Source organism: Pinus tabuliformis, chromosome 3_1, assembly GCF_031772625.1.
Source record: "Pinus tabuliformis cultivar Carrire ecotype Pingquan chromosome 3_1, CPIR1, whole genome shotgun sequence".
NCBI classification, from domain to species: domain Eukaryota; kingdom Viridiplantae; phylum Streptophyta; class Pinopsida; order Pinales; family Pinaceae; genus Pinus; species Pinus tabuliformis.
The window spans coordinates 813569229-813641317 of NC_142301.1; the positions used below are offsets into that span (position 1 = coordinate 813569229).

A 72089-nucleotide genomic window follows, 5' to 3' on the forward strand; every position below is an offset into this window, starting at 1 on the left:
AGTCAACCATAATTAATTAAGTTGACCTAGGTTTACTAGTTTGACTAGGTTAACATAGACTTACTAGGTTTACCTAAATTGATTAGGATAATTATGTTTACTATGTTAACCTTAGTCAACCATGGTCAACTATAGTCAGCTATAGTTACCATGGTTGACCATAATCAAACATGAGCAATTATGATGAACCATAGCCAATGATAATCTGATTGTCAACTACAATCAGAGGTGGACAACTATGGTCATCCATAGTCAACAGTATATTGACCATAATAAACCCTATTCAACTATAACTTGAACATATTTAGCTATAGATAATTGTGACCTACTAATCCTCCTCCTTACATAGGTCGATCAACTTCTACAACCTCATTAAAAAAGTTATTGAGATAATACAACCCCATTAAAATAGTGGTTGAAATACCTCCATAAAAGTCATTTTCACTTTTCATATGCATCTAAATAACATTAAAAAGTGGAAAATGATACTAAAAACGAGAAATGACACTTCAAATATATTTCTACTACTTATAATACAACCTCATTCAAATAGTGGTTGAAATACCTCTATAAAACTATATTAAAAAGTGGAAAATGATATTAAAAAAGAAAAATGACACTATAATACAACCTCATTGAAAAAGTGGTTGAAATACCTCCATAAAAATCATTTTCCACCTTTCATATGCCTCTCAATAACATTAAAAAGTCGAAAATGATATTAAAAAAGAGAAATGACACTTCGAATATATTTCTACTACTTATAATACAACCTCATTAAAAAAGTGGTTGAGATACCTCCATAAAAATCATTTTCCACCTTTCATATGCCTCTCAATTACATTAAAAAGTGGAAAATGATATTAAAAAAAAGAAATGACACTTTGAATATATTTTTACTACTTTATTAATTGGTGTTGTCTATGACACAAAATAGTCGGAACGACAGTTCTTTTTTTGCCAGAATTTGGTAGAATAAAAAAAAAATTAAAAAAATCAGGTAGTTAGAGTGTTTGAATCGTTTTGTTTTATGTTAGAAATGGATTCAAGATGGTCAATAACCCCTGGGCACCCAAAATCTTTAAATTTAATTACTATAACTAAAATTTTATAAAATTTCCACCAAATTTTTTCATAATTTTACCAAAATTTTAAAGTATTTTGTGAAATTTTTAAACTATGCTAATTCTGTTATATTAATTTTAAATTTAATTATATAAAAATTATTTTCCACACATAATTATATAAAAATTATTACCATAATCACAATCACAATCACAAGGACTAGGTATCACAGGTATTACACAAGTGGATGGACGTTCACGAATTAATCAGTCTTTGGATAATGAATGCCAGAGACATGAGCAGCGGCCAAGTCAATGGATGTTCACGAATCAAACGGGCTTTGGATAATGAATGCCAGAGACTTGAGCAACAGACAATGTATGGGTTGCGCTCCTCTTCAAGACCATAGGTTCAAGATAGCATAACAGGGTTTAACTCCTCTTGTGCCAATAAGATGAAACCATTAATCAGTACCATGTTACTTATCGCCATGCTCCTCTCAGTTGCTGATCCAGGGACTGTTGTCATTTGGTTTGGTTGTGAGAAGCCCGAATACAGAAACGGTAGCTCCTTCCAGCGCAATCTAAACCAGGTTTTGAATTCACTGGTGGGGAACGTTTCTACAAGCGGATTCAATGTTTCTAGTGTCGTTGTTGTTGAGGGACAAAACAACAATAGTTCGGTTTATGGGCTTCTCCAGTGCCAGGGAGATTTAAATTCCTCCGATTGCAAACAGTGTGGATCCACGGCCAAAACAGATCTTGTTCAGCGATGCCAGAATACTTCTAGATTCATTCAAGAAGACGGTTGCGTTTTACGTTACGCCAATCATAACTTTTACGGCGATATTGATAGCAAGCCGACAAGTTTGATCTGCAACGGTGGGAAAAACAGCAAGCCACGAGAATTCACAAATGTTGTTGATGCCCTGCTCTCAAACGTTACAAAGAAAGTTGCGCAGAGCCCGCAACTTTTCTTTGCAGATAATTCTCTTCTTTCTAATTTTCAGGAGGATATATATGGCATGGCCCAATGTTGGAAAGACCTATCCCAAAAGAGCTGCGGGGCTTGCCTAAATTCTGCCTTCTCATCACTAAAATCATGCTCAACTGGGACTATTGGAGCACAATTCGGATCTAAAAACTGTTATTTGCGTTTCGAGGAGTATTCCTTCTTCAATTTGTCTGTGGCCCCTCTGCATCCGCCCCCATCCCCCCCATCTCCTCCTCCATCGGCTCCTCCAAGTAAAACTCCTATAGTATCCGGTATTTCTTTCACATAATTTACCATGACAAAGAATATACTGCTTTGTTAAGGGTTTATATATTTTCGGTGAAGTAGATCATTAGCCATAACTTAGACTTCCTGTGCAAATCACAGAAGGAAAAAAAAGTAATGTGCCCAGAATAACTCTGGGCGCATTAGCCGCAACGATTGGATTCATTGCAGCGATTGGAGTTTACACCTGGAAATGTTTCGCTCTGCCGGAACAGCTTTCTCGAAGCATGTTGAAATATTAATTTCAACTGCGGCATTTATTGCAGGCCAAAACCACTAGTTTTCCCCGCTCCACCTTTTGCCGATTGTGGTTTTTCCTCCGAGGGAAGCGATCACAATCAACTGTTGCCATGTGTATGAGTTGTCCTTTACAAAACCACCCATTCCTCGGCGCATAAACTTCGGAGGAAAGAGACCTCCGGGGAAATAGCGTCAGCCGTCAGATTAGATCTATGGTTTGTGGTAGCAGGCACATGTTTTTGTTTTATTTTTGTTTGAGCTCCGTAGCAGCCGTATGACGGGGTTAATTATAAAAGGAATGTATTGCCATGCTGAAACATTTATTGAATTTACCGTGGTCAGTAAATGTAGGTAGAATTTAATTTTATTATTTTTTTTTTAATTCTCACGGGTGTTTGTTTTAGGGTATAGGTAAAACAAAAGTCAATGTATGTAATTTTTTTTGTTGTTCATTGTATGTGTAATGAAAACGCACAGAAGTGCGAAGAAAAAAAAGGGGAGAACAGAGCGCAAATGTAATTTTGTTGGTTGAATGTAATGCAATGAAAATAGAATACGCAGCAGTGTGAGAGCAAGAAGTAAAAATGGGTTTTTACACAACAGTGTAAATTTTTTTTTGCTGGAACAGAGAATGAAAAAAATTATACAGCAGTGTTGATTTTATTTTGTGAGAGACAAAGTAATTTTTTGGAAAGACAGAGTAAATTTTTTTTGTTGTTGTGTGGAACTGAAGTGTTCTTGGAGAATCCCTCTGTGAGAGGAAGAATATTGTATAAGCAGTTTTATTAATGAATATAAATCATTTTTGTGTGCATGAGTAAAACTCTGTCTCCAGCAAACAAATTTTTAAATTTCCTGGGTTAAAACAGAGCATTTTTTTCTCTGTTCCGTAATTTTTGTTTGGAATTATTAGAAATTCCCAACATGGTATCAGAGCTTGTCCAGGCTCTTTGAAGGTGTCAAAGAAGCTGAAGGAGGGCTCTTTGCTGCAGCAGCTTCTCCAGCAAAGTGAAGACTCAGTCAAAAAAAAATCCAAGGTATTTCTCAAGTTTGTTTTTTGTGTTACTGCTGAAGACTATCAGTGATTTTAATACACAGTCAAGAATTTTAAAGCATAGTTAAGGAGTGCAAGAATGGTTGGAGCCAGCACTAGCATGGGTATCTTTAATACTCAGCTCCCACAGTTTAATGGGAAAAACTATGACTATTGGGCAATAACCATGAGAGCTTTGCTTGCCTCACAAGACTTATGGGAATTTGTTGAAGATGGTTTTGAAGAACCAGCAGATGAAGATGACTTTAATAACTTGACACAGGCAAAGAAAGATCTGTTGAAGAGCTATAAGAAGAAGGATTCTAAAGCCCTCTGTTTTTTGTATCAAGCAGTGCATGAGAGTGTGTTTCCAAGGATAGCAGCAGCCAAGACATCCAAAGAAGCATGGAAAACTCTCAAGACAACCTATCAAGGCATGGAGAAAGTGAAGACAGCAAAACTACAGTTGCTGAGGAGAGATTTTAAGAATCTATGCATGAAGGAGTCAAATAATATTGACTCATTTTTCACACATGTGATTGGTCTGGTCACACAAATAAGGTCTCATGGAAAGATTCTTGAAGAAAGGAGGATTGTGGAGAAACTGTTGAAAGTCCTACCCTCAAAGTTCGATGTGATTGTCACCACCATAGAAGAGACAAAGGATCTCACAAACTTTTTAGTTGATGAACTACATGCATCACTGATAACACATGAGCAGAGATTGAGTAGGAATGAAAACTCATCTCTAGAGCATGCCTTCAAGACCCAGATGTCCTTTGGAAGAGGAAGAGGTCAAGGCAGAGGAAACAAGAGAGGAAGAGGCAGAAGCCAAAACAGAGGTGGAAGAAATAGTCCAACAAATGCTCAAGGAAGAGGCAGCAATCCAAATCAGAACCAAGGCCAAGGCAGCAGCCAACAAAGTGGACAACATCATGCTCAAGGACAAAGGTATGAAAAATCCAATGTCCAATGTTACTACTGTAAAAAATATGGGCATTATGCAAATGAATGTAGGAAGAAGCAGCATGATATGAGTAATAGAACTAGTGCAAATTTCACTAGAGAAAATATCAGCCAAAACAATTTGTTTTTAGCCTGTAATATTGCTGAAGAAAAGAGTGAAGATGTATGGTTTCTAGACTCTGGTTGCAGCAACCATATGACAGGAAACATAGCCCTGTTTTCCATGTTAGATCAGAATGTGAAGTCACAAGTCACACTAGGGACTGATAATAAAGTTTTTGTTATGGGAAAAGGAGAAGTAAAAGTTTTAACAAAGAAAGGTGAAAAGAAAACCATATCAGATGTTTATTATGTTCCTAGAATGAAATGTAACCTCTTAAGTATTGGACAGCTTGTTCAAAAGGGTTACAATGTTTTCTTTGTGAATGATGTATGCACCATCATGGATAGAGCACCCAGCAAACAATGTATTGTTGAAGTGAAGATGACAAGGAACAGGATGTTCCCTCTCAGAATGAAGGCAGATTTAAAAAATAAAGAAGTAATAGCAGCAGTGACTCAAGAGGCTTACCAAAGCGAACCAAAGGATGAAAATTGGTTGTGGCACTTGAGATTTGGACATCTCAACTTTGGAGGTCTTAATTTGTTGAGTAGAAAAGGAATGGTAAGAAGATTACCACTGATAGAGAAACTAGATAGCCTTTGTGAAGGTTGTATCTTGGGGAAACAACACAGAGAAAGTTTTCCATCAGGGAAAAGCATAAGGGCAAAAGCACCCTTAGAAATTGTTCACTCAGATTTATGTGGACCGATGCAAACTCCATCACTTGCAGGCAGCCACTACATACTAACATTCATTGATGATTTTACTAGAAAAACTTGGGTTTATTTCTTGAAGAACAAAAGTGAAGTGTTTGAAAAATTTTGCAATTTCAAGGCACTTGTGGAAAACCAAAGCGGGCTGCATATCAAAGTTCTGAGAACTGATAGAGGAGGTGAGTATATCTCCAAGGAATTTCTACGTTTTTGTAGAGAAAATGGAATTCATAAGCAGTTTACAGCTAGGTACACCCCGCAGCAAAATGGAGTTGCTGAAAGGAAGAATAGGACAATCATGGATATGGCGAGGAGTATGTTAAAGGCAAAGCATTTGCCAAATTATTATTGGGCTAAAGCTATACATTGTGCAGCCTACATTTTGAATAGGTGCCCTACAAAAGCAGTGATGAACAGAGTGCCGGAAGAAGCATGGAGTGGGACAAAGCAATGAGTCACTCACATGAAAGTTTTTGGATGTGTGGCTTATGCACACATTCCAGATTAGCTAAGGAAGAAGTTGGACAGCAAAGGGGAGAAATGTATTTTCATTGGATACAGTGGGGAATCCAAAGCTTACAGGTTGTATAACCCATCCACCAAGAAGCTTATTGTGAGTAGATATGTTCAGTTCATTGAAGAGGAAGCTTGGGATGGAAGCATAGAGAAAATAGTGAATGTTAAAACCTCTTTGTCACATGATGAAAATGATGAGGAGATGGCTGAAATACATCCCCAAATAGCAGCACCAACACAACGACAGCAAGGGACACCCTTGAGGAGAAATGAAAGTGCTTCTCCAAGCACACCACAAGGAGGAAATTCAAATGCTTCTTCAAGCACTTGTACACCAAATGAAAGAGGTAAGAAGTTCATAAATTTAAGTGACATTTATGAAGAAGAGGCAGCAAATGAAGGTATGAACTCTTTGTTTGCTTTATATTGTCATGTTGATGACTCTATTCATTTCGAAGATGCAATTAAGGATGGGAAATGGATAGAAGCTATGGATGAGGAGATCAATGCCATATAAAGAAACAAGACATGGGATTTAGTTGAACTACCAAAGAGGAAGGAAGTCATTGGAGTTAAATGGGTTTACAAGACCAAGAGTAATGCTGAAGGCAAAATAGAAAGACACAAGGCAAGACTTGTTGTCAAAGGATATAAGCAGCAGTATGGGAGAGACTATGAGGAAACTTTTGCACCGGTTGCTAGAATGGAAACCGTGAGAGCAGTGCTGTCCATAGCAGCACAAAACAAGTGGAAAGTTTACCAAATGGACGTGAAGTTAGCATTCCTAAATGGAGTGTTAATGGAAGAGGTTTACATTGAACAACCTCCAGGCTATGAAAAGAAAGGCCAAGAGCACAAAGTGTGCAGATTGAAGAAAGCTCTTTATGGGCTGAAGCAAGCACCAAGAGTATGGTACAGTAGGATAGATTCATATTTACTGGAAAATGGTTTTGAAAAATGTGAGGGAGAACCCACTCTCTACATAAAAAAAAAAGGATGGTAAATTACTAATTGTTGTGTTATGTGTTGATGATGTTATTTTCACAAGTAATGATGATCATTTTATTGAAAATTTCAAGACAGTTATGAAAGAAGAATTTGAAATGACTGACATGGGTTTGCTGAGATACTTCTTAAGAATAGAAGTAGAACAAAATGAAAATGGGATTTTTATCTCATAGGCGAAATATGTTAATGAAGTATTGAAAATATTTAACATGCAGGAGAGCAAGGCAGCAATCACTCCCACAATGATGGGATTAAAACTCAGCAAAGAGGACAGCAGCAAGGATTTTGATCCTAGTTTGTACAAGAGCATAGTTTGCAGCCTCATATATTTGAATGCAACTAGGCCGGATATAATGTTTGCTGTTAGTTTAATTTCCAGATTCATGGAGAGGCCAAAAGAAGCACATTGGCAGGCAGCAAAAAGAATTCTGAGGTATGTTAAAGGTACTAAAAGGTTTGGCATTTTATATACTGCTTCAAAATGTTCAGATTTAATTGGATACACTGATAGTGATTGGGTTGGAAGTGTAGATGATCGGAAAAGCACATCCGGTTATGTTTTTCACATGGGTTCAGGAGCTATTTCATGGGCTTCTAAAAAACAGCCTATTGTAGCATTGTCTACAGCAGAAGCAGAATATGTGGCAGCTACAGCAGCAGCATGTCAAGCAGTTTGGATGAGAAGGATGTTAAGGAGTTTATGCCAAGAACAAGCAAAAGGAACTGTGATCTTTTGTGACAATAGCTCAGCTATTGCATTATCCAAGAATGTTGTGTTTCATAAAAGAAAGAAACACATTGACACAAAGTTTCATTATATCAGGGAATTGGTAAACAATGGAGAAATTGTCTTAAAACATTGCAAGACTCAGGAGCAGGTTGCAGACATTGTAACCAAACCATTGGGGCAGAAAAGTTTTGAATTTTTGAGAAAATGTCTGGGTATTACTGATAACCCAACAGTTGAAATTAAAGGGGAGTGTTGAAATATTAATTTCAACTGCAGCATTTATTGCAGGCCAAAACCACTAGTTTTCCCCGCTCCGCCTTTTGCCGATTGTGGTTTTTCCTCCGAGGGCAGTGATCACAATCAACTGCTGCCACATGTATGAGTCGTCCTTTACAAAACCACCCATCCCCTGGCGCATAAACTTCGGATGAAAGGGACCTCCGGGGAAATAGCGTCAGCCGTCGGATTAGATCTACGGTTTGTGGTAGCAGGCACATGTTTTTGTTTTATTTTTGTTTGACCTCCGTAGCAGCCGTATGACAGGGTTAATTATAAAAGGAATGTATTGCCATGCTGAAACATTTATTGAATTTACCGTGGTCAGTAAATGTAGGTAGAATTTAATTTTATTATTTTTTTTAATTCTCACGGGTGTTTGTTTTAGGGTATAGGTAAAACAAAAGTCAATGTATGTAATTTTTTTTGTTGTTCATTGTATGTGTGTGTAATGAAAACGCACAGCAGTGCGAAGAAAAAAAAGGGAAGAACAGAGCGCGAATGTAATTTTGTTGGTTGAATGTAATGCAATGAAAATAGAATACGCAACAGCGTGAGAGCAAGAAGTAAAAAGGGGTTTTTACACAGCAGTGTAAATTTTTTTTTAGCTGGAATAGAGAATGAAAAAAATTACACAGCAGTGTTGATTTTATTTTGTGAGAGACAGAGTAATTTTCTGGAAAGACAGTAAATTTTTTTTGTTGTTGTGTGGAACTGAAGTGTTCTTGGAGAATCCCTCTGTGAGAGGAAGAATATTGTATCAGTTGTTTTATTAATGAATAGAAATCATTTTTGTGTGCATGAGTAAAACTCTGTCTCCAGCAAACAAATTTTTAAATTTCCTGGGTTAAAATAGAGCATTTTTTTCTCTATTGAGTAATTTTTGTTTGGAATTATCAGAAATTCCCAACAAAGCAGAGGTGTCGAAATTGTTAAATGATTCACTTTTAAGATTCCGCAATGAATCCTTTTACTTTGGCGCGTAGCCGTGACAATTGTGTTACAATTGTCCACGGAGTTGTCTTTAGTGAGACTTTTTGGAAGCTTTTCCGGTCAAATTTCTCTAAAATCCGGCAGCAATTTATTGAAATCGCAAGTTTGATAGCTAATTTCTGCATAATCAAAGCGTCCTAGGGGATTTTCAGGGTGCTAAATCCAAATATGCAGTTACAAAACCATTTTAAATAATAAAAATCAAGATTTAACCTCAATTTTTTTCGCCGGATTCCGTCACCGGAATCTCCAAAAAGTTGCACTAAAGACAACTCCATTGTCCACCCTTTCAAAGTGACCAACGATGTCCCCTACCTCTACCGACGCCTCCATCTCCCACACCTTTCACGCGGGTCACCCGAGCCCACACCTTGGTCGTTGAAAAATTTGTCTCCGTACAAGTCTACTAGGAGCCCAATTTTGCTTTTGTTTACAGTCGGATAACCGTAGTTTCTAGGAAAATAATAGAAAATTTGGCCTGAGGTTTATAAAAATTGAGGTTTTTTTATTTAAAGCCAAGTTATAGCATATAGATTTCAGAATTGAGTGCTCCAGAGTTTTAAATAATTAATCAATTTCCATCTTAAAAAAAATTAAACATTCCTATTAATCAAATTTCTCGAAGAATTAATTATGGACACCGTTGATAAAATCTAATCCCCTTATTACGATCCAAATGTTGCTCGTTAGTGAACTCTGCACCACAAAATTTTAGTCTTCATCCCCTTCAAGTTTTAATCCCACAGAATTTTAGTCTTCACCCCTTTCAAGTTTTAATAAATTTATCTTGGATTCTCCATTGTGACAAGCTCTGTTATTTGTACCCCTCCTAGCTTTTGCATATTTTTCAACCCTTCAAGTTTTAATAAATTTATCTTCACATCCATTCTCCCTTAGGACAAGTTCCGTTATTTTGTCCCTTCCCCCGGCTTTTGCATATTTTTCAAGAATATCAATCATTCATTAAATCAAGGCTTTCTCCTCACAATCACCTTAATATTTTGGATTATGAATTTATATAGATTGAATATTCTGGAAATATCTTAGAATCAGATGGGCAGAGAAAAGTTTAACCTCTCTCTAACAATGTGATTCCACAATATTTTTGGAATTTGTGATCAATACAAGGATGTCTTATTTCAAAAAGGTCTGAAATTATCAATTTGCTTAATTAATTTCAGAGTTATTAATAATATAAGATTTTTATTGTATTATTTTAAATAAAATTAAGAATATTTTATAAGGGGTTTCTATAATTTATTTAATTTTTTGGTTTTTTAACTATGTCATATCCATAAGTGTTTATTTCGATAAGTGTTTATATTTTGAAATAAAATTTGAAGAATTTTAATTTAATTATCAAGTGAATGGTAGAGATTTAAACTCTATTCAACATTTTAGGATATTATTAATATTATATACAAATGAAAAGTTGAGATTTATTTTCAAAATATTATGTCTTTTTTATTTATTTTTAATTAAATTTATTAAATAAAAAAATGCTATATAACCAATTACATATAAAATGAATTATGATATTTTGGACGTATGATATTGATAAGCTATAATATTGTACCATAATATTTTAACAAAATGTCTTTAAAGTTAAAAATCTTCATCATAATGTAAAAATAAACCTTTATTAAAAATATAATATTTTTTTAATTTATAGCCATTGGAATAAACTTATAATTTAAATATTTTTTTTATTATTTATTCAATTTCATGAGATATTATTATTATTATCAGTTTTCTTGTTTATGAAAATTTCAAACCCATTCTATAAAATGATGAGGATACTTTTTATTTTTATATTTTTTTTTTTTCTACATAAGACTATTTCTATTAACAAAGTAAAGGTAAATTTACAGCATGACCGGAGTCAAGAACTCTGCACTGGGAGGAGGTAGAACTATCCAAAAAACATGTGTAAAAACTGTCTGTTTTTAGGACCCACACAGGGGACCGAGCTGAGATACATATGACAGTGCAAAATTACCCAAAAAACTAAGAAACACCGGAGAACCCAAAAACTACTTGCCTTACAATCATGCGCAGTGGTGAAGGGCGCACTGCAAGAAGAAGAGGCTTGGGTGGACGAGCTAGTCATCAGGAGGCTCTTCTATGATACGACACCAACCAATATCTAGCAAATCCCCTGCTTGTGCCACGTTCTGAACGGAGGGACCCGGGTCAACCATCATCACATCCTGAGCTCTGCATGTCTGTTCATTTGCTGCCTGCCGAGGAGCATTTTCGACATTCAACTGGAGGGAAGAAGAAGGAGCCGAGATTGCCCCCGAGCCCCCAGGCTGAGTACTTGTATCTTTGGCTTGGCTTTCTTCATGAAATACCACCATGAAATAAGCAGTAATCTTGGGTCTATTCAGAGCGCTATCAAAGGTGAAGATGGCAGAACCAGAAGTGGGGACAGGCCCGTGGCGGGAACTGGTGGCGCGGGATCTCCCTCTCCTGCTTCGGGTTAAAGGGCGACGTCCAGCTGACAATTCACTGGATGACGAACTGGTTGGTGCTCGCCTCGGCTGGCCTCTACGACAGCCCATCCTTGGTCGCAAACGAGGCATCTGGAATATTGCAACCGCAGAGGTCCAGGAATGCGGCACAACAGCACTAACCGGCGGGTGGCAGCAGCTTTGCCTTCTGATCGAACAGCCTTTGCTGAGCTTAAACCCGTCCTCCAGGAGAGCCAAACTTAGCTCAGAGAAATCCCTGCCTATACCAGAAACCAGCGACTAGAAAAGGAGATGAATCACTGAGATATGGAAATGAAAGCTACAACACAGAACGCCGAAAAGAAACGCGAAGAGGAACAGAATTTGCTTCGCCAAGAGGGCCGAGCCAAGCGACAGAGGAACCCGACTCCCCTCAGGCGACCTGAAGTCCGAAGTGAGACCGGAGGCGAGAGAGAAGAGCAAATAAAATAGTAATGTTGCCGCCTCCCCAGGACCTCCCCTGAACTTATCATTCTTTGTCATGCCTCGGGAGGCTCCTCCCATTACTTCCGCATTGATGGATCTTGCCTTCTGATGCAGGCTGGTGCGTGCGGAGGTAGAAACCATAACTCTGAACCTGATGTGTGAGCCGAACCATCTGGATTGAAGTCCTATATGCCGATCTTTGCGCTCATGCCATGCGCCAGATGCCATACCATTTTTTAATTTCTTGTACTGATCAACAGGTGGCGATCTGCCTCACCCCAACCCTGTCCCGTCGTATTAATGTCGATCACAAGCACCCGCATCCGGGATTTATTTTTATATTATTATTTTAAGTTATATATATATTATTTGAAAAGTTTGATGAACGCTAAATACTAAAGGTTAAAGGATTAAATTAAATTTGTCTATTTATAATGTTAGAAATTTCAAAAAAAAAATCGTCGGACTGGCATATGGCTAGATAAGTAGGCGGTGTGTGTGATTGTTTCGTAGGTGAGGAAGGAGCAATTATGCTAAACCCAATTATAGCTAATTCGGAATTCAATTTGAAGTATGATATTTTGAGAGAGGCTACCTCTCTAACTTTGGACCAGAAAACAAGCTTGGCGGAGGAGGTTTTGGATCCGTCTTCAAAGTGAGCTCAGTGTTGCATTTAATAAATTGAAGTATTTAGATACACCATCCAGGGGAGATTATAAATAATATTAAGGTACCTTTGATGTGCAGGGGTTCTTCCAGGTGGAACAGAGGTTGCAATCAAACGGTTGTATATGAATTCAAGGCAAGGAGATGTTGAATTTCTGAATGAAGCCAATCTCATCAGCCGTGTTCAGCACAGGAATCTAGTCAAATTGCTTGGTTGCTCTCTTGATACCGCGGAAAGGCTATTAGTTTATGAATACCTCCCCAACAGTAGTCTCGACAAGTTTCTATTCGGTTTCTACTCTTTCTTCACTCTAATTGGGTTTTCTTTTCTTTTTTTCCCTTTCTTCGGTTCTTTTTAGGTTTGTGTATAATGTAATTGGTTAATGTTCTTATCAATCAGTTTTATGGATTTATTAATTGCAGATACAGCCAGACGTCATTACTTGATTGGAAAGGGAGGTATGAAATCATGGTGGGAATTGCCCGCGGCCTAGCCTATCTTCACGAGGAATCTGCAATTAGGATAGTCCACAGAGATATAAAAGCAAGTAATATTTTACTGGACGAGAATTACAGACCGCAGATAGCAGACTTTGGGTTAGCCAAACTCTTTGCAGAAGATATGAGCCACCTTAGCACTACAGTTGCAGGAACTTTGTAAGAACTCCCCAACATTTACTCTCGTGAGTTCATCATCATCATTAAATAAATTGAACTATAAATAAACCCATTACAATTCATACTTCTGAATATGCTTCATATGATTTAGATGGATGTGGAGATTTATTTTTTGCTGTTGACATTGAGCAGAGGTTACATGGCTCCTGAGTACGCCTTACGCCTTACGCGGACAGCTGACAGAGAAAGCAGATGTATTCAGCTTTGGAGTGCTTCTACTTAAGATTATCAGCGGGAGAAAGAGTCAGAGTTTGGCTCCAGACGCGGAGTTTCTCATCGAAGGAGTATGGCTCATATGGATTTCATCTTTCTGGTTGAAATTTTCCAAAGTATCCACGTCATTTTTGCTCATTAACGTTTTGGGTTTTGTTGATATTGGTCAAACAGACATGGAAACTCTATAAAGCAGACAGAGGTTTAGAAGCTAAGGATGCCACATTGGAGGGCAGCTATTCAGTGGAGGAAGCGATTAAAGTGATTAAAGTTGGGCTTCTGTGCACACAAGCAGCTGCAGCGTTGAGGCCTTCAATGTCCCGTGTGGTGTGGATGCTGACAAACGAGCGAGAACATGATCTTCCTTCGCCCACAAGGCCTGCTTTTATAGATCTCGATTCAGGGGGCGCACTTCGCAAACTTAAACGTCCTGCTCCTCACAACCCTGAGGGAACATCAAGCAGTGGCACAGCAACTTCTTCGACACCTAATTGCGATATCTATTCTGCAGCCGCTGATCCTACGTCAGGGGCTCTGGAACCGAGGTGAAAATCAGCGACTATCGGTTCGCATTATATTACTTTATTAATGGACGGTATTATTTTCTCTCTCAATGTGTGGAAGAAGGTTTCATATGCTACGTCGACCTTTAGTTTTTGTAACACTACTGTAAACCTAGGAAGTGAATTGTTATGAATATTTATAGGAGTTGACTACATTTGGTGCTAGCATGAAGATGGTAGACCATTCTGGTGTGCCAAATTTTTATTTATTTACAGACGGTACCGGTCATCACAATCAGTTAACTGGAAGTATGGATGTGTTAACCCATAATAGACGGTAATGTCATTACTGTGAGACGGTAATGTCACTATAGTGATATAATGTTAGTATGGAAGTCAATTTTTCATATATAAGTATATAGATTTTCGGAGTAATATAATTGATGTTTTAGTGGGGGCATATTGTTAAGATAATTTTGTTCGAAATCTTATGTATGGGGTTATTTTTTTATATAGTATCTTAATACATAATTTTGAAAACTAATGATGTATACATTTTATTTTTTTATGGTAAAGAAAAAGATATATAATCATTTTGATTTATGATTTATTAAATAAGGAAAGAAATCATGTAAGATGTGAATTTTTTGTTTTTATATATTTAGAGATTTGATTTCCAGAAACAATCATAAATCTAAAATGAAAATAAATTTATGTTATTTAATAAATTTTTGTGAATAAACTTATTATTATTATTATTTTTTATTTTTTTTAATGGAAAGGTTTGAAAACTAATGATGTATACATTTTATTTTTTTATGGTAAAGAAAAAGATACATAATCATTTTGATTTATGATTTATTAAATAATGAAAGAAATCATGTAAGATGTGAATTTTTTGTTTTTATATATTTAGAGATTTGATTTCCAGAAACAATCATAAATCTAAAATGAAAATAAATTTATGTTATTTAACAAATTTTTGTGAATAAACTTATTTATATTATTATTTTTATTTTTATTTTTTTAATGAAAGGTTGAGATTTATTTCTAGAATAGTTATGCCATTTCAAATCAAAAAGGTGAGGTGAACAAGCCTCATAGAAAAGAGTTATGGGTATTTTGGACATATAGTATAAGGCATAGTAGTAGTCATGATATTCTAACAAAACCTATTTATAGATTAAGAATCTCCACTATATAAATTGGAATTCAATCTCTATGGTTATGAATATTCTAACTTGCTTTTCTAAATGTGTATGTGGTTAAGTCATATGTTAATTATCTTTATAATTAATAATAATAATAATTTAAAACAAAGTTATAATTTAGTTAATTTTAATGAATTTTTTTAATTATATATTTAGGAGTGTCTAATTTGTAATAGGAATTTTAATTTCATTATAAAAAATTACTAGATGGATGATAAGGATTTAACCTACATACAATATTCTAAAATATTTTTAGTAACCATAGATCAAAGATTGAGATTTATCTTAAAAGTAGTTATGCTCTTTTTTTTTTAATTAAACTGATTAATTTTAAAAAATGTCATATGAACATTAGTTATCGTTTTTTGGATATGTGATATTACTAACCCATGGTATTGGCCCATGATTGCACTCAAAGGTGCATGTTATAGCCCATTATGAGGGATATTTGTGATTCCTTCTATGCTCAAAGTGTAGTTGACAAGTGTCCTTTTTAAAATAAAAATAAAATATTCTTAAAAAAAAAAAAACAAAACAAAAAACAATGTGCACTATAGTAAAAAAGCCATGTAATTGATGTTATAAGACGTGGTAAATATATTTCTCACATTCTTAGCTATAAATAAATATTTTGATATCCGTATACATTTATACAATCTTTAAAGAGAAATAAAATAATTAAAACTAAAATAAAAAATCATATTTTCACTTTTAAAATGTAAGGAAGATGTATAATTATTATATGTTTAAAAATATTTTAATATAAAAATTACATAAATTATCTGAATATGCATCTTAACTAATATATTTTAATAACAATTTCTTATACACACAAACACACACATATCCCCATATAATGGTTGAAAAATAAATACAGACATCTTATATAAACAAGTTGTCAACCATGCATATATTATATATGACTCAAAAAATTATTTATATATCATATGAAGTGATTGAAAAAAAAGTATGGTTAGAATGTTTTTTTGTCATAAACCTAAGAAAGAATTGTTGTAATTGCAATTTTAAGCTATGTAGTCTACACAATCAAAGTGGCCAAAGAGATTTTCAAGGGATAGAATTTATTCATCAACAAATGCAATTTAGGTATTGAATCTATTTATGTTTCAAAATGAAATTTAATATATATATATATAAACCATGGACCATGGAATTATCAAACGATGAGAGGGATTAAGAATATTTTTCAAAAAAAAGTTTGTATCACAAGAAATCTCATCATCTGTGGTTAAAATGAATCTATACTTATATTATAACAAATTTTATTTCCAAGTTAGAAATTTACATGGTAAAATAGATGTTAATTATAATTAACCATCTTGTTACTTAATTTTTTAAATTTATATACCTTTAACTCATATATAAACTCTTTTTGATAATAATAATAAAGTTAAATGTTAGTTGATTTATAATTTTTATTTTTTATTTTATTCTGACAATTTGAAGCCTATAATCAATTAAGTATCTCTTGATTTGATCATTAATATATAGTTTTTAAAAATAATGATTAATGTATTAATATTTGTGTTTTAATAATGCCAATATCAAATTTAGTTGATATATGTATATATAAAATACGTATAATAAATTATCTCTTGATTTGATTATTAATATATAGTTTTTAAGAATAATGATTAATGTATTGATATTGGTGTTTTCATAATGCCGATATCAATTTTAATTAGATATAAAATCTTCAATTTTTTTAATAAAGAAATGTATGTGTTTTAGTTTTTTTAATGGTACCCGCTAAAATAAAATAGAAATACTTGTTTAAAAATAAGAAAAATAATTACATGTATGAATGAAAAAGATATAAGAGTAAGAGTTAGATAAAATTTAAATTTAAGTTTAAAGTCTATTATGGAAAAATGAAAAACAGTGAAATATGTAAATCATAGATATATTAATTAAGAGTTAAATTTAAATTTAAAATAAAAAATTATTGTGTCTAGAGGCACATTTTATATTTCAATATTATGAAGATGTGTGATTCTATCATTTTTCAATAGGGTGTTTATCTTAAAATAAAATAAATCATTTTTTAAATAGAAAAACAATATGCATGTTTGGTTAGTTTAATTAAAAGTTTTATAAAATGTTAATAATCCTGCTTTACTACAGTCTTTCAATTTGTTCTTGATATTACAACCCAATGTAGTAAAAATATTTCAATCACAGTAGTAAATAAAATATCTCAATGGACACATGGAAAAATATAATTTAATATCAACTGTAAAAATAGATAGAGTAATTATAATTAAAAAGAAACACGAGTACGATTTTTAATCTTTATACTTTTAAAAAATATTTCAATATGAGTTTTAAATAAACTATTTGAAGATCTATGATGAGTAGTGATAATCTATCAGCAATTTATATAGATATCAGTTTTATATATATATTTATATATATAGAAAGAAAACGTTAAAATAAGATAGATTAATGTTATATATAATAAAATATTAGATTAATGTTATATATAATAAAATATTCAATATTCAATGAAAAAAGGTAATTGAAAGTTAAAATATAAAATAAAATATATGAAGTACTTCTTGATAGAGGGAGATGTGTTAGCATCAACAAGAAAAAAAAAATTTGTAAGCTGAGGAGAGACCTTTTTTTTTCTATTACCATAAATTGAAATCACTACATGCTTGTGGTGATCTCATCCCGCCCCGAGGGGAAACCGGGTTTCTTGACCACCTTAAGTTTTTAATAGCAAGCCAAAAATAATAGGTTCTCAGTCTGTCTTTCCAAGCTTTATATACATCATCCCTATAGCTACTAAAACTGTTTTTTGTCTGCATATTAAAATAAACAAAGTCCTACAGATACCTAGCTGTAACTAGAGAGAGATTATATAGAAACCTCTAAATATCATGCCTTCTCTTACTGGTTCTCTGTGCCTGCCTGTTGCTCTTTCTCCTTCTTGATTCCCAATCCACTTGCTTGTAACTGCTGCTGAATTTCGTCCATCTTCTTATCCTGCATGAACAAGGTGATTTGTATGTTCCTTAGCTCCTTTTTCAGATTTGGAATCCCCTGGGATAATTCTGCCATTTCCATGGCTACTTGTTCCATAGCCTTGGCAAGTAGTCTCTTCATCACCCAATAAACGTGCAGAGATTGTTTATATAAAGTCATTCGGCCACGTGTATTCCTCGGGTCCGGGAGAAGATACTCCCAATCCTCCATTTCCGACTCCGACTGAGCCTGCATTGACTCCTCTTCCAGGTGCTCGATAATCCTTCTGATTTTTGGATTGGTATTCTCGCAGTAAGCCCTTTCAGCGGCCTGCACTTTCCTTCCTATCGCTTTCCTCCCCCTCCTGACAGTCCCTATTACGTTGGCCTCCCCAGCTTCTGCCGTTCCTCCTCTGTCTCTTCTTCCTCGCCCGCTTTTCTCTCCAGCTCCTCCCCTTCTCCTCTGTCCTCCCCTGCCGCGCCGTCCTCTTCTCCCTGCCAAGCTTCCATTATCCTCTCCTTCCTCCCGATCCTGGTAGCCCCCTACATCATCTCTTCCTCTTTTCATAGCCTTGGCCCTACCTGACTTTCCGTTCCTACCTAAACTTTCATTCACAGGTGCTCCTTTCTCTTTATCTGATTCAAGTATATCAACCTCGTCCTCTGAATCGTCATGGATTGAGAGAATTTCCTCCTCTGTTTCCCTCTCCGCTATGCCTTTTCCCTTTTCTTCTCGGTCCCCTCGGCCTTGTCTTCCTTCCTCTGCCTTGCTCCTCGTCCATCTTCCTACGGTCATGCTTCTTCCCTCGGCCATTGTCTCCTTGCTCCTTGATTTCCTCCCCTGACTTCCTGCTCTCTCTTTCAGGTTCCTAATCGCTCCCTTTCTTCGTGCTGTGTTCGTCGTCTCTTTGCCAACTTTCTCGTTCTCCTCCATGCACCTCTCCTGTTCCTTCTTTTTTGCCACCTCTTCTCGCTTATACCTCCCCTCCTCCTTCGTCTCTTATGGACCGCCTCCCTTTCCACCTCTCTACCCATTTCTTCCGTGCTATCATGACTCTGTCCATTCCCTGACACCCTGACATATCTACCCTCCTCCATCGGTACTCTACCATCTCCTCGCCTTGAGATGATATCCTTTGCCACGATCCACTTAACCTCGTTCATCATGACCTGATCGCCGCCTGCTCGTTCCTGCATGCTAACCTGCCGATCATTTATTATCCTGTTTGCTACCTTTCTCATCCCGATCGGGAGTCTTTTAATCATCCCTTTATCCGGTAATTGATTCATTATGATCATGGGTGATTATGTTTTTAAGTTCTCCCCAGCTCGGGTCCTCTTCTATTGAGGACCAGCTGCTGTCCAATCTTCTGATCGATTCTTTGCTCCCCCAATTCGCCAATAGGTTCGCAGCCCTATTCCCTTTTCGCCTCACATGGTTTATAATTTTATATTCAATTCTACTTAGCAACCCCGCTATGTCTTGAATAATCCCCGCTGTCCTCCAACTTTTCGCCACTTGCTCCCAGCTCTTTCCATCCCTTAGTTTGCGGAGCATCTCTATTGTAACCTGTGAGTCTCCTTCTATTTCCAAATTCATGTATCTATTCCTCACTGCTATCCTTAATCCCTGATGTACTGCCCACAGCTCTGCTTCATTATTCGTCATTTCACCTCCCCATTCCGCAAACACCCACCTTGTATTTTCCTTACTGTCCCTGAAGATACCCCCAAGGCCTGTCGTCCCTGGGTTTCCTTTGGACGCCCCGTCAAAGTTCAGTTTAATAAAATGCTCTCTGGGATATCTGAATTGGTTAGGGCTCTGTGTTTGAGATCCGATCCTATTCTCTTTTCTGGGGTAGATCATACCAAAGTCCATATTTAATTTGGATACTATTCTCCTTTCCTCCTGATTCATTTTCCAATCCTCCTCTTCCCAAGCCTCAGATAGAACAGTTTCTTTTATAGATTTACATATTTCTTCCCATATTCTTGCAGGTTGACAACTTCTATCCCGGAAGATCCTCCTATTTTGTTCTTTCCAAAGGGACCATATTACCAAGCCCACTGACAAATTCCATACTCTCCTCACTACTCTGCTGAGGAATTGTCCTTTGCCCCATTGCATTATGGTATTCTGAATGCTATTCGGATCTCTCTTTGTCTTTCCAAAAAGTACTCTGATTTCCTCCCATAAACATCTAGCAAATGGACATTTATTCAGTACATGCTCCTGGGTTTCGATTTCTCTGTTGCATAGGCTGCATCTCGAGGGTCCATAAAAACCTTTCTTCTGGATTTTGTCCCATGTTAGAATCTGTTCTTTGCTCACCAGCCATGCGAATATTGTTATTTTCGGCCACCACTTGCCTTCCCATATTACTCTCCAGTCAGTAGCTCCTTCCTCCCTTTCCTGTTTCGTTGCTAAATAGTAGGCTTCTTTTACTGTAAAGGTTCCTTTCATTGATCTTCCCCACCTGAGAATGTCCATTCCTGATCTGATTTTAATTTTCCTCAATTCTACCTCTTTAGTATATATTTTCCCCAGGTCCTGGTTTATATTTTCATACCATTCCTCTGGCTTCCTCCACACCCTCCATATTTCACATCAACAAGAATTGATCCCCATGTCTCAAGACACAAAATGTTCCATTTTCTTATAGGGATGAAACACAAGGAAATGTTCCCCTTCCTTCTCAACAACACCAAAACATTTCTAGTCCACATATCCAAAACATTCCTACTCCCTACATTGTTGAACAAGTGGACAAAGTTCTAGCCATGGAAGTAACTCTTCCCGAGGTAAACTCTCCCTTTAATGCCCTCAATCTAAGGCTCTCATTTGTAAGTTTAATGACTTTTGGCCAAACCAAATGCATTACAACAATGGATTTTTTCTCTCTAAACACAAACTCTGATTTTAATTTATGCTCTAAAGGATTTTTCACTGTTCAATTTGACTCACAAAAAGACATATTTTCCCATGAATGCATACCCATGGTTTTGGGGTAATGTTGGGCTTTACATTACTCCATGGTTCCAAGAATTCGATGTGACAACTATGGTGGTTTCTACAATGCTGGTATGGATGAGACTTCTAAATATTCTCCTTCTTTTCTGGCAGCAAAAAGTCCTTGAAGACACTCAGAACACACTTGGGAAATTTAAGAATATGGACCAAGAAAGGATAGATAAAGGTTGTTTTAATTTTGCTAGAAGATTTGTAGAGATAGACTTTAGTAAAGGGCTACCTAGCCACATTCAATTGAAAAACAAAAAATTCTTTTGGACATAATATTAGATTATGAGAAATACATTTAAGTGTAGAACATGCTTTCAAACCAAACACTTGTGGAACTCCTCGGGTAAAAATGAACACAACAAAGAAAAAGAGGGAGGTCTATAAAACATGGAGAGTCAACCAATCCAAGTAAAATATGATGTACATGTTCATCATGGAAATCCCTTTCCTTTCTTTTCCTAGACATGTTGTCATTCCCCAGGATTGGGGCTTAATGGATGGTTTTTGTCCCCTAATGATTTGATGTTTTTTTGTGTGTAATTCTTTTTTGGAGTTTTAGTAAAATTAAAAATAATTATGATTATTTTTATCTTATTATAATATTGTATTAAGTGATAATATTATGTTAACTTTTTATTTACCTCGTAAGGTGTTCCCTTTGAGAAAGACTCCCCCATGTGCTACTTTGCACCACTATGCACCTTCAGATTCAATGTTAGACGATTGAATAATAGTGAGTCATCATATTACTAAACAATTAATACTTAACAATAGTTTCAAGTTAATAGTTAATAATAGTTAACAAAATAATTAGAAATTTAACTCATAACCGTTTGCCTTCCGTGTCTTCATATCGAGAAAGAGATAACATAAATGAGTGTGCATTCTGGAATTAGGTTTAATGGTTAGACTATTTATTCAGCAACTGAGATTTCAAGAACAATATATTTTACTTTCCCTCCACAATCAATACTGAAATTTTGCTAAGGAGTCATGAATTGATTCTTTAGCATGACGGTGAGCCATAACAAAGCACCGCATTGCTTGGATAAAAGCCATCGAGTCTTCTCCATTTTCATTTAATACATGCTAATTTTATTTTTGTTTCGATTAAGGTTTTATCTTTTTGTTTCAAATTTTTCGCTATTTATTGAGGGATATAGATAGGGTTTTACCATGAAGTAGATAGTTGGAAGAAGAAAAATGTTGTGCTTGGGAGTGTAGTTATATGGATGCAAATGACACTCCAGAAAAAGTTGGAAGTGTGCAACCAGGTGGGGACTCCTACCTACCATTAGCTAGATGTTCTCTGAACCAAAGTTGTTGATATGTCCCATTTGAACACAAAGTCTCTACTATAATTCCCACTATGCCATTATTGGAGGATATAAAGATGTCATATTGCTTATAGCGTTCATCGAGACAAGGTAAAGGGATCTTCCAAATAATAATAATAATAACTTGCATAACCATAGCCACTGTGACAAACATGAGAATCATATTTGATATTCAGCAAAGGATAAGATTGAATGGCCTTGTCATGAGTTTGAAGAGATACTTAGGTGTTGGCAACGAGTGAAATAAAACAAGCATTGAAAGGCCAAAATCCCACCTTCCTAAACATGAATATGATTCAGCATTGAAAGGCCAAAATCCCACCTTCCTAAACATGGAAACGATTCTTAAGGGTTCGCAACCACCATAATATAATAGACATTTAAAGAGAAAGATGCCAAAGGTATAAACACATAAATAATTAAGGGTTTGGATAATACAATTCTAAAAAATGATGCTACATCTATAAATAGAAATATAGGCTAACCACATGTACTATTTGAATTTAATTGCATAAATTTTTGAAATATTATTATTAAAAACTTATTTTCAATAAACTTTTCTTAGTGTGTGATTTATATTATTATTATTATTTAATTAAGATATTTTTATTTTTATTATTTTTGTAGTGAGACTTTCAACCATGAAATAGAAGAAAGATGTTTATAAAATACTTTTTGTTTTTAATTGCATAAATTTTTGAAATCTTATTATTGAAAACTTATTTTCAATAAACTTTTCTTAGTGTGTGATCTATATTATTATTATTATTTAATTAAGATATTTTTATTTTTATTATTTTGTAGTGAGACTTTCAACCATGTAATATAAGAAAGATGTTTATAAAAAATATGATAAGTTAACTTTTATAAATCTGGTAAGCATTTTATTATAAAATATAAAAAATATATATATAAAAAATAATAAAGCCATTTTTTAAAGAAGTTTATTGGTTAGTAGACAACTTATATTTGGAATTAAAGTTATATTTATGATTGGTTTTGAATAAGTTTCCTTTAATTAAAGCTCAAATAAAATAAATAGAAAAATTGGTATAATATTTCATTAATATGTGTTAACATATTATTATGAAGAACTTAAAAGATGGACATAGGCATGTAGTACTTGCTTTAGTTGTTGGACGTAAGCTCCTTGTGATCGTTTAGCCTCATTTGCTTGCTTCAAATAATCTTATTGTGACTATAAAAGTTAAGAGACAAAACTAATCTAACAGTGGAGGACAAGTATGGAAACACCATACCATAATTAGCATGTCATCCATGCTAGACATTAATAATATTATCCTAACTATTTAAGAGAATTTAAGAGAATGTAAAGGAGGGGATTAATAATAATGATTGAGGTGTTATTTTTTTTCCAAGGAAAAATTTGTAATTTTATTATAAAGAAAGAAATTACATTTTGTAGAGGTTGAATGCCTTCCAATTAAAACCAAGATCAAAATATTCAGAGACAAAACAACTAGAAAAATAAAAATAAAAAAAATCATCACTTGTAAGAATCATCAAGATTCCATTTTTCCCTTTCTTCCTTTGCAGTTTCTACCAGTTACCACCCGAATATTCCATCGGAATGATTACCAGACCCAAACCTGTCTCCACTTGGTGTTGGTCTTTTCCTTAATTTGAATTTCTCAATTCATGAGCTCTCTTTTTCTTGCAACCCCATCTGCTTGTCTTACTACATGTGTTGAAGGAATTCCTTCTTGAGTCCTCTCCCCATCATGGTCAATTTGTTTTGAATAGTAAGTACTTTCCATTTTCTAATTATCCTTAATATCTTGAGAATGGATACCTTCCTCATCTTCCTACTATGATTCTGCAAAGTTAGTGTGCTACCAACCTTTCTTTTTTCGAGCTTCCCCCTTTTTCTTCTTCGAGTGTTTTTGGCCTATGGACATTAATAATGTAGGTGATGTGTTTGAAAACAAGTGCAACGTCTAAATGTTGTGTTTTCATAATCCAAACTTTGGTTCCATTCATAGTTTCCATTTTTCAACTGTATGTTGTTTGGTAAGCCTTTTATCAAATCTATTCTACCTTTGCTCAAATTTATCTCTATATAAATCCAAGCAATGGTAAAAAACCTGGTTGTATCTTATTATTACGCCATAAGGAATTCCCCTCTAGGAAGAACTCCCCCAGCTACCACTGTGTACTATTCTACACCATTGGATGGAATGTTAGAAGATTGAAGAGTTTTACACCATCATATTAGTAGTTAATAAAAAACCTAATAATTAACACTTTTAATAAATAATCAAACAACTACTTCTTGCTAAACCATTTTGCTGAACCGTTTCTTGATACGATTAGATTGATTTTGTGACATCTCACAGTTCCCTAGTGAACGTCAACTAGAGTAGTGGAGACAACAAGAGCTGCTACAATTGCATGACAGGGATGAGAGACCCCCCACAAGGCTAACAATGATGTTGGCTGGGAGGCCATCCAGAGGCTCAGAGCCGAAGGGCCTCTCAGCCTCTCGAATTTCAGGACAATCCACAAGTTGGGCAGTGTGGACATCGACAACGTTTATTTGGCATAGCTCATGGGAACGAACTACTATTTCGCGATCAAGGCAATGGACAAGAAGGCATTGTCGGGATAGAATAAGATGACCAGGGCTTAGACGGAGAGGGAGATTTTGGAAATGTTGGATCATTCATTTCTGTCGACTCTATACTCGCATTTGGACAAGGCTTAGTTGTCATGTCTGGTCATGTATTTTGGCCCAGGCAGGGACCTCCATGTTCTTAGGCAGTGACAGCCGGGAAAAAGATTCTGCAATAATGCTGTTAGGTTCTATGCATCGGAATTATTGCTAGCATTGGATTATTTTTACATGCTAGGAATCGTATATAGAGATCTGAAGCCTGAGAATGTTCTCGTTCCTGAAGACAACCATATCATGCTCACCGAATTTGACCTTTCCCTGAAATGTATCATCCACCCGATGTTGCTTTAGAAGATGTTGTGGCCCGACTCTGAGTCCTTGTCCGATGCTGACCCCAACGAGCGGGCAATGCCACCAGCCATGCTAATGTTGTCCTCCATCATTCAGTCATACATGCTCCCCTGTACCAGCAACATGCAACCACCCTTCAACCAACAAGTGACAACTGTTTCTTGCCTCCAATGTTCCACCATTTTGCCAGAAGGAAATCAGATCCCCCCAAATTCCATTCCCTTCACTATGCAGAAAGTTCTGTCACAACTGCATCCACTCTATCACTCTTCACTGAGTGACCAATACTCGCTCGGTGTCATTCGTGGCTATGTACGAGTACTTGGCACCGGAGATCATAGCTAGCGAAGGCCACGTCAATGCTGTTGACTAGTGGACCCTTGGAATTTTCATCTTTGAGCTTTTCTACTGGCGAATACCTCCAAAATTAACTCAATTGTAGGTTAGTTGGGTTTGTGGACATGGCCAAAGGGGCCCTCTTCCATCTTTGTTCCATCTCTGGAGATGAGGATTTACCATGTTGTATAAATTATGGTTTTAGGATTAATTTCGTTGAAATTTCCAGTGTAATGCTCACGCTAAAGCCACCTAATTAATCCTAATTAATCCTTAGGAAAATTGTTTTTTTTGGTATTTCAATGTCTCTCGTGGACTTATATTAGCGATCAAAGTTTTTTTGTATGTAGAGGAGAATATAAATTGTGGATCAAAATTCCTTATACTCACGGTGGCCCTGGGTATCGACACTCATTTTTTTCTGTGGAACTTTATTTGATAGGCACAAGCTTCTTGCAGGGTTACTCACATTGCGTATGTGTTATAAGAGAGAAAATGTCAACATGCCTTTGATATGAGTTAGTAAAGCATATGGAATTCATTATCGCACACAAATAATTTTCAAGAAATTGTAGATTTTTATGATAAAGAGGATCATTTTATGGGTTATTGTCGTTATTCCAAAAAAAATATCAAAAAGAGACGGATTAATAGATTCTAAATTTTATATTACTCTCAAATCAAAATAATTTATGTATAAACAATTAACAATTATCTTGATATCTACTCTCTTAACAATGTATTAGTTTTGTGGACTTTGTAGAAGGGTATACTAATCCACAAGGAAATGTTAATCCAAATTTATAAAAAGTTTTCACAGTAATACAAGTAGAGGAAACATAGCTTATATAAAGGATGATGTCTATTTGGTTTTCTTGCTTCATCTTTGAAATGGTTGCAGAACACATAGTACATCTTTGTTCATAAAAAGGTAGCACTATGGATAGAAACATTGGGTTCACATTTCCAGATCTTCGAGGCTTCTCTCTTGGCCCTTACATTTCTAGGTCCATGAGGTTTCTCTCGCGGCCCTTTCCCCTCTTTGTGGGTTCGTTCTCGTAAACTATATATGACCGTTGCCTTGTACCACTGGCATAAGAATAACAGGAAAGTAACGAGGATTAACTTATTCAAAGGATTGTGATTGACATGTTCTTTACTATTCTGAGCATGTTGAATGCAACTCTAACTGAAAAGAAGATAATACATGTAGCAAAATAAATAACTTATTTAATAGTTCCAGAATTGCAAATATTCTATGATTAATTCCACAATTTGCCATCTTTGAAATAACAAAGTTATTTACTCTAAAAATATTGCAAGAATATTTCTATAATCAAGTCCCTGATAGCATGAGAAGCTTGAATATCACCTGCTATCTATGTATTATCGACAATGTTTTCATCTCCATATTTAAAAAAGTAAGCAAAGGCAAGGATGTTGGGTAACAATTTAAATAGAAGTAAATGTGGCTAACAATTTAAACAGGAGTAAATTATTTTTATGAAACTTTATCCATTTTCAATGCCATCAATCTATGTTTCATATTTGTATGTCATCAACATATGTTTCATATTTGTATGTCATCAAAATCACTCAACTTCCTACCCTATTTACAAAACCTTAGCAAATATTATGTCATATGAACGAGTCATATCAATTCAATTTACAATTTTTATTAAACTAAATTAAAAATATATCAATTTTCAACATTCACTTATATATTTGATCATAAATATATATAATTAATTCACTTTTATATTTTATATTTCACTATGAATACAAACAATATTACAATTTATAAATATCATAAAATGATAATTTCAATAAAACATCTATCAATTTCAATCATTCACTTGTATAATTGACTACACATATAAATACTATTCTAATTCATAAATATTATAAAATAATAATTTCAAATTTCTACATAGGTTAACATATCTATGTTATATTATATTATATTATATTTGAGAATTCATTTATATTTAATTTTGGATAAGATTGAAAAAAGTTTTATTTTATATTTAATTTTGGATTATATAGATTATATGTGAGTTGAATTTGTATTTAATTTTAATTAAATTGACAATTATAGAATATTTTAAATCACAACATGATTTTTTTATTAATTTTTAGATAATTATTAATTTTTAAAATTATATATTATTTTTACTTGTGGTAAGTGGAAGAGGGTTTTTGATCTTAAGGGAAATCAGAAAATAACTTTTAAATGGTGCATTCTAATTCCGAGCTTAATGATCTTAAGGATGAAAGCATATCATCTAAAGTGAAGTTCCATGCTAAGGAAAAACAACTGTGTAAGAAGGGTATAATGTAAAATTATATGATTGGAATCATAATTTTCATATTGCGTATAAATATCTCTTGATTGATTGGAATTTATAATGAAATTTAGGAAAATCTACAACAATCACTATATATAGTAAATGATTTTCACTGTCATTATGGAGAAGTAACAATTTAATGCTACTCTTTCCTACACTTCCTAATCTACTGGCTTACGACATTTCCTTTCCAACATCTGGTGCAATTGCTAGTTATTTGTTTCTTTGTAAGCCCCAAAAGTATTCCCTATATCTTAGAGGACTTGATGATCCCAAAATGGTAGTGGGAGGTTTCGTAACATCACCCACATTGGGTTTGTTGACACCACTATTGTTATAGGGTCAAATTTAGGGAACCAATGGGTCATAAAGAGTCATTCCAAAAACTAGCAACCTTCTTGCATTACTTTTTCCTACTCTCCCTTTGATTCAAATTGTACAATGAAAAAACCTTTAGAACATAGTGTTACACAACATTTTGTCACTTTCCTTGTATTCCCTATCCACGATCCTAGAGGACCTCAATAGTGAACCCTACATGCTTTCCCATCATGAAGAAACTCCCAGCATGTCCCTCTTCATGAGTAGAATAATTCCCCTTTGCATCATTTCCCAAGAATCTTCCTTTTACCCCAATTTACAAGACCGACGCTACTGACCAGTTTCCTCCTCGCACCAATTTGTAGAGATTAAAACTAGAACTAGCACCATACAGAGAGACTAAGCCCTTTTCCAGTTGCTTCGATCCTCTTTTGGTAAGTTTTTTAAATATGGGGTCGAAGCTTCCAGCTCTAGAAGCTTCGTAATGGAAATTTGGTAGATGGTTGGGCTAGATGGAGCCGAAGAAGTCAATTTGGGCTCTTTTCCCCTATTAGGATGGAACAAACTCAAGATATAAGACCTTCACCCACGATGAGAGGAACCATATCCCATCCATCCAAGCTATATAAACCTCTCTTTTCCCAAGCTAAACTAGTTTTGGAGTGAGTTTGAATGATCAACAAGAAATCTATAGCTTGTAGCTTTCTAGTGTATGTTTGAGGGAGAATAGTGTGTTTTGGTTTGGTTTGAGACTAGAGGGAGAAGGCCTTAAAACTTCCATTGTTGAGGCTATCCATGAGATGCTAGTAGAAGTGTCAGAACCCGGATACCTCGGAGGAGACTAGAAATGTCAAGGCATTGGTTGTAATCTCTATCTTATTTATATGAATACAACTATTGATTGATTTCCTACATGAAGTGTTATTTTACATCTTTATGGCTTAATGTTCCTTGACCTGTTAAGTAGTCTGAATATAATATTGTATGCTTTCACATTTTTGTTGTTGTTTGTTTGCTTGTTTCACGTATTCGAAGTAAGGAAATGGAAGATAGTTGGAGTAAGGAAGTAGATCATCACCAAGAGGAATAGCGTTTTAAGAGCTAGGCCCTCTTAATTGATTCTAACTTAAGGATATTTTCCATAGATTGTTTGTTTGTGGCTATACCCGCTCTCTCGAGCTAGAGGAATTGTTTGTGTCCACAGTGAGAATTTACCTGCACAACAAATTGGCGACTCCACTGGGGAGCCAATCCTTCTGTTTGATTGATTCTCATTTTACGGTTTTGTGTGAACTTTTCTAGTATCGCCATTTCCCTTTAGTGTTCTCTGCTCTTCCTGGTTTACTGCTCTGAGCCTGAAATTTACAGTGGAAAATCTTTTTTTAGCCTTTGAAATTTTTTTTTCATTGAATCCTTGGTCAACACATTTATTTTTCTGACAGTCATGCCAATCAGCACAAGTTTCTAAAAAATAGTTGTTTTGACACCCTTTTGGTGCTTGTTTTCAGTCAGGAATTCATGCCGATTCCTGTAGCTAAAGATCAGGGTTTCCCCTAGATCATAGCGAGTGTGTCTTTCCCTTCTGATTTCTATCTCTTAGCTTGTTTTGGCTGTGTTCTCCCTGATTGGAAAACAGCTCTGTTAGCTTGGAGTGTATGATTGTTTTATTTTCATTTTCTTCACTTGGTTTCTTGAGTTCTTAGATGGTGTATAACCCTAGGGCATCTAAGTTGTCACCCATTCACCTGTTTGCATGCTCAGCAAGTCAAGTCGGTAGTCAAGTTTCTCCTTGCATTTCATTTGATTAGTCCTTTTGTTGCTTTGATTTCCATTTAACAAGTTTTAAAAGTTTCATTTGTTGTTTGAACGTCTCTTTTTGGGCATAGATCACATTGCTCATCTTTTTTTTGGTGGAGTATTTGCTTCATTGGTTTGAAAGGAATTCTCTTTTGTTCTTGGCATTTGCTTGTGATTGATTGTATTGGAAATGTTTCATTGAAGTGTGAAGTGTTTGTGAAATATTTATTCCGTCATTTCACTGAAAAATACATAATTATAGTTTGTTGAATCAATATGTTACATTAGTTAGCATCATTGAAGACTAGAGTGGCATCATCATTTTCATTGGAAAAGAAATGAATTCTCTTTACTAGTGGAAGAACTACTTGAAGTGCGTTTGATAGGAAAGATAGGAATTGGAAAGAGTTTTTCATCAATTTTTTTTGAAAAGCGAAATAGTGAAAAGGTCACTTTCCTTTCGATTGCTTGTTTTGTTGCATTTGAGTGTGTTTCCTAGTCTCATTAGTGTAGACAATTCATCAAATTGAAAGGGTCTTGTCTCATTTAGCTGCATATAGGAGTTTTTTCGAGTCACATCGATAAGGCCTGAAAACCGAGACATAATTTCAAGATAAACTCTAAAATGTATTCAATTAACCTAAGGCACATTTGAAACCTAATGATCACATTTAGAAGGTCTAGGCTAGAGACATGTTCTGGCATCTTTAAACATAGCAATTGTCATTCGCTTCAGCACTAGATAGTGCTAGTATGGACTTGTGCTCCCTATACCTTCCCGTATATAAAGGGAGGCCCCACTAGGTTGCAATCCTTTATCCATAGAAAGCTGAGTATGTTACCTTGTAAATGTGATACACTGAACACATCATTCGGGGAGATTGCCTGCCCGTACTTCTCGGTTTTCCGGGAGGTATTCTGCAATTCACGGTTACCTGGTAATCCTTTTTTCCTAGATCATCTTGAGTAGTCATTTTGATATTTTTGACTACCTAAATATAAAATATCACTCAAGCGCTTGTCCTTTCAAGCTCATTTCAAACCGAAAGTGATAGGGTCACCTTTGCTTCTTTCTCAACTCTTAATACATGAAAGAGCACCAATTTGTTTTTGTGTCTTAAAAAAATGTTGCCCACGATCATATAACATCCATGCTAGTATTTTTCTAGACCACATCATGAGTATACCTTTAAATACATTTCAAAGCCTTGAAATCAATCTCCCTTCTAGTTATTTGAGATAATATCATCGTGGCTAAACCAACTGGTTTGCCTAGTTCCTCTTCCCCTCCTCTGTCTGAAAGATTGTCTAAGGAGCCTTTTCCTGAATTGCCACAATCGCTTGAGGACCAAGGTGTTGAGCTTGGAATTGTTCTCAGTATTCGACCTTTGTCATCTCATCCTCCCCCTTCAAATACTCGGTCACTTTCTGACAATGGCCCGGAATCTCCGAATAATCCTATCCAAACTCCCGAGAGTCCGCCGACTTCTAAAGGTCAGCTTGAACTGGTTGTTTATCCTCTAAATCCTTTGTTTGATCCTGTTGTTGTATCACCTCAACATCCATACAGTCTGTACGATCATCCAGGTATTCCTTTGGAATTATCCCCTCTATTATCACTCCAATATTTCTCTTGAGTGTTTGAGAAAGAAATAATTAGAGGTAACCACAAACCAACTTTGGAGATTAGGATCTAGCCTTCATAATTCTCGGAGAGGGCTCTCTCTTTTTTATTTAACTTTGTTTAGTTATTTGATTTTAGGCTAGTTATGATTATACTTGGGTTTTGATTTGGATTAGGTGGTGGGATCACTTCCTTAGATGAAAACGGGGGTGTCTTTTACCATTGGGCTATGGGGTCAAATGTCAGGCAAACAGGATTGTATCAAGTTCTAAAAATAGTGTCTACAGGGCAAGATAGCAGAGTTACTTCAGATCTCAAGGCTGGATGGTGAAGTGGTTTTCAATTGGATCCAAAAAGAAATTAAGGGTTCCTTAGGCCGGATTATGAAGAAAGTGAAAGAGGTCAACCGGGATGGGAGAGCAATTAAAGATTCTCAGATCCGGATATCAGAAGAAAACATGTAAATGATTAACTGTTCAAAACAAAGTGTACTTAAACAAATTTTGAGATAAACTTCCAGTTAATTCATTCAACTTTAGATAACATTTAAGTTTGTGAAAAACATAAGAAAATAAAAAATTTGACAAAGAAAATACTTCACTGTAATAGCTCAACACATAAATCTTGTAATGCAATCCCTTTATTACTTGGTCCACTCTGCTTGACTTGAAAAATTGGTACAATAACCCTCACACTACAACAAAACCAGCGATTAGCGTCCCTTTTTACTTCTTTTTTTGCATCTAGAGCCCATTTTTGGTGCTATTTGCATCCATTTATCAAATATGGTGCAAAACTTGACACAAAATTTGCATCAAGTTTTGCACCAAATCTTACACCAAGTTTAGCACCAGGTATTGCAATAGGTTTTGCACCACGTTTTGCACCAAATTTTATGCCAAGTTTTGTGTCATCCTTTGCACCAGGTTTTGTTCCAGGTTTTGCATCAATTTTGGCATCTATTTTTGTTTGACATACTTTTGCATCCTCATTTGCATCCACTTTTTGCACCTACACTTGCATCGACTTTTGCATCCTTTTTTGCATCCTTTTTTAAATCATTTTTTGCATCCATTTTTTCATCCATTTGTGCATCACTTTTGCGCCACGTTTTACATCGAGTTTTGTGTCTAGTTTTGCATATAATTTTGCATCTACTTTTGTTGCATCCACTTTTCCATCTTGTTTGGCATCCATATTTACATCCTCTTTTGCATCTATTATTGTACCCTCTATTGCATCTAATATTTTTGTGCCACAATTGGCGCCTAGTTTGGCACCTCCTTTTGCACCCACTTTTGATTATAATTTTGCATCCACGTTTGCATCCTCATTTGCATATAGGTTTTCATCAACTACTACATCTATTTTTGCATCCCTTTTTGTATCCAATTTTGGACCAGGATTTGCATCGGGTTTTGTGTCTCGTTTTGCATCTACTTTTGCATCGACTTCTATTGCATCCACTTTTGCATCCACTGTTACACCCATTTTAAATTTCACTTTTTGCATCCCTTTTTACATCTTCATTTGCATCATACTTTGATTCTTTTTTTTCATCTATCATTACATCCACTTTTGTTATGCCATAATTTGCACCATGTTTTGCACTCACTATTGTATCCACGTTTGCTTCCAATTTTGCATCCATGTTCACATCCTCTTTTGCATCAAATATTGCATCTATTTTTGCATCCACTTTTGTGTCAGGTTTATGCATTGGGTTTTGCATCTCGTTTTGTATCTACTTTTGCATCTACTTCCATTGTATCCATTTTTTTCATCCAATTTTGTTTTGCCTGTTGCATCAATGTTTGCTTCCACTTTTTACATCCATTTTTGCATCTTATTTTGCATATTTTTTGTCTATTGTTACATCCACTTTTGTTGCACCATATCTTGCGCCTACCATTGCAACCACATTTGCTTCCACGTTTGCATCCACATTTGCATCCTCTTTTGTGTTCAAGTTTGCATCAGATATTGTGTATGTTTTTGCATCCCCTATTGTATCCACTTTTGTTTCATCCATTTTTGCATCTACTTTTGTGTCCGTTGTTGCATCCACATTTGTTTCACCACAGTTTGTGCCAAGTTTTACACCTACCATTGGACCCATGTTTGCTTCCACTTTTGCCTTCATGTTTGCATCCAAGTTTGCATTGACAACTGCATCTACTTTTGCATCCACTTTTGTGTTAGGTTTTTCATGTTGTTGTGCATCTACTTATGTTGTATCCACTTTTCATCCAATTTTACTTCTATTGTTGCCCCCATTTCTATGTTCGCTTTTGCATCCCTTTTCCAACACTCATCATATTTTCTGCATTGATGATATTCCTTATGGCATTGACAATTATGAACAATTGATGACAATGTCAATAATATTGACAATGATGAAAATGAAGATGATGGCGATGACATGAATTGTGATTATGATGATAAAGACGATAGTGGTTACAATGACATTAATGATGATGATGGCAATGATTATGATGATGACGACGCTAATGACCTTGGCGAATCTTCCCAATTTTAGATGTTGTCATTGTCATAATCATAAGCATTATCTTTGGTGTCATCATCATCATTTTCATCTAGGTCATCATCAAAAACAATAATGGCATGAATGATGATGATGATTACAACAATGTTGATAGAAATTACATTAATGATGATGATGGGGATGATAAAAATGACAATGACGATGATAATGGTGGTGATGATGATGATCATTGATCATCTCTCAAAAGTAGAGTTGTTATTTCTCTTACGTATATCAATGTGTCCTAAACAACCCTTTTCTAGCACTGATCACATTTTTTGGGTTGATGATATTTCTTACAACATCTATAATTATAAACAATTGCAAACAATGTCCATAATGATGATGATGATGGAGCTGATGATGATGGCATGAATGGTGATTATGATGATAATGTAATGATGGCAATAACGATGACAAGGATGATGGTGATGATGATGACAATGATTATGATAATGAGAATGAACAATTACTAGTTTCACTACCATCTTCTGGATACATATTACTATCATACTTTTTAAATTTTCTGTCTCTCTTGAGGTATCTTACTATAATGGTGTTGTCAACACTAGAAAGATATCTTGTTGTAATGGTGGTTCTAATGTTAGCACTAGCAAAGTTTTTGTTAAATTTTGGTTTAAAAAAATCGATTTATGCAATTATTTTGACAATCTATGTAAAAAAGTAAATAACATCCAATTATTTTGACTATAGTCCCATTGATTATCATGAATTCACCAGTCTGAAGACCATCTTCTACATACATATTATTATTAAACTTTTTGCATTATATCCCTCTTATATCTTGTTGTAATGGCAGTATTAGCACTAAAAAAATATCTTGTTGTAATGGTGATGTTAGTATTAGCACTAAAAAAATCACTAAATTTTGGTAAAAAAAAGTTTATCATTTATTTATTTTTAATTTGGGAAATTTTTGTTTTTATTTTTTTTGTTTTTAATTCTATTTTTATGCAGTAATATTTTTTTTGGTTGAATTTTGGTAGTAACTAGTTTTTGGTCGAATCATATGTATTAACCATGTTCTTTATGCTACAAGTCTAATTGTTGGGACAAAATTGCTCTTTCAAATAAGTTGCAAAAGCTATTTTACATCCATTGTTGCACCCATGTTTACACCCACTTTTACATCCCTTTTTGCATCCTATTTTTCATCTTCATTTGCTTCTTTTTTTGCATCTATCATTACATCTACTTTTGTTGTGACAAAATTTGTTCCATGTTTTGCACATACTGTTGTACCCACGTTTGCTTCCAATTTTGCATCCATCTTCACATCCTCTTTTGCATAAAATATTTCATCTATTTTTGCATCCACTTTTGTGTTGGGTTTTGCATCTCATTTTGTATCTTCTTTTGCATGTACTTCCATTTCATCCATATTTTGCATCCAATTTTGTTTCTCATGTTGCACCCGTGTTTGCATCCACTTTTACATCCCTTATAGCATCTTGTCTTGCATCTAAGTTTGCATATTTTTTTGTGTCTATTATTACATCCACCTTTTTTGTGCTATTATTTGTGCCATATCTTATGCCTATCATTGCAACCCACATTTTCTTCCACTATTGCATCCATATTTGCATCCTCTTTTGTGTCCAAGTTTGCATCAAATATTGTTTATGTTTTTTGCATCCCATTTCGAATTTACTTTTACATCCACTTTTGATTTGTCTAGTTTTGCAACTAATTTTATGTTCACTATTGCACCCATGTTTGGCCCATGTTTACATCCCTTTTTTCATCCAAGTTTTCCTCCTTTTTGCATTCAAGTTTGTGTCCCTTTTTTTTTACATTCATTGGAGTATCCACATTTGTTTCACCACAATTCATGCTAAGTTTTATGCCTACTATTGTGCCCATGTTTTCTTCCACTTTTTCATCCATGTTTGAGTCCTATTTTGTGTTCAAGTTTGTATGAACTATTGCATCTACTTTTTCATCCACTTTTGTTCAATTTTTCTGTCTTGTTTTGCATCTACTTATGTTGTGTCCACTCTTCATCCAAATTTATGTCTATTTTTACCCCCATTTTTTTGTTTACTTTTGCATCCATTTTCCAACACACATCATATCTTTTGCATTGATTATATTTCTTATGACATTGAAAATTATGAACAACTGATGACAATGTCAATAATTATAACGATGATGATAATGAAGATGATGACGATGACATGAATTGCGATTGTTATGATAATGACAATGATGATAAAGACGATGGGAGTTACAATGACAATGATGATGATGCTAATGACCTTGGCCATTCCTCCCAATTTTTAAATGTTATCATGGTAAAAATCATAATAATTATCTTTGGCGTCATCTTCCAAGTCATCATCATCTGATCATCATTATCATTATTTTCATCTTGGTCATAATCAAGAACAATAATGGCATGAATGATGATTATGATGTTCATGATGAAGATGACAATAATTATGATAAAACTTATATTAGTTATGATGATGGGGATGATGACAATTATAATGACGATGATAATGGTAGTGATGTTGATGATCATCAATCATTTCTAAAAAATAAAGTGGTTATTTTTCTTTCATATATCATGTGTCCTAAGGTTGGTGATATTTCTTATGATACCTATAATTATGAACAATTGACGACAATATACAAAATCATGATGATGATGAAGATCATGAAGAAGACATGAATGGTGATTATGATGATAATGAAATGATGACAATAATGATCATATTGATGGTGGTGATGATGGCAATAATGAAGATGATGACCCTCCCTCTAAACTAGCGAGGTACTCATAATGAGACAAAAAAGTACTCTCAAGTTGAAATATTCATATAAGAAGGGATCTAGATTGATAAGCATCAATGATGATTTACATCATCATAGCCAAAATTTTCAAAATAGTAAGGCCTTGACTAACAAGTTTATCTCTCCATTAGATCAGAGCACAATGTTGGGAGGCATAAATTTGGACACCACTGCCTTTCAAGGCACTTACCCCACCAAGATGTTTACCAGGTATGTCCTCACATGATCATTTCCTAATCCACTATCATAATATTTGACACCAGAAAATGCCAATCCTCATGACTATTCTTATCTTGGATTAATGTACTTGACTTATGGCGATTAGTCCTAGTCAATGTCCAAATTCTCAAAGAATATTGGTCCCAGATGTTTATCCAATCCACCATTATCCCTACTAGTGCCTTTACTAGGCTTACGATTGTTAATCCTAGCCATAGTACATGACACATGGATGACATGGTGTCTACCCTCACTCCCTCTCAACCAGGGAGGAAATATCCACAAGCATAAGATTTTCTCAAGAATACCCATCATTTTCGTAGAGAATAACATCATTAATTTGTTTTCATCACATGACGACTTTATGATTAAGCATTCATAGATTTGTGGCAAAATATTTCCCCTTTTGTATTTGTGATGAAATACAATAAAAAAGTGAAAGCCAAAATCATTAAACATACACTATATTGATTTATCTAAGTCTAAACTCTAAGGTTGAAGTGAAAATTCATGTAAATCTTATATCTATGAGTTGTGCCAAACTTATGAAAACCTTATTCCCTAAGTCCTATATACAAGAAAATGAAAAAGAAAGAAAAATAAGGGCCAATAAATGGTAACTCATGTATTCACTCCCTCTTTGGAAAATATATGAATATATACACTCCTAGTCACACTTGATCACATGTATGTGATGGTTAAATCATGAATTCTTCTTTTCTCCTTGCATTTTCACTTCATCATTTAAGCACCTAATTGAGGATCTAAGGAATGTTTGTTTCCTAAGGCTTTCATGTCTACTCTTGGTTTACTTATGTCACACTACTGTCAATTTATGTGACAGAGTGAAATACATAAGTTTGTGGAGTTATTATAGAGGTGTATTGAGTTTGTAACCACACACACATGTATTACATCTCATTGATCCACATGTGTGGGTTGGAGACTCATTTCTTGACAACTTTAATGGAGACTACTTTGTGGCTTTAATGGTATAGCTTACAAAATATCTTGTTAAACATTTTGATTCATTCTTTCTTTTCCTCGAGACACTTATAATATTGAAGTCACTCCCAACAATCCATGGAGATGGGGAGTATAAATTACTTGTGCTAGAAATAGAATTGAGAAATAGAGGTTTTCCATCTGCGATATTGGAGTCATAGACATTGGATACATGGTAGTAGTCCTCAATGTCAATTAACTAAAATTGTATTGTCATAATGCGAAAAGAGGTAAACATATTGGTAACCTTGATGTCTTAATCATTTCAAATAATAACCATTCCACCCAAGTATCTCTAAGCATCAATCACTACTACTTGGAAATTCCTCCCCCATTTTCTAATTATATGAGGTTGAACCTCACTTAATATTTTTGCTTCTTATATCAACATTATTTATGGGTGCTTTGCATACCATTTTTCTTTTAGGAGTTTGTTTTCACTTACTATTGACGCCCCTCATGTTCCAAGACTATTTTCATCAAAAATTTACATAGAAAGAAAGTATAAAGTGACTAAAAAGAAACATGTCTCAAGATTTAAGTGCTTGGACAATTCCACTTCATGACTCCTATATTTCCTTAACCTGGGACCGAATGGTGAACTTGATGGCCTTAAGGGAAATTGATCAATGAAAATCTAAAAAAGAGGTGATTTTTGACTTTATCACATACAATTTAATATACTAAAAAAAATATCCATAACAATTTCATCAATCAATGAATCATTAAAAAAAATATCCAAAACAATTTCATCAAGCAAAGAATCATTGCATTATAAAATACAATCTATAAACATTTTGGGAAAGTTTTGCTAAAACATGCTTAAAAATCAGCATATTTAATATTAATATTTAACAATAATATGGACAATAACACATTTTGATAAATTAAATAACATATTATCAAGCCTAAAAAATGTCACTAACTGAAAACTACAAAGCATGCAACTAATGGAAGTGACCACTCAAGGCCACCACAAGACAATTAATCTATTAAGACCAAGATTAATGGGGACAAAGATCTATAAAGGACAAAGGAAAACCTATTTTAACTTTATTGTTTTATTAGCCTGGTTCAAGATGAACATTTCAAGATATCATGAAGAACATAATTAGTTTTATTGCATTAAGAAAACCCAAGCACATTCTGTAACTTAGCAAGAAAGAGATGTATAACACCCATCTCAGCAACACGACACATGACATTAAGTTACTTCACTATATATAATTTAAACTCCTATCATAAAATCACAAATTTAGCATGAATGGAATGTTTAAAATCCATTTTTATAAAAACAAAATATAATTTTTCTTATAGAAAAATATACCAAAAACTAAATATATTTTTCTAGAAAAAAAAAAAAATACTAAAACTAAATATATATTTAAAAAAAAACTAAAACATAAGCAAACTAGAATTTGAATTTGACATTCTTGGTCACTTTCGGAAACATATGGTGGAATGTAATCTCTTTATCCTCATCTTTAGCTTTTTCCTAAAAAATAAAAGCATACAAAAGTGGGAAAGAGCCATAAAGCATGGGGAAGCTTTTTCCTAAGCACAAAAGAATCTAAAAAGTGGAAAATTCCTTTTTTATAGGAGGAAACATTATTCACCCAAAAGATTTTTCCCAAATTGAACTAATGAGGAATTTTGGAAATCTTCATAGCCTCCACTTTCCTATATATTAGAGGCTTGGCCATTGAAAAATGATGGGAATTTTGTATTGTCACGCTCTTGAGATCTGTCTTGAGAGGGAGAGTTTTGGAGCTATGAGTTGGGGGAGGTGATGTTGCAACTATATCTGATTGTTGTAACTTTCCTCCAACTCCTTTATTCATATAGATCAGTTGTTCTTCCTTCCATATGTTTCTATTCATTCTTTACTTCTTCTATTTAACTAATGTATGCATGGGTTTTTGGTTTATATTTATTTATTCAATAATATTTATATGTTTTTTATAGTTTTGATTATTAAGATATTATGTTGTGAAGGTTGCTTTATTCTCTCTCTTATGTGTAGGACCAAGCTTTGGAGCTAGCTAGGAGCGCTTCTTGGCTATACGAAAAACTCCAAGAAGACCTACATGCGAGGACTCACAAGAATTCATTCTATTTTTCTTAATCTATACTCTACATCTTGATCTACTAAGAATCCTAAGCCTTAGAACAACCTTTCTCTTAATTGGTTTGTCCTAGGTTTCTGAGATAAACTGAGAGGGTTTTGTTTTCATCTAACCATGCATTAAATCCTACAGCAAAATGATATTTAGAAAATTTAATATATTTCACTATGTAAATGAACTTAGTAAAATGAACCCATAGAGGTGGTCATAAATGGAAATAAAAGTAAAACTCTAAACAAGAAGCCAAAAGTGGATTTAACCATGGATGAAAAATTGGGAGTAGAATTGGATGTTAAACTAGCCATCAAAACAATATGCAAACAATGACACAAAAAGGTTTTTAAAGTAAAATTAAAAAAGGGTGCAACACTAGACACAAAGAAGGGAACAAAATAGGGCATATGAAAGGATACCGAATTGGGTGCAAACAAGGATGCAAAAATGGACACCAAAATGAGGATGCAAAGAATGGTGTAAAATTAGGATGCAAAAAGGATGTAAGAAAAGACACAAAACAAGATGCAAAATGGGACTAAAAAATGGTGAAACCAAGGATGTCAAAGATGATGCATAACTAGATGAAAATTCCAACTAAAATCTAGGTGCAAAATGAGATGCAAATGTGGACACAAAATGTGGCAGAAAAAAGGATGCAAATTTGGAAGCCAAAAAGGATGAAAAACTAGATACCAAAAAGGATGCAAATTTGGACATAAAAAATGGTGCAAAATTGGACACAAAAGAAGAAAAAATGGTGCAAAAATGGGCATAAAAATGGCTCAATTTTGGATGCAAATTGAGATGCAACATTGGATGTAAAATGATGCAACAAATCATTCAAAACTTGGTGCAAAAACAAATGCAAAAGTAGACGAAAAAATGGCTCAAAAGTGAACGTAACAATAGACACAAAATGGGATGCAAAAGTGGATGCAATATATGGTTCAACATAGGATGCAAATTTAGATGCTCAAAAGGATGAAAAATTGGATGCAAGAAATGGTGTTAAAAATGATGCTAAATTGGATGCAACAAATGATGCAAAATTAAATGCAAAATATGGTGCAAAATAGGATGCAAAAAAGGGAGATAAATAAAATGCAAAAGTGGATGCAAAAAATGGTGCAAAAATGCATGCAAAATTTGGCACTAAATCAGATTCAACATATGGTGCAAAATTGGATGGAAAAGATGGTGTAAAAAAAGGCAGAAAAATTGGCACAAAAATAGATGTAAAAATAAGTACAAAATTAGAAGCAAAAGATGGCATAAGACCAGATGCAAAAATTGGCACAAATTGGATGTAAAAAAAGGCGCTAAATAAGATGTTAAAGATGGTGTAAAAATCGATGCAAATTACGACACAAAAATAGAAGCAAAGAATTCCACAAAAGAGGAAGCAAAAAATGATGCAAAAATAGATGCAAAAAAAGGCACAAAACTAGAAGCAAAACCTGTTGTAAAACCAAATGAAAATCTTGGTGCAAAATATGATGCAGAAAATGATGGAAAATTTGGCGTAAAAAAGATGCAAAATTTGGTGCAAAAAAGGACGCTTTAAAAATTGTACAATAGAGCCAGATTTAGCGCCAGGTTGCTCATCCCAATTGAGAAAAAAATGCACTAGAATCTGGTGCTAAATCTGGCGCAAATTGCCTGTTTTGTTGTAGTGTCAGGTTTATGATCAAAATAACTTTCCAAATGTATAGCAATCCACACTCAATACTTCAAATTATGAAGTATTTATACAAAAATAACTTACAAAATATCCCAAACTGTCTTGGGAACTAATCTATGAGAAAGAAATATCTTCATGCAAGAAGATAGAGACAGTGGTTGAACTGCTATTTGTTGTCCCTGTTTATTATGTGGTGTTGTCTTTAATCTTTGATATGTTGCCTTTTAACCTCTACTTTGCTATTTGGTCTTCACGTTGGATGTTCTATTTACTCTGACCTTTCAACTGATACACTTTCACCTGATACACTTTGACCTGGCTGACCTGTCATTATCCTTTTACTGTGCCTTTTTACTCTTACTGTACATTTTTACCTTTTGACTGTGTATTTCTACAGTAAGTCATTTAATTTCTCCCATGTTTCAACATCTAGTAATTGGATATTCATCATCTTCCTGTAAATCTCATCTACCTCTGTATACTTGGTAAAAGTAGGCTTATTCACAAAAAGGTGTTTTACCTCATGTTGGAGGTAAAACAAATTCTCAAAAGTTTGGTATAAGACCTTACCAGTAGGTATCCCCTTCATGGATGAAGTATTCACTTGATCTTTGGCCACTTCTCTGATTTTTCTGTTGTAGTCCTCCTGTGTCATTAACTTGTCATTTATAACCAAGGGATTGGGAAGACCCTTTTGCCTCAAAACTTCAAGCTTAACCATGAATCTGTCTATAGCCAGTTGCATGGTTTAACACTTAACTTCGAGGTTTAACATTAAATTCCTCTTGGTGAGGACCCTTTTCACTTCCAATATTGTACCAGTTTTGTTGGGTATCTCTAATTCCTGCACTTCATGCTAATTTTTGGAGTTGAAGAAGTGAATGATCCTTGTGGCTTCCTCTGACATGTCTCCCAGTTTTGATTTTACTCCCTATATGGCTTCTAAAGCCTGTTTTATTATGTCAATCTGCTCAAAAATTACTTGGATGGATGGTCAAATATCATTGACAGAGTCAATGATATTGGCCCACAATTGTTCCTTAGCCTGACCTAGGGGTTCCTTCAATGTCAGTTCCTTCTCCAGGCTTTTTATTCTTTCATTCATCCTGGTGGCTTTCTGCACTTCTTCCTTATGCATAATCTGGGCAAGCTTGTAGTCAATCTCCAGACTAGTCACCTTCTCCTTGAGCTTCTTCATTTCAATGGTCTAAATGGACATGTCTTCCATTGCTTTGACCAATCTGCTTGCCTCATCACTTGTTGACCCTGTTGCTGTTGATCTTGTTGCTGATGTAGACGGTGTAGAAGCTAGTAGTGTTGTAGCCATTGGAGTTGTAGGAGCTAAAGACGCTACCAAAGTGGAAGGTATTGCAGTAGTTACTTTTGGGATGACAATGGTAGGGGCAGCCTCCAGACTAGCTTGTTTTACCTGTATCAAGCTATCCAACTCCTTCTCCATTTCCTTCAGCTGATCATTCAATTGTAGCACCAGGTCCATCATTTCCTCATGATTTGTTTGGCTCTCTAGGACCTCTTTTGTTTGTGGGTGTTCTGAATGAGGCAGCTTTAGTTGTTTCTTGAGAGCTACTATATCCTCATTCTTCTTCTTGATCAACTTTTCAGCAGCTTTGATGTCACTTGGATCATGGCCCAGCTCAATTATCAAGTCCTCCAATGACTTGATCTTGTTGTCCTTGGCCTGTGAGGAGGCCTTTTCCAATTTATATTGGGTTGTAATGTTGTCTAGTGAACCCTGCAACCTGTGTGCAGCCATGGCCTTTCCTGTTAGGGTGGAGTAGATCATCTCTCCAGCCTGTTTGTGAAATTCTATCTGGTCAATGGGATGAACATCCCTGGCCAACACCTCAAAATCAGTCTTTCTATAATCAGCTGAGGTCTTTGGCTACTGAACAGTTGGTTGCATGAATGAAACCTGCATCTTTCCTACTTTGATGTCAAAAGCTGACATCAATCTGCTCTGATTGGCTGGTGTGTGCTTGAAGTATTGGGCATATGTTTCAGCCTTCAACTTCTCATTTCTCATCTTTATCTCCTTGTACCTATCCTTAATGTCCTTTTCTTTATCAACTGGCCTAGTGAAGGAGGAAACCTCAACACTTAGCTATCTCTCAATCATTTGAGTGTTAGAGGTTGATGGTTGTTGTGTTTCACCTGAAGTAGTTGTGCCTTTGCTTCTTTCACCCATTGTTTCAGTGTCAGTGATTTCCACTGATTCAATGTTCTCTTCCTGTTCAGACACAGGATTTAGCTTGGGCCTTTTTCTGAGCTCAAAATGCTCATCTGTGGTCTCCATGGCAGAACTGGAACCCTCCTCCCTATTTCTCTTTAGATTCCTCTCTTCATTTGCTGGGGTTTGTAAAACAGGAGGATTATTCATTGGTTCCCCTAGTTCTGGAACCTGTAGGAAAGAACTTTGATCAATTTGCTTTTCAACATCAAACAGTGTGTTTTCTACATCCACTACTATGATATCCATGTCAATCAATGTGTTTTCCAACCATTCTGATTGGTTGGCAAACTTCTCAATATCAGGTCTTGGATGGTGGATGAAAGGTCCCAATTTGACCTTGAGTCTTAACTTATTTATGACCCCATGAGGGTCATACTGCCACATGAAGCTGTTCCTGAATTTCATGTCCTGCAATATCTTGTCAGCCTTAGGTCCAACTTCTCTGTTATTACATATGAAGGGGCCCAATTGATTTTTCATTTTAAATTGGGTTTTCTTCCTAGCTACTAGGAAGTTGACTTCATCTGAATTGATGATCTGCCTAAAATATTCCAGTGCAAATATCCTCATAGGGAGGTATTTGGGCAGTTTATAAGGGGCAGGTAGGCATCCGTAAACTTTGATTTTAGTGTGGTTCTGGTACAAATACCAGTCTCCCACCTTGTTGGCCAACTGTAACACCCTTTTGATTTCTTGGTTGATTCTGGGTTGAGGGCTACTGGTTAGCATGTTCATGACTGGATGGACAAATGAATCGATGAAGTCCTTATAGGTGAATGTAGTGGAGTATTTCTAGATCAAAGGTGTCCAATAAATAATTGACCTCTCTTTCCCCTTGGTATCCAACTTCTGGATGCTGATAGGGAATTTATCTGCTTGATAATACAAAAACATGTGAAATAACACTGAAGAGTACTTGAAAACTCTTTCAGTTGGTAGTCTGGTGAGCTATTCATGTATCCTGTATACAATGAACTAAGCATAGTTGTAGATGACAACAGGAGGATTGCCTGGGCTGAAAATGGAAAGAAAGACCAGGATAACCTCATCCAAATGCTCATATGAGGTATATTGTTGGCTTGTTGGGGCCTGACCCAGGTTCGGAGTTAATTAGCCAAACAAATCTCTGTACTACTAGCCCTTTCGGCAACAGTCCACGAAGCGTGGACTGAGGTCTCACCCGAAGTAGTATGGGAGGGTGCTAGAACTAAGTTTCCTCACGCTTAAGATGTCTGAGAGGTTTGACTAGTCCAACTATCTGTCCCTATGTGGAGGTCACTTCGAGCACTTCCCTGTTCCTCACGCCCTAATACACTATCTTTGCGCAGCCCTAACCAAGGGTTGTTGAGCTTCCGTGCTGCTAGAGCCACACTCTGCACTATAACCTGAGATCTTACTTATCTTCCTACACCAATTAATTACCTTCACGTACTTGGATGTTATATTTATTTATACAAAACATTCATATGAGTTTGCGCAACAAATAAATAGTATACTTGCAAATTATACCCAATCATATATTAAAACAGGAAAAAATACACAGAAATATGGTAAAATTCTCTTTATTGATTCTTCCAATGGTTATAGACTTGACCTACTCTGCGCACTCAGCTGTAGGGGTCCACACACTCAGCTGTGGACTACTAGGCCTCTGCGCACTCAGCTGCAGAGCCTTCTCCTACTCTACGACCCAAAGATACACTTTACACTTTTACTCGATTACTCAGACTTCTCCTTCTTATTTTCTATTCCCTCTCCTATACACTTAGAGCAAAGCTATATTTATACAATCTCATGGTCTGCGAATCATGGGTAGATCTATCAAGTCGACCTTACATTACAAAACTGAGGGCAGACAACCCTGTGACTCTATTATAACTTCATGCTCCACGCCCACAATTCGCAGAGCTTTTACAAAAGGATTTGGTCAAAACTTGGGCTTTAAGCCCCAAAACATGCCTTGGGGGGATTCCATGCCCAATAGGCCCCCTACACAAACATTGTGACTCACCCTCAAGTCACTTTTCCGGCGCGGAGATCTTCGTGTGGAGTCCTTCCAACATTGCGCGAACTGCTACAAGGTCAACAGTGCACTGAGCTGTTGCCTGTTGGATCTGTTGTACGTGTTGTTCCAAGACCACGGTGTCAAAACTGCTTCTCTGCATCTGTGCTTGTATCCCCTGCATTTGTGCGAGCTTGCCTTCAATTTCTGCTGTGATGGTGAAGGCCTCGTCGATCCAAGGCTAAATGCGCACCTTCAAGACTGCTTCCTTATGTCGTGTTGCATCCACCTGTTCTTTCAGCGCTTTGGCCTGTTGCATTCATGCGAGCCTCTGAGTGAGGGCCACCATCTGCACAGTTCCTTTGACACTGTCATACTGCTGTTGGAGTTCTCATGCCTCTGTCTCTAAGCGCTGGATGTTGGGGTCCTCCTGCAGATTCGTGAGGACCTCAAATGACTCTTCCAACATGCTGGTGCAGTCTCGCACTACACTTCTGATCTTGTCCATTCCCATTGTAATAGTGCTAGCACATTGTTCTTTGACTTTCGAAGGGGTGGACAGCTGCGCTTTTAACCGCAGCTCGGCAATTTGAAAGTTCATCTCCAGCTGAACCTTTGTCATTTCCTCCCGCGCCTCACGTACCCCTACTGCTAGCCTGTGGATGCGTGCCTCTGTTAGTGTGTTTGTTGGGATGGCCAGCTCAGGGACGCTTTGACAAGCTTCGTCTAGTACCTGTACCAGCTGTCGATTCTACAACACCACTTCATCGTGCTGCAAGCTCAACTGTTCCATGTTGATTTTCTGCTCGCTGAGGACTTGCAGTGCGTGGCTCTCCCTAGCCCGTAGTTCTACAGCTATCCCATCCTACAGAACACATAAGGTCTCCCGCGGGAGTGTAGCCATATTGATGTCGAGACCCTTCAATGCACTAACAGTAGGCCTGTCGACCTCATTTGTTGTCACGAGTGCCCCTTCTAGAAGCACTGTGGTATTCGTCACCTGAGCACGCAACATCTGTTTTGTTGCCGTTGTCCCGACTGCGAGGCTGGTCGAAAGGGAGCCAGCCTGAGGAGTGCACGCCTGCAACTCCTGCAGCTATGCTCTAAGGGCCCTCAACACAATCTGGTTCTCCTGCATAAAATTTTGGAGGGCCTCGGAGGTGACATTGTGCACTGTCTCATCGATGTCGTGCAGGTCACCCTCGGTTAGGGTGATCGGGTCAATAGACAACTTCGATGCCTTGACCTTCTTGCGTGGCCCTGTCCGCTCGATCGGGTGCTAGCACTTCAACTATGTTGATGCGTTTTGTGGGTTCGCACCTCCCTCTTCTTCCTCTACTTCCTTCCCATCCGAAGGCGATGTTTGGCCCTCGCGCACCTTTGTGGTTGCCCCCTGCGTTGCTGCTGTTGTAGTCTTTTCCTGTTCAGTTGTTGTCTGTGCAGCGTCTTGCACCACCCATGCTTCTGCTGCCGCTGCCTCTTTCCTTCTCTTTTCTGCCAACTGTGGCATATGCAGTTTGGCCTCCTCTTTCTTCCTCTGCACCGCCAACTTCTCTATCTCCACGATGTCTGGAGTGCGCCACTCCAGCAACCATGTCTCTAGTACATTAAAGATGACATCATCCGTGGCTACAAAGGGTAGCTTTCTCCATTTCTTGGTCGAGTCCTTGCGCACTCTCATCTATATGCTATGGATATCTGCTTTAAATTCTACAAAACTTTGCAGGCTGTTGTAGACAGTGGGTGACAATTGTGGCTTGCAGTTGATCCCATTATGAGGCTCATCTCCATGAACACCCAGAATATCTTACTCTCACAGATCCTATTTTCATCCTTTGTGGCCGATAGTGAAGCGTAGTTCGCGGCCTCCAGAAAATCCCTGTCAATTGTGGGGAATTGAATATCTTCAGGCAATTCCCCTACCACAAGCACTATGGATAGCATAAGCCATGCATAGTGGAATGTTTTTCCCTGTTCTTGAGCTTCGCAGTAATTCTCCAAGAATTCCTTGCAAAGGAACTCGGACTAGTTAAACTAGACCTCCTCCACGCACTGTCCAGCAAGTGCTACCACTAGTGTGGGTACCTCATCCGTGCGGCACTTGTGCATAACCTTACCGGCCAGTATTTGGGTCACCACTCTCACTGCTTTATCGTTGATGTTGGATATGGTGTATCCCCTTTTCTTCTTTTCCAACTTGTATTTCTTCTTCATGGCCTCCGCGATGGCCAAGTCACTGCTCTTCCCCTCCGAGATGTCTGTGGGGTCCTCTCCTTTGCATGGAAGTCAGGTAATGCAGTGAATCAAGTCTGCCATGATGGGGATGGGCTCCTCCAGCCACAAACACCCATCATGCACCAAGCAGAGCAACTGTCTAATGACAAAAATTGTTATTGGGGCACAGTGGAAATGTGGCACCTAGAGCAAGTTAAGTAGCCCAGCCTTTTCCACTCCATGCAACCACTTTCACAACTCTAATTCTGTAACCCCCACCGTAGTGTTCTACTTGGGCTTCATGAGGTGCGAGGTCTCAAGGTGAGGGAACTTCTCATGGTCAGCGAGGTCCCAATCTTCAAATTTTAAGCTCGGCACCTGTCCTAGGTGCGTGCCCTCAAAAATAATATTATTTGGGAGGAGCGGGGTCTGGAGTGAGCTCTTGGTCTCGTCAAGGTCCTTAGGCACTTTAGCCTTCCCTTTCCACGGGGAGACATAGGCGGCTAGTTTTGTCACAGGGTGCACATGCTTAGTTTCCTCCTCCATGCCTTCGTCCTCATCTTCTTCGATGATAAGGTCCTCCAGGTCTTCTTCTTCCTCATCGGTCTCTATGGTAATGACTTTCCCCTTCTCCTCCATCGATAGCTTGGTGCGCAGCGGGTTCTACAGGGACACATGTACGGGAACCATCACTTGTTTGTCCTTCTTTGGTCTTGGCATGCATAGTGATTTTGGGATTTCTGCCACAATCCTGGCACCTTCTGGAGCATCTCCCACAGTCAGGGCCCACGAGGCCTCTTTAGCGGTCATTTCTATTATTTCCATAACTTGCTCAGCTAGTGCTATCATGTCCGTCCAGAAATCTATTACTCGCGAACTCGGGGGCTCAATCAATGCTTGACACAAAACAAACAAGGCTCTGCTCAAAAGCTCAATTTGCAATTGACCAAGTGTTGTTTGCTGGGTAGCCCTTTGTAATTTATAGCGCTTTTTGAATTTGAATTTGACCGTTCCCCTAGATCCGGTTCATTAATGCTCCCTTGGCGACAGATTTTCCCAAATCTTGCCCATAAATTGCGTCTTAAATGCCTATTGCCCGCTCCATTTGGTCTCAAGTAGAGCATCCCATCGTGAATAGTGACTTCAACAGTCACTTTCTGGCCAACTCGTGTGGCAGCGCAGCCCCCCATGTGCGGTTGCAGACCTTGTGACTCTTTGCTTCTGCGCACAGCTCCAACATTGCACAGCTCTCGGGCAGAATAGTTTATAGTCCCTTCCTTCCTTTCAACTGCCTAGAGTGCTAAGACTGTACTTCCCTTAGTTAGTCAGGTGGTCGCACCACCTGTATAGAGTTTCATCCTATCATCCATCACTTTTCCTAGAAAATACCCACCTTTTATTGTTACAAGCGGCGTCGCGCACTTGATCATCTACAACGCGCTACCCTTGTTGATTCACTTAGTAATGTGTAGTCCAAGACAAGGCATCTGACTGATCAATTCACGACGATAGTCCTCAAACTTGTCAGTGTGATTGTGCGCATCCTGTCTTATAACCTGGGTCTTTTTACTGAGAAAATTTTCCTTTATCTCGTCCTCCAGCTTCTTGACTGCCGCATCTACTAGAGCGTTTTTCTTCCTTAATCGTACCCTTTCTTTCTCAAGTTCTTGAAGCCTAGAATTTCCGTGTTGGATTTCTCCTTCCAAGGTTTCGCGAACTGTCATATCCAATGGTGCTATCATGCACGGTCTAAGCTTTTCATGTACTATAGGGCTTACAATTTTCGCTTTACACTCCATTCTTGGCAGTGCCTACACAGTGAGGTTCTTGCACGTGGTCCTATAAGCCCATAGAACCACTGGTACGCGCAGGTCCCAGTCAGTCTACTTGGCATTGTGGACCTTGTTTAGCGCTTCGCATACTTTGTTAAAGGCTTTTGCGTGGATATCCTTCTGCGCACTTGGTCTTTCCATACTCTGTGGACCCAATCAGATGGGTCGTTCGTGCCATTGCCTTTCCCGTACTTTCTTACTGATCGTGTCTCCTACCACGAGGATTATGTGCATTCGTGCAGGTTTTGCACCATATGCGTGTATCCATCTAGATAGGCGGGTGCGTGGACCGTTTCGTTTGACAATATTGTCTGTTAATCGCATCTAAGGCTTCCAAAACTGTGTGTGCATCACTCTTCTATAGTTGCGCCAATCCTCAAAACTTCTTTGGTGCATACCCCACCACCTTGCGGCCATAGCTCGCAATACCCATTTCAAAGTGTCGAAGCGTTGTTGTTCCAACACTTCTCTTTCAAATTTGTTTAGGAACTCATCCACCTTGCTTAACCCATCATACGTAGGCAGATCTCTTACCTCTGTTGATACGCAGTGCAGTGATCTCGTCATCATGTTACAGTTGAGCGTGGTTACCTCATGTAACCGGTTCTTCCATCGTTCTATCTCCTTGTCAGAATCTAATGTGAAGGAGCTTTCGTGCTCCCATGAGATTCGTCCATCCGTAGTTGGATTTACCCAGTAATACTCCTGCGCGGTTATCTTGTAGATGTAGTCCAGATTGTCATTGTTGTCGTAGTAGCGCACTGGCTCCATGTAGTGCGATCCTTCTACAGGGTCTAAAGGTACCACTACACGTAGAGACCTTTTCTCAAAAATCATCTTTCGCTTCTTCAGATTTATCACTCCATTAATGTCAATGGCCCAATCTATTCCCAATAGCGCGGGGTAGGGATTGTTGTCATGAACAATCTCTATCACTTCGAAATCTACTAGTGCACTTGCTCCTTCGATATCTACTGTGATTCCTTGCGATCTCCCCATAGGTAGGATCTTTTTCTGGTTCGTTATTCGCAGTTGGATAAGAGACCATTGCAGCGCAGGCCTACCCATGCACTCCCATGTCTTCTTTGGCAGGACGTTCGCATCCAATCCTAGATCCAGAATCACTTGGTCCATCTCATATTCCCCAATCTACACGGTCAATCTCATCTCCCTTCCTATTCACATCATGTGCTTCCCGAGCTTCTGGACTACACGCAGTTCTCTTGGAACAGTGCCATCGCATCTAGTTATGAGTTCTTGCAGCCCCTTTACAGCCTTGTTGTCATGTAGTAGCTTCATGCATGTCTCCAAGAACATAGTGAGCATCGATGGGTCCATTTCTGGCTCCAGTCTATCTTTACTTCCTGAAGTGGAGGCATCAGTGAAGCTCCTCTTAGTTTCCATGAAGGTTTCCTTAGCGCGCTTCAAATCAAATTCTAGTTCCTTCATTCGAGCCTTGCAAACCCAGGTACTTTCTTTAGGCTGCTTTCCTTTGTCATCCCCTGTCATAATTCCACTCTGAATCATGATATTTACATTAGGGTCTTCCTCGGGTGCCTCAAACCTCATTATTTGTAGGTTCTGAGTCAGGGGAGGTTGGAGTGCTCCTTTATCACACAACCTCGCTATCAATGTGGGACAATCCTCCATCTCATGATCAAACAACGTTCAATACAAGCATGATGGTCACATTGGATTCATACAATCACGGGAATAATGCATTAGCCCTCCGCAATTGTAACATATCAGCTGTCCGCAACCTCTTCTTGGTCCCCCTCCACCTCGGCCTCGTCTGCGCCCTTGAAATCTGGTGTGCACCATTCCTGCGTTTTGATCGAGGGGCTGTGTTTCGACCTGAACTCTATACGTAGGAGTTCGATCCATCATCAACTCATAACTTCTACAGGTGTGCTCATCATGTCCCACTGACTTACAAAAATTACAGAACAACTGTTGTGAATTCTGCATATACTTCTGTAATATATGGTAGTTATTTGTATCATGATTTCCTCCTATCTGACAAATCGTGCACCATAGTGCAGGCATCACGCTCGGTCCTGCTTGTGCCTCCAGTCTTAATGGCATTGGCCCTCCTCTCACAAGGTAATTCATGAACACCGGGTAGTGGTCCTTGTTGTGCCCCTGGCCCTTGCATTTTATGCACCATACCTCATCGCGCATCTCAAGGTGGGTTGTCCTATTTTGTTTCAAACGTTGCATCTCAAGGCACAATTTTTTCAACTATGCATGAATCTGCTGAACTCCCAAGTTGGGATCTTGTATCGGGGTCTCGTGCAATCTCATCACAACCTCCAAGGCCTCGGCCTAAGTGGTTAGCCTCTGTTGTGACAGCCCGTTCCATATATGTGGCATTAACGATGCTACAAACCATTCGCAGTGTTGCCCATCTGTTAACGTCATGTTAGCTTTGTGAATTGTGCACTTCAGTCTTTGATCCAACTCCCAAGGGATCTCGCCTGATAGCATTGTTATTTCCTTGAACCCAATGATCGATTGTGCCTCTGACTTTGGCCTGCTAAATTATTTGTTTAGCGTAGCTTGGATATCCATGATCCCCACATTCGGATGGTCATTAGAATGCTTAACGTACCAGGTCAGCGCGCGATCCTGTAGAGTTCTGACCAACGTTTCCTTCTTTATATTTTCATCCATGACTCCCTGTGCTTCTCATATAGCTTTTATCACGAACCAAAACTGGTCCGGATCTTCATTCCCTACTCCCTTGAACACTGGTAGCTTTATCGCACTTTCCATACTGCTTCGTGGTCATGGCAGAGGTGGTATGGGCAAAGACGAGTTGAAGATGGTGAAACTGGTAGTGGTGTGGGTGGGGGTGGTTTGCATGGAATTCTCTTCCTTATCAGATTGATCACACTTCTTGGCGAGACCTTCGCGAGCTCTTCTTCAACCCCTCGCAAAGGTGAAATCAAGGGGCTAGTTTCTAGTTTTGTGCTATCTTCGTTTCTATAGGTTCTCCCACTTCGTGTAGCCCCAAACATCAATTTATTCGCATAACCATTTTTTCACACAATAGCATTTTAATCCAAGTGTTCAAAGATTTAATGTACTTACCTCACAGTGCTTTGAGGAAGTGTTGTTCTACCTCGCTATAACTAACTGAAGTATCTACCACAAATTCGGTGATAAATCCTCTTATGATTCGATCAAGCCAGTGATCGACAGCGCATGCAATCTTATCTTCCTATACTTCTAGTCTGCACACCAATTCTGGAGTCCACACAATAGGTCTATCGAATTTACACCTTCCTTGGCTATCTACTAGCTTCGCAATCCACTCGTATAACTTAGTGGGGAAGGATGCGAAGAAAATTTCATGGATCTCTATATATAAGTAGCAGTCTAACCACTCTTCCTTTGATAGTCGTGGATTCCTGTTTTCCTGTGCCGCGAACTCATGAATCTTCCTATCCAACCAATCTTCAATTCCTTTCTTTGTCAGATTCCAATGATACGACATCAGACATCTCTATGCAAATCCCGGTCCTGGCAACGGAACCATTTGTTGGCTTGTTGGGGCCTGACCCAAGTTCAGAGTTAATTAGCCAAACAAATCCCTGTACTACTGGTCCTTTCGGTAATAGTCCATTCTCACCCGAAGTAGTATAGGAGGGTGCTAGAACTAGGTTTCTGCACCCTTGACATTTCTGAGAGGTTCGACTGGTCCAACTGTCTGTCCCTGCGTGCAGGTCACTTCGCGCACTTCCCTGTTCCTCACACCCTGATACACTACCTTCGCGCAACCCTAACCAAGGGCTATGGAGCTTCCACGCTGCTAGAGCCGCAATCTACACTATTACCCGAGATCTTACTTATCTTCCTATACTAGTTAATTACCTTCGTGTACTTAGATGTTATATTTATTTATACAAAACATTCATATGAGTTCACGCAACAAATAAACAATATACTTGCAAATTATACCCAATCATATATTAAAACAGGAATAGATACACATAAATATGGTAAACTTCTCTTTATTGATTCTTCCAACGGTTACAAACTCGACCTACCCTGCACACTCAGCTGCCTCTGTGCACTCAGCTACAGAGCCTTCTCCTACTCTACAACCCAAAGACACATTTTACACTTTTACTCGATTACTCAGACTTCTCCTTCTTCTTTTCTATTCCCTATCCTATACACTTAGAGAGAAGCTATATTTATACAATCCCATGGTCTACGGACCATGGGTAGATCTATCAAGCCAACCTTACATTACAAAACCAAGGGCGGACAACCCTATTACTCTATTATAACTTCGCACTTTGCGCCCACAATTCGCGGAGATTTTAGAAAAGGATTTAGTCAAAACTTGGGCTTTAAACCCCAAAACATTCCTTGGGGGGATTCCATGCCCAACATATATCGTAGGATGCAAGAGAGCATGGTAATTATTTTTCTGCCTCCCACTGAAAAAATGGTGGCAGCATAAGGTGGACTACCTGTGGGAGTATGGCGGTCTTCTATGATGAAGGTCTGGAAAATTTGCGCTATTTTAGCTAGGTCTAATTTTACATATAGTTCTAGCAAGTCACCATTAGACAGTGGAGTTTCATTTGGGCTGGATTGGACCTACAACATTTGGTTGATGGATTCTGCAGTGATAGTGAATAACAACTTATGGTTAGGGGCGATAATAGCTCTTTAGCTAGGGATATAGCAGGCATGACAAAAATGTGTGATATCAGGGAATGGGTGTACTTCTGGGAATAAATACTTGGGTAAATTGGATTCCCAAAGATGGATGTCATCATTTTGGTTTAGGAATTTATCCTTACTCTAACAGTGGAGCTTCCGAAGGTAAGTTGGTGAAGCAATATATTTTATTTGAAAATCCCTGTCTGCTAATGCCAAATGGTCAATGTCTAGGTGAGGGGTTGACAGATGTCTCACGTCTAGACAAGTCTGAGAAGCCATATTTAGGAGTAGAGGTATGAAGTAGGCCTGTAATTGCTGCAGAAGTAAGGTTTGTAAGCTCTAGTTCAGTGAGTGGGTAATTACAGTATGAAAAAGAAGGGCTTTGGGTATTCAAGTGAATTACTCTTCAATTTAGACAAATATTAATTAATTTCAATTAATTAATATTTTAATTGGACTGTACGCTTTCAAATTAAAGAGTCGTTCTAGTTTTCCCAAGAATACCTGGAATTTGGTGGTATGGGCTACAAAATGGTTTCAATGGTGAATGCAGAGGGTACAGTGGCTTCAGCTGTGAACTGGATGCTTGAATTGGGTGTCCAGAGCTTCTTCAAGTGGCAAACAATGGTTAATTTTGGTTGCAGAGGTTCAGGGTGTCGCAGAATGGCTTGAGTGGCATTCACAGTGAAAATGAGCGAAAAGGGTGAAATGGGGCTTCTCCGGCCTTTTAACTGGCAATGGTTACATTTTGGCGTGGAATTTACAAATGAACAGTGGACGGTTTTTGGTCTTGGCGGGGAGGCGGTTTTTTGGGCCATCGCACCGCTTTTGGAGGGCAAGCGGTATTTCCTTGCCAGCAAGCGATATAGCCTGGGGCTACTACATAGCAGAATAGTGCCTAGGAAAGACCACAAATCTCGTGTGCTTTCGAGCTGCTAATGGTTGTACGGTGAATGTGCGTGATATGGATGTGCACCGTCAGATTTGGGGGTGGGAGATCGGACGGTTGTTGCGTGGTTGAGCTGCACAGAGGGAATCGGGACCAGGATTTGCAGGGCCCGGGGTTTAATTACAACTAATTGTAATTAATTAATAACTAAGGTAGGGATTTAAAAATATAAGCAGTGGGTTTAATGGAGTGGGACCAAGGGTTATTGTGGCAGGGTCTTTTAACTGCACCAAGGGTTGGTGGGTTAAAAGGGGTTTATTGGGAAATATGAAATGGGGAGTTAGTTAACTTATGCGGGGGGATAAAAACTTAGGATAAGGGGGTTTTATGGGTTTTGAAGGAAAATAGAGAAATTAATAAGTGGGGAAGTTAATTTTTGCAATGGGGAATGGGTTTCACACTAGGGAAAAGGGGTTTTGGGTAGGGGATGATTTTTGCAGGGTAATTCCTAGGGGAATGTGTGAAACCATGGGGTAAGAGTTAGAATGAGGGGTGAAAAGGTATTTTATAAGGAATGAGGGGATAATGGGGAAATTAGCAAGTAAGTATGTGGGGGTGAAATGAAATGAGGGGAAATTAATCAAACAAGCTTGTGAATATCTTTTCACTCTCATAAATGCTCCTGCACATGAAACATAGGATTAAGCATGATAAATGTGCTTTTGACTGAGCAACCTTGTACATTTGCAACCTTTCTTCTACCTACCCTTTATTTATCCTAACATTTTTTCTTCACTTTATTGGGTGCATTTGAGCTTGCAGACCCTTTATTTCCTTTTCTTTTGACAAGCAAACTATCTAATTCTAACCTTATAACTTCCAATGGCTCAAATTAAGCTGATGAGCACATTTTTATTCTCTACCTAACTACTGATCTACCAAGGTTAAACAGTTTGGCTAGATCTTTATTCTCTATCTATCAACATAAAATTTAAAACATGAATGAATCAAGATTAAGCTATTTGACCATCATGGGTTGTGGCATTTATGAAAAGCTACACACAACCTTATTTTGCATAGTAAAGTAAAAAGTAGTGGCATTTGAATTTGCACACTTTCATGATCTGTTTTATTTCTTTTTTGGGGTTCATATTTTTCACTTTTTTTATCGTTTTCTTTTTCTTTTTTTCCTTTGATTATTCTTTTAGACCATACACTCTTTACATTTTTTATTTTTTAATATGGAAAACATTTTGCAGAAAGCAAAAGTATGTACAATATAACAAAACCAACCATAGCCAATTCAAAATTATGAATCCTATTGTTATAGGACCCTACCAGTAGCTCCACATGGGGATGGAATTTCCTAGTGAAATGTCAAGAACTTTAAGGTCAGTAGCCTTTAACCTTTGAAACTGTGACTGAAGTTACCTTGTTAACTGTTCTTCTGTGATTCTACTTTATTCATACTTATGATGGTGAACCCTTCAAAGGAGAGGGCCTTCTCTTTGGGCTTCAACTTCAAAAGATTACCATCCAATCCAATCTAAACTCTGCGCTGTTATATACAATGAGTAAAGTAAAGCGAACTATTTTTAATCTATGGAAAAGTAATTCTTCAGCATTTTACCATTGACGAGTCCTCCTGATAGATCTGTCCCATCTAACTCTCTCAAGAAAAATGCATTGTTACCTCTGTAACCATAAATGACATAAGGGACTTTCCACAGAAAATCAAATTTGCCATGTTTTCCCTTGTCTTCTCTTCTAGAATCCCATTTAAGTACTTTGTCACCTATGTAAAAATTATCATCTTATTCTTTTTGTCAAAAATATTTTTCATTTTATCCTGGATTACTTGTGATTTGACATAGACTTCTTCTCTGGTTTGCTGCAAGTGTATTGTTTGATGTATCCTCCTATGGATATCATTTGGTTCTACCTACAACTCCTAGATGATCTTCATCACTGGTGCTCCTAAAGAGGATGGAGAAACAACATCCATACCATATACTAACTGATAAGGAGATGTAACAATGGACTTTTTGGTAGTTAGTCTGTCTGCCCATCAGGCATTGACCAACTTTTTGGTCCATGTATTTTTGTTGTCTTCCAGTAATTTCTTAATGATATTGACAAGGCTTTTGTTAGAGGATTCTGCATGTCCATTACCTTGAGGGTAATAAGTAGTCGAATGGCCAAGGGTGATGTGATATTTGTTACAAAAGTCTACCATTTTCTTTGATTTAAAAGCAGCTGCATTATCAGTAATGATCTTCTGGGGCCATCCAAATCTTGATAGGATATTGTTTTCAAGGAATGAGATAATGACAGAGTTTGTAGCTTGTCTAGAAGGGATGGCTTCTATCCATTTGGTCAAGTAATCAGTGGCTTTCAAAATCCATTTATGTTGGGCTGAGGAGGATAGGTGTATTTCTTCAATGAATTCTAAACCCCATTGTTGAAATGGCACTTCTGTGGAGATGGGTTTGAGAGTTAAAGGTAAGAGCTTTATTTTTCCCTCAAATATATAACATTTATGATAGGAGGTCACATGTTTCTTAACATCTACAAAAAGAGTGGGCTAGTAAAAACTAGCCCTCAGAATTTTGTCAGCAGTAGTTTTCTAATACAAGTGTCCTCCACAATCTCCTGCATGAAATTCTTGCATAATTTTATCAACTTCATATTTCAGTAAACAGTTTAATAGAATACCACCATTATCTTTCCAAAATAAAGCATTATCTATGATACAATATCTCATTGATTTCATTTTCAAAAATCTAGCTTTAGTTCTAGATAAACCAGGAGGAGCTTGTAAGTTTAGTAAGACAAATATGATATCTGCATACCAAGGTGAATCTGTAAAAGGTTCACTGATCTGTGGAGTCGCCATCTCTTCCTAATCATCTAGGGCACCAATGAAATTTATATCTAGGGCCTGACAGTTCGATTCAGCCATGAGTTTGGCTAAACCTTGGCCTTTGATAAGTTTTGTAGGCTTTATTTCTATGTCATATTCCAAAATAGTGGCAATCCATTTTCCTCTCTTCCCTTCAAGCCCATTTTGTGTGAAAATGTCCATTACTACTAAATTTGGAACATAAACAATGATGTGTGAATATAAGACGTATACTCTAAAATCTCTAATATCTTTCACTAAATCTAATGCCTATTTTTCCATTATGTTGTATTTTAGTGTTGCATCTCTTAAAGATTTACTGAAAAATGCAATGGGCTTTTCATATCCTTGATCATTCTTTTGCAACAAGACTGCTACAATAGTATGTTCTGAATCAAAAGAAAAAAATATAAAATCTTTTTGAAAGTCAGGACTTATAAGGACTGGAGTTTTGGTAGGGCTTGCTTGATGGCCTCAAAATATTGTTTAGCTTCCACTGTCCATTTAAGTGTTGAATATTTTTTTAACATGTTATTTAGTTCTCTAATCAATTCTGCTAAATTTTAAATGAATCTCTAGTCATTGATGTATACCATTAAAAAACATGAGACTACTCACCAATAATGAAAATGAGAGTCAAGGTACCCAGTACAATCTAACAAGTGCGAATAAATAAGCTGAAGTCAAACACTTGCAAGAATCTATCAATCACGGGACAATGATGGTTTCCCACTGTTGATAGCAAAGGAATCTGCCACTGATGACTGCAAACCCCAAGGTACTACCAAATGGACTCTAGATCTTTCTTCCATATAAAATGAGCTGTAGTCGATAGGAAAAGGTCTGCTAGAAGGAAGGCATTAAGGCATCCTTCATCAATATAGCGCGAGGGTAACCCGCAAGCCAATAATGTGGAAGGAATCGGACGAAAAAGATTTAGTAACCCAACCGAAGCACGTTTCTGGCGTACACAAGATGTAACTAGCGCACGATAGAAACCCTCTGAACCAACCAATAATGAAAGCTAACACAGAGTTGAGGAATCCACCAATAGGGTCAAATGGAAACCAAGGCACTGCACGAATCCCAATGTGTGATAATGAAAGCTGATGTCGAACACAAGGGAAACCACTCATTCAAAGACCCATGATACTGATCAATGCTGAGAACAAGGTGACCTATCAATAATGAAAATAGGGCCAGGGTGCAGCTCTAGGCTTGCCCTCAGAGCAATATTCTGTCATCGATAAGGACAAGACCCGCCAGCAAGAAGTCAATCGAGACCTTCTCAAACTGGCATGAGCAAAGGACCAATATAACTAATGTGATGACAAACATGATATTGACAACTAGGGATGGCAGACTGAAAAATAGGACAAGGGACACCACAGAGAGGCCGACTTAGGCTTACTTCCCTTGAAAAAAAGCATGACTCAATGATGACTATATGGCAGCATATGATAACTCTGTATAAGTTCATCATGCAGGAGGCATGAGAAAACTCTCCATATGATTGGAAGAGGTAACCAATCGGAGGAGTATTGACTCAATAACAAGGTTAAGGCGTACCTAAGTCAAACTAAATCCCGCCCAAAATGGAGGAGAGACTTTCTTTTGAGTGCTTTGTTCAAGGGCGACACCACTGACTCTAGCTGCCAACAAAATATGGAAATGTTGTCCCGTTCCCACTCTTTTTGGAATATATAATTTTTTTGTCTTTTTCTTTAAGCTAGAAAACTAATAAAAGAATGCTATAGGACAGTGGAAAGAACGAGTGTCAGAGAAACAGATGATCTAGTTGCTTGCATGGGAACATTCCTATGCTCAATGCAGGGAGGCGAAACTGGTCAAGGAAACTCAAAGGGATGTTCTTTCCATAGGTCAAAGGATGCATCAAGTTGCAGAAGCTAAGTGATTGCATGGTTGATTTTGCAGAATACATGGTCAAATAAGTGGCTTAAACACGAGTCCAAGTGGCCAAAAGGTGCAAATAGTCAAAAAGCAATGCAGCAGTACAACTCAACACAAAGGAGCCTCTAAGGTATAAAGCCAGAAATCAATGCTAAAGAAAAGAGAATGTGTCTTCAATGCACAAGTCATGGTGGGACTAAAAAGGACTCCCGAGCCTACTCAGTATAGCAGCATGGGCAACCAATGTCAATGAGGTTCTAACTAAGATGCCCATGTAAAGGATGGCTCTACCATCGCAACATGATTTTAAAAAATCGGCCAGTGAACATGGTTTGCTAACCAAGATACAATGGGGTCGACCCTATGGCTAATGTATCATAGAAAAGAGGCTAGTATGCAAGATGCAATGGAAAAAATGGTTTTCCCTAACCTATATGCTAGTGACTGAACGATACCTGCCATGACGGGTCAGCGGTCATGGGACTAAAATAGCATCTCGAAGAAGTCTCCAAAATATCTTGAAAGATAACCCATTCTTGACAATCCAAGCCCACATGTCAAAAAATCCATGAGACAAAAATCAATTTTTGAAAAAATATTTTGTAATTTCAAAGTTATATAATTACTTTTGGACTCATAGTTTTTTTATTTATATTTGGAGCAAAGAGTTGTGGCTCAAAAAGGTTCAAACTTGCCTCTAAACAATTGGACCGTTCAAATCGCACCAAAGTTATCAGGTAACCCTCAAATCATGCTTGCAATGTTTTGTGATAGTTTTTAGAAGTTTTCATAAAGATTTGACCATGGGAATTTATGCCCAAAAATCCAACTCTGCATACACGCGGGTTGGATGTGATCAACCCGCGTATACGACGGCCCTACACGTGACTGTGTGTAAAGGGAACCCGCATGTATGCGAGTTAAAGTTTAAACACAAAAACTAATGGTTGAAATTCAAATTTTTTCAGGATGACCATCACATGGAGAGAAAGAGAGCATACCATAATTGATAATGAGGTAATGAATGACCAAAATGCACTAGATGCATTGAGAGGGTGTGGCTTATTGAAATTCTTCAAAATGCCAAACATGAAAGCCAACACATGCCTGCTCGAATTGTTGATCCACTACTAGAGTGCAGAGGATGATGCCTTCATGATAGATCATATGCCTCTATGGATTGAGGTTGAAGACATCTACTTTATTATAGGTCTCTTCCGAAGAGGGGAGGCTATGCATTCGACTGGCAAGACAAGAAGTAGTCTTTCAGTAGAAGACTATGTACATATATATTGTCCTGGACACCAGGAGAAGATTGGAAGTCAGATTCCAATCAAACACGTGGAATGTTTATCTATGAGGATTCTGCTATTTACCATTGTGAGGGTAAATGGATCAACTTCATTGCATCAGGCTTCACGAGTGTCCATGAGCCTGGCAGTGGAATGCCTTACCATGGTTTTCGACTAGTGCACGCCTCTTCTGACCAACATGAAGAGCCAATTGACCTCTATTCAGAAGGGTCAGACAAAGAACTTTGGATATGGGACTATCTTATGATTTTTCTTCTTCGAGAAGGTACTTGGGCTACATCCCAAAGTATCTGTCTCCATCAGCAGCCCTCGAGATCCTCAGATGGGCAAATGGGTTGAATTAATGAAACGCCTTGCAGGTGGGGACGTGCCTAGGATGACTTTCGATGATGAGTTTTTCACTTGGTGGGACCAACAGATCATCGCAGTAGTCGACTACCCGTATCCTGGTATGGATTTCTGAGGAGATCCAGACTTGGTGTTGCCACCAAACATAGCATGGGGAGACATAGGTAACAATTTTTTAAGTTTTAAGATTTTCAAGATTTTTTTTCTTTTTTAAATATGAAATGAACTTAGAAATATTTTTTGATGAGACAAAATACTGACAAAATGACCATGTTCCAGATGTGGGTCCAGTGAGACCAGATGGATTTGCGAGGCACAGACATCGTAGAAGAGGTGTCAAAGAGGCAACGACAGAGACAGAGAGAGTCCTGTATGCAGTCCAAAGAAACTTGGTGAGACTGACTCACTAGGTGCCTATGATAGCCATAGAGGATCTACCTGAGGAGATGCAGTGTCACGTGGTAGGAGTACCACGGGACTGGGTCCACATACTTCAGCATGTAGCCAATGTAGTAGTTAACTTTTTATCCACTCATCCTAAACCGGGTTAATAGGCAGACTGGACATGATTATGGGCATGAACCCACATTTTGAGGGCATTTCATCCCAATTTTGTATATTAATTTTTAAACACTTTATCTATACATAGGCGATTTTATGATATATATATATAGATTCAAAATGTTTTTATGTTTGTTTAATTTGATGAATGATTAATATGCCAAGCTAAGGTTTGATTAGCAATAGAGTCTGCTAATGAATTCTCAGATCGTGGAATGTGAACATATGTAATATAAATAAATGATCGTTGCAACATTCTCACTCTCAAAAATTGGCGATATAAATAAGGATCACAAACCCGATAAATGTTATTTAATTGTGACACTACCAGCTATGAGTCTAAATAAACTACCAACGAATCAATCCCATAAGAAATTGCTTCGGATAGTAAATTAATAACGACAGTATATTCAACAATGTTATTCGAAGCAGGACCAATACATACTCCCCTCGACACCATCAACTGGCCAGATGGATAATAAATCACCCAAGCTGCGGAAGCAAGATTTCGAGTGTGCTGACTAGCACCATCGGCGAATCCAAAATATATCAAATCATCCATCAACACCTACCAAAGCAGATAAAAAAATGTCGATATCACAAAATGCCAAACAAATATGTACAAAAATACAATATATACAAACAAGCAATTGCTCGGCTGAAACCTAAGCAAAATACTTTTTAAGGTAGAGCCCATTTCGGGGCTCTGCCAGCTTGTTCCCTTCAAAATCAATTAATTCATAGGCCCCTTTCCCCAAAACTTGCTTGACTACAAAGGGACCATACCACATAGACTTGAATTTTCCTGCCCCCAAGGCATCTTTGCATCTTTGTCTTGGTCATAGACCAAGACAAGGTCACCTTCAGAAAAAACCCGAGGACGGACAACTTTATCATACTGAGTTTTAACCCTCTTCTTATGGGCCTCATTTATTATGGCAGCATCTCGACACTGCTCATCGAGATGTTCCAAATGAACGAGGCGTTCTTCGAGACTAGACATCTCTAGAAGAAGTTCTACAGCTAGCTTAAGGGACAAAATTTCACATTCGATAGGAAAAATATATTCCAGTCCATAAACTAATTGAAAAGGAGTAAAACTGGTGGCAATCTTCACTACAGTTTTGGTATGCCCAGAGTGTCGGGTACAACATGATGTGCCAATTGGAGTGATTTTTGTCAATTGTCCTTTGTAGGATAGTATTGAGGGACTTATTCACGACTTCGACTTGCCCATTGGCATGAGGATAATACGGAGACGAATGCTCCTGCTAGAAGCCCAACTTGAGAGCTAATTCAGTCATTAGTTGATTCTGGAAGTGACTACCATGGTTAGTGACAATCTCTCTTGGGATACCAAATCGGGAAATAACTTGATTGAAGAGAAACAAAGTTTTTGTTTCACTCTCGTTTTTGTAAGTAGGCATGGCCTCAACCCACTTCGTAAAGTAGTCTATGACCACAATGATGTACTTGTGATTTGCCACCAAAGGCAGATTACAAGTAGTGAAGTCAATGCCCCACTTCGTAAATGGACCGACAGTGATAACAGGAAAAAGTGGAGCTGGATGCGTGCACATTTTTCGAGTATAAATTTGACAAGGGTGGCAACATTTGACCGCTTCAATACAATATTTGAAAATTGAAGGCCAAAAGTAGCTGGCACGCAAAATTTTCTGGGCTATTGCAAGCCCTGATAGATGACCACCACAAGCTCCACTGTGGCAATCATTAAGTACAGACTCTACTTCTTCCAAAGTTAAGCAACGCCTAAGGATTGAATCAACCCCTCTGCAATATAATGTATCACCAATAATAACATAGTTTTTAGCAAGGTGACGTAACTTTCAACGCTCATCTTTAGAGGAAGCAGGTGGGAACTTCGAAGTCTAGATATATATAATGATATCTCTGTACCAGGGATCTTGTGAAGAAATGAGGAATAAATGTTCGGTGGGGAAATTTTCCTCATAAACAATGGCTTCCTCACAAGGTAGCTCAGAAATTAATTCCGCAAAAACCAATGATTTCTTATATTTGGCTGACAAGAACTCGAGATCAAATTCTTGCAAAATAACAATCCATCGATTATATTTGCCCCCAATCACTCGCCTACTGAGGACAAACTGAAAATGATTGACAGCTGCTAAGACGAACGTTTTGCATAGCAGAATATAATTACGAAGCTACTGGACAGCATGGACAGCTACCAAGGCCAATTTATTGATAGGAGAATAGCGTAGCTCAGGTCCTACTAAGCCTCGACTCAAGTAGTAGATTACATTCTCACTGAGAGCATCATCCTCCTGAACTAGAACCATACCTATGGTTGATTCTGCCACAACGAGATACAAAAGGAAATCTTTGCCATAATATGGTGGACTCAACAATGGAGTAGAGATTAATGCCTATTTCAAGGCATCAAAAGATCGTTGTACAAAGTCGTCCCATAAAAATGGAACTACTTTCTTAAGCAAATGCACAAATCCTTTGGTAATATCGGCGTAATTTGCTATAAATCTTCTCAAGAAATTTGCCTTTCCTTGGAGACTTTGAAGTTGACGAATGGAAGACGAGGGAGGCAACTAAATTATTGCCTCAACCTTGAAAGGATCAACTCGAATCCCTTCAGTCGATACGATGAATCCTAACAACCGACCAGATGTGACCGCAAAAACACACTTATTTGGATTCAATCGGATTTTATAAAAATGACATCTCTCAAAAACTAACCGAAGGTGGCTGGGATGATCAATTCTCTTTCGAGAACGAGCAGCTAAGTCATCCAAGTATGCTTCGATAACATGTTTGATGTCGTGGAAAGCATAAGACATGGCCCGCTGAAAAGTAGCTCCAGCATTTTTAAGACCAAAAGGCATCTTCTTGTATGCAAATGTGCCCCAGGGACAAATAAAGGTTGTCTTGTGCTGGTCCTCTGGACGGATAGTAATTTGATTGTAACCAGAGAATCCGTCCATGAACGAAAATATTTCATTACCCGCACATTCATCAACAATTTGATCAATAAAAGGCATGGGGTAATTGTCTTTTGGACAAGCTTTATTCAAATCCCTAAAGTTGATACATACTCGGATCGTTCCTTGCTTTTTATCTACCAGGACTGGATTGGAAACCCACTCTGTTAGAGGAACGAGGTATATGAAACCCGCCTTAAGCAGCTTTTCAACTTCAGCTTTAATAGCTGCTACTTTCTAAGGATTGAATAATCAAAGCTTCTCATGAATAGGTTTGGCGTTTTCGTACGTCTTGATCCCATGTTGGACTATAGATGGATCAATTCTAGGCATTTCCTCATAATACCAAGCAAACACATCTTGAAACTCTTTAAAGAGGTTGGTGTAAATTTGAATTTCTTCAGGGGAACAATCGGCTCCAATGAAGACATTTTCTATAACGTTAGGATTCCTAGAGATGTTTATAGGTATAGTTCTTGAGATAACTGACATATTACCTTCGGTAGATAATTGTGTTGGAGCCAAAGGGTTTGAAACTATACAAACATCACTAGTAAGCAGATTGGAGAACCTAGATTCAACTTCATGCAATGGAGGAAGAAAATATGAACGATGATGTAAATATTCCCATGGTCAATCTACACCCATCATTGCCTCCAAAATTGCTTCTTCAGATGGTAAAATTGTATCTAAGCAATCCAGAGTAGAAGTAGAGTCGAGGGTCCAAGCTGGAGCCACATCACCATCTAACTCCTCCTGTGAAAAAGGAGTGGGATGGTTGTCTGTAGAGTTAACGATAGATTGATAGCTAAGTTCTACTACAGACATGGGAAATGCTTGCCCTCCATCTAATGTGGTGGTAGATGAAGGTAAGGTCCAAGGGTCTGAAAAATAATGAGTTTGAAAGAACTATTTCCGTGAAGGCCCCCTGGAGGATGAAATTGCATTGATTCTAGTTGTAGGAGGAGGAAGGTCAAATATACCCATTAACGAAGAGTACATCCCAACTCCTAAATTCTCAATAGGTTGACGGGGATTATCCACCAATGGAACGGTAGAATCCGAAGTTGTGTGGGAGTCACCTGGAGAATAATCTAACTGATCAATTTTAACAATTCTCCCCTCATGAGGAAAACAGAGGATGCGGAATAAAGATGAAACTATGGAATCCATCTTGTAAATCCAATTCCTTCCTAAGAGGAGGTTATAATCCAAGTTGGCATCAACGATTTCTACCTCAATATTTACGACCTTTCCCCCAACACATATAGGAAAGGCCAGGATAATTCCATGTGGCCTATGAGAATGTCCATCAAATGTTGTCAAGAGAGTCGGTGAAGGAACAACTAAAGGTGATCCAATGGCCTTCCAACATGACATAGACATTACACATGTGGAAGCTCCCTCATCTATAATTGTCTAAAAAAAATTGGTTTTTCGGTAAGTGTACTTTACCTGGAAAGCCATATGGTGAGGAAGTCTCTTTTTGACATTCAGCATATCAAAGGTGAGCACTAAAGAATTCTTTGGATCTACTACACCAATTTCTGTAGGCAAAGCACTTTTCTGAGCAGGACACGACCAGAGTACCTCCAAAACAGACATAGCACAAGGACTTTGAGCCAGATCTTCTAAAATCGAGTAGTTTTGGGCTGCCCTAGCATTAGGGTTAATAGTCAAGCGCTTTACAGAACCTTTCTGTATCCAAGGTATAGACTCAGTAGAGGGTCGTTCAATATGAAGTGGGTCAGTGGTTTCAGGAACAGATTTAGCCTTAGATGTTTCTGTTTCACCATAATCGCATGTTCATGTAGCAACGTTGACATGAGAGTTCATCATATAAAAATTTGAGGAATTTTCTCCTTCCTAGTTGCCCCTTGCAGAGGTACTAGCGTTCAAGTTCACGCCAGCAAGAAATTGCTGCCCTTGGGGAAAAGTGTTAGTCGGAACAGCTTGGGAGATAGAGGAACCTTACTGCACTAACAAGCGCTAAGCATCTTTTATCTTAGGGCATAGGTGAGTCAAATGATCTCCATTGCATAACTTGCATGGAAACTTAACCTTTTTCTTGGACTCTTTTCTACCCTCACCGACACCGTTGTCGGGTTTGTTCGCATTGCCTTTCCCTTCCTGGTTCTTCTTCTTACCTTGTCCCTTCCTCTTCCCATCGGATTTTTGATTTCCTTTGGGGTTAGAGGCATGGATGACATTTATATAGGTAGGTTGGGAAAGTGAAGGTGTAGACAGTGCTGCCTAGTTAGAAGAAGTAGTTTGTAGAGACAACTGCTGCAATTGGTTCAAAAGGTTCACCATATTTGCGTCAATTGATCCAACCATACCATTGGCGTGAGGGTCTGGCTTCGGTTTGGCTAAACCAACCTTAGATCTAGGAGCATCAGGTAGGATTTTTTTAAGAGTCCTAGACTGAGAATATATCAGTTCTAATTGTTGGGCTCGAAAAATAGCCTTCTCTTCTGAATAAACATCGAAAAGAGAAACATTCCTTTGAGATCTCAAGTTGTAATGATTTGAGAAACCATTCGAGAAGGAACTCTGGTGGAATTTCGGCTTTGATAAGCCTTTTTCTCCTTCTCCATTCCTGGATGTGATCCGAAATGTGAGTTGTTGTGTCTTGCTGAAAATTGGCCAGAAGTTCAGTTCTGGCTTCATAGTAGACAGGCAACTGAAAATGGTTCAAGAAAATATTAGCCAAATCAGCAAAATAATTATAGGTGCCCCTTGGCAACTCTATATACCATTTGGCCGCATTTCCGGTTAGGGTGCGTTGAAATAACCTCAACCTGATCGAATCATCTATCAGGGAGTTGGATGAGCACCATAAGTGAAATGTGGTCACATGGTCTCCCGGGTCTTCACCACTCTTCCCTTCGAACTTTGGAATATCTGAGGGAAGTTTAGTTGGGACCAGAGGCCAAGCTGGATTGTACCTAATTGGATCATTTGTCAATTTAGTTAAGTTTGGCAAATTAAGTGTGGCCAGAAAAGGAAGTCGTGGGGGACCTTGGGAATTTCATCTAGAGTGGGTAGGGTTCCCAAAGGTCTAAAAAGAATGACTTGGATTTTGAAAGGCACCAGGTTGCCCAAAGTAACTCGTAGAGCCTACTAAACCAAAAGGTGATCCTTGTGGTCCAGCAAAATTCGGAGTTTGACCAACTCCTGCCAAAAATCCTCCGTAACCAGTGAAGTTACCCCCTAACGAAGTATTGAAAGGAGATGAAAGCCCCTAATAAGGGTTCCATGCGTTAGAAAAGGGTGGAAAACTTTGAAATGAATTAACTGAAGAATACAGCACATTCCCTTGTTGGCCGAAAAATTGATTCCCAGCTCCTATCCCACTAACCGCAGGGTTTGTCCAACTCTAGAAGGGGTTACTACCTTGACTTGTAAAAGGAAAAGGCATTGACCCTACTGTCGAATTAGAATGTGGTATATGACCACATCCAAATGGGAATCCCTGAAAATAATTCGATCCACTCATCATGGATGTAGAGGCGGTCAATGTTATGTTCAAAGGAACTAAAGGAATACCTTGAGACGACATTCCAAAAGGGAAGAATCCAAAACTGGATGCAGTTACTTGATAACTTCCACTCGTTGATGGAATGGAAGTGGACCAAAATATTGTCATGCTAGGAGTATTAGAAGAGATGGAAATAGTTCCTCCACCTTGTACAGATATGGGAGTCTGCATGCTTGTAACACTCGTCGTAGATGCCATGCTTCCAGCAGTTGTCATCGAAGGGATAGATGTATGTAAACCTGGGCTCGAAGACCTGTGAGTCAGAGTTCCAACATATAACAAAACATCTAGATGGTTAGGAGGGAGAGGAGAATTCGGAGCTGCAATCGACTCTGAAAGCTCTTCTACTTCAATACTATCTTTCGAATGGAAGAGTACTCGAGAAAGAACTAGTGTGTTCCTCTCTAACTCTGTATTGGTACCAAGTCTATCTTGTGAACTAATTCCCCCAAGCAGAGGATCAATCTTCGATGCTCCTACTGCCACTGGATGGAAACCACTGGCAGAATCGCTCCTACGCCTTCTAAGAGAAGGCTCCAGACTTGTAGGTGATATCCCACGAAGTCTCCTAGACCATCGAGATGGTTGGTCAGCCACTTTGAATTATTTAAAAGATCTACTTAAAGACTCAACAATTATAAATATAGGCCGCTTAGGAGCACAAAACACTCACTAAAATGTCCCTAAAGATATCAGCAATCAAACAAATCTCAAATATTTCTGCTCCGGGTGATTAGGACTAGATACAAAAATACAAGAAAGTTAATAATAAGGGCCTTCCGAAAATAGATTGGGGTAATTACGCCCCAGGCCTACTAGCGAAGGTATCAAAGGTAGTTACGCTGACCTCTAGACAACAGCCTTTGCCGGTGCAAGCCCCCAAGCTTCACAAGGGTTCCCTCCAGAAGTACTGCTAAACATGATACAACATCAACCTTAGGTGCCACAGGATTCCCCTCTACAGCCACCTGTGTGGTTCCTAGGATAGGCAACTATGGTCACCAACTCATATCAGAAGCCGGGCAGAACAATCGTGAGGTAGGATCTGACAAGTAAGAGAGGGGGTATCTCTCGTCCTTATCTTCACTAACCCTCGTGCTTTACTCCCAGTCACGGAGCTTTCTCGGTCTCCCTAATGCTATTGGATTTCGCTCATTAATCAAACTTCTATGTTTTGCAATTTAGAGTGGCCTTGGAGAGTTAACTCTCCTCTCGCCTAATCCAAGGCCCTAATAAACCTAAACTTGTTGGTGTATTCTGATGACAATACAAAAGTTCTAGTTTATTTTAATTAAGCGCTTGATTTTAATTGATGTTCTTTTAAGTCAAGGGTATAAATGGAAGTGAAACCAATGGTGTTTGTATGACGCAAAAGAAATCAATGAAAAACTAACTACATGAATGCAATCATTTGTTCTTCAATGAAAATAGATCTCTACGTGGGTTCTACGAAACTTCTATAAAGCAAAATACGTTTTTCTTTTCTTTTCTTGAAACACACTTCACAGATGCAAAAATTAAAAAGACTATTGATGCTTTAACAAACTACCCTAATGCACGGTGTAATGAATATGAAAGATCCTAAATCACTCTAAAAAAATGAAAGCAATTGTTTATAACTATTAATAAGCTAGCTTAAGTATTGAAGAGGATACAAATTTTGAATACAAAATTCTCTCCAAACAAGAAGGACAAATCACAAAAGATCACAATTCACTTTCAAAAATCAAAAGAAACCAAAATCAAACTTGGCAAAAGAAAACAAAAACAATGTTTTTTGAGATCTTTTCTTTTTCAAGAAACAACCAAAACAACTTTTTGAAATCACTCTAAATGTCACTAAAACTCAAAGATCGAAAGAAGAGCACAAGGAGTCCTTGCAAGTTACAAACTCGAAAATGAACAAAAACTTGAGAAAAAAGGCTTCAACTTGTACTAAATGACCCAAACAGCAGCAAAGAGCTTGACAAACTGACCAAGAATCTAGGAAAGAAATACTTTCAAATTCATCATAAGGACTTTCAAAAAGCAAGAAAAGCTATAAGGCCACAAAATTATGGAAATCACAACAAGTAGACCAAAAACCGAGCTTAACATTGAGATTGAAAACAATCTCCTGTTCTGGAAGACCAGAACAATCATGAACTTCTGAACGAAGTCTCGTGTGCCAAAACACCAACTACAAACTTGCTCAAAAATCAAACCTAGGCCAAATATTTTTAATGAGGAAGAGACTTCGAAACAGTAAGCTTGCAGAATAATGAAATCCTTAAGATAGAAATTGACCACTCAGAGACTAAGTAGACTAGGCAACAAATCTTTTTAGGCACAGATATTTGAAAAAACAATGCAAAAAATGGTATACGCCACTGTGTTCAAGCACAGAGG

General features: G+C 37.5%; 2 protein-coding genes and 1 pseudogene across 2 annotated transcripts; all 3 read left to right on the plus strand.

Moving 5' to 3' along the window:
* Positions 1 to 1555: 1555 nt before the first annotated feature.
* LOC149189962 (antimicrobial ginkbilobin-2-like protein) lies at positions 1556 to 2347 on the plus strand. The gene has a single exon (XM_089410392.1). It carries the CDS (start codon positions 1556 to 1558, stop codon positions 2345 to 2347), a length of 792 nt encoding a protein of 263 aa, XP_089266518.1.
* Positions 2348 to 11701: 9354 nt separating this feature from the next.
* LOC149189963 (cysteine-rich receptor-like protein kinase 42) lies at positions 11702 to 13966 on the plus strand. Its single transcript, XM_089410393.1, has 5 exons — positions 11702 to 11828; positions 12608 to 12764; positions 12950 to 13074; positions 13337 to 13488; positions 13592 to 13966. The coding sequence occupies exons 1-5, from the start codon at positions 11702 to 11704 to the stop codon at positions 13964 to 13966; spliced, it is 936 nt and encodes a 311-aa protein (XP_089266519.1).
* Positions 13967 to 20902: 6936 nt separating this feature from the next.
* Positions 20903 to 25908, plus strand: LOC149189964 (serine/threonine-protein kinase D6PKL2 pseudogene; annotated as a pseudogene).
* The last annotated feature ends 46181 nt before the right edge of the window (positions 25909 to 72089 follow it).

Excerpts from the sequence above, each read along its gene's own strand:
- LOC149189962 (XM_089410392.1), top strand. The coding sequence starts at position 1,556 with ATGCTCCTCTCAGTTGCTGATCCAGGGACTGTTGTCATTTGGTTTGGT.
- LOC149189963 (XM_089410393.1), top strand. The coding sequence starts at position 11,702 with ATGGAAATGAAAGCTACAACACAGAACGCCGAAAAGAAACGCGAAGAG. Across the intron at positions 12,765-12,949 it reads TCTCTTGATACCGCGGAAAG|ATACAGCCAGACGTCATTAC; the intron begins GCTATTAGTTTA and ends TATTAATTGCAG. Across the intron at positions 13,075-13,336 it reads CCACAGAGATATAAAAGCAA|AGGTTACATGGCTCCTGAGT; the intron begins GTAATATTTTAC and ends GACATTGAGCAG.